General features: G+C 39.4%; 1 protein-coding gene across 3 annotated transcripts; it reads left to right on the top strand.

Moving 5' to 3' along the window:
• The first annotated feature begins 23,414 nt into the window (after positions 1 to 23,414).
• cdc14ab (cell division cycle 14Ab) lies at positions 23,415 to 71,838 on the top strand. 3 transcript variants are annotated; one of them, XR_002596728.2, is made up of 17 exons: positions 23,415 to 23,803; positions 25,747 to 25,837; positions 27,319 to 27,394; positions 38,754 to 38,846; positions 41,039 to 41,118; positions 46,423 to 46,489; positions 48,669 to 48,731; positions 49,282 to 49,369; positions 50,311 to 50,541; positions 51,406 to 51,544; positions 58,087 to 58,249; positions 59,172 to 59,272; positions 59,658 to 59,705; positions 59,812 to 59,940; positions 60,690 to 61,047; positions 62,456 to 62,566; positions 69,522 to 71,838. XR_002596728.2 is itself a non-coding variant. In XM_022215633.2 (16 exons), exons 1-16 carry the CDS (start codon positions 23,707 to 23,709, stop codon positions 69,549 to 69,551), a joined length of 1,854 nt encoding a protein of 617 aa, XP_022071325.1. In that variant the 5' UTR covers positions 23,415 to 23,706; the 3' UTR covers positions 69,552 to 71,838. The 3 variants fall into 3 exon arrangements, 2 of the variants coding, with proteins under 2 accessions (XP_022071325.1, XP_022071326.1); XM_022215633.2 differs by lacking the exon at positions 62,456 to 62,566; XM_022215634.2 differs by lacking the exons at positions 60,690 to 61,047; positions 62,456 to 62,566.
• Positions 71,839 to 72,089: the final 251 nt, after the last annotated feature.

Below are 72,089 nucleotides of genomic sequence, written 5' to 3'. Positions count from 1 at the left end.
CAATTATAATCATCATTTTAATTACTTTTTACTTATTACTTATGATCATCATTTTATTACTCTAACTTATAATCATCATTTTAATTACTTTTGCTTAGTAATCATGTTATTACTTTTATTCATTACTTGCAATCATCATTTAATTACTCTTTTACTATTACTGATAATCATTATTAACCTTCGTTTGATCATATTATGTGTTAATCATATATTAATGTGCTTGCAACTTGTATTAACTCTATACTCAAATGTATTAAAGTACTTATGGGTGCATGTTTGAATTCTAGTTCTGGATGTGCAGGTTGTCACATACGCACAGAAAGGCAGAGAAAGGGTGAAAAGTTCAAACAGCAGCTAGATGCTGATGTGGAAAAATTAATCCACTGCTATAATGGATCTATGTCTGTGTGTGTGTGACAGGGGAGGTGCCGGCAAGCCAAGAGTTTTTTATTAAAATTATTAGGGAGTAAGGATTCGCTTAAACATCGCCTCTTTCCTTAATTGTGCAATACTGGCAGCTGGCAGTGGCAAAGGGAGAGCCACATACACACACATTCAGAGACACCTTTTGCAGGAGGAAGACGGAGGTGATTGGACAAGACCCAAGACATCCGGAGAGGCTGTCTCAGCGTGGGGCCAATCAGAAGACTGCAGTTTCTTAGTTTAAAAACTCATGTATTAGCTTAGAGATTCATTCTTTCTTGTGATCACAGCTGCATGCAGAGAACCATTGTCTAGCTTTAGCAGTTTTCTGCTATCAGCATCTGAACAAGATAGAATCTGCGTGCACGTATATCTGTCCATCCTTTGCATTTTTTACTAAATATTCTTAACTGAATATTTTGACTCTGAGTCTTCCTTGCGTCGTGTTTTTTCCTCAGTAGCAGTAACAAAAGAATCCGTTTTTCTGACAATAAACACACCCACCAGGAAATTACGTCAATTTGTTGATTATCTAATTAATCGAAATCCAAAATATTAAAAAAAAACTTATGCTTTTGTCGGGAGCGAGCGATAACATCCGGATTGTCTCAAAAACGGGGAATATTGAAAACTTTAAAATAAAACTAAAAGAGCATTACGTAGCACAAAATTTTAGTTATTAGTTTACTGGGCTGCTAAGGAATAGAAATTTGTAAAATACAATAATTCATTAAATTAAATCTTAAACTTAAATGTAGTGACTGTAATGTCACTACAGCAATAGTTTTAATTATACCATATATTGTGAATATTACCAATAGCAAGGATGTAAGGTTTAGTGTTTTACTGTTTATGTGATTTATGTTATGGTTGGTTTCTGAGGTAGATTCTTTAATTATTACTGTTAGGTCATGGTATCTTTGAAGAAGACATTTTTATTTCTATAATTCAAGGTGGGAATATTATGTGTTGTATGCTTTTGGTTAGTACAAGTTTTGTATATGTATGTTATTTGTATTGTATACGTGTATTTTGTATGTATTGTTTATGTATTTTGTAATTTGATTTGTATGTATTTTGTGTACATGTTGCTTTTTGGTGTTGTCACAAATGAAATTATGAAGACCCCAGGAAGAATAGCTGCTGCTTTGCAAAAGCTAATAGGGGATCTTAATAAAACAAACAAACAAACAAACTGATCTGAAGTTCCTTATATGTGGGCAATGTGTCTTTATTAGTTAAAAGACAGGACATTGTAATTGTAAGATGTCATTGATTTACACCTGCATTTTGTGCTTCATGGCGCTAGGTGTGCTGTTTGCATGTTGGACATTGTTTTACACAGACACCACCGAAGAAGAAAGGTGCCCAAAGTGCTGCACGTTGTTCTCCCCTGTGTTTTCCCGACCACGGTCAGGAAGCGGACAGCAGGAAAGGTTAACAATAGATATCGTCAGTAACTACACAAATATGTTAAGAGCTCAGATAACAACACAATGTAACGAATAAATACAATAACATATAGGCCTACGCCATTTGGTTTAGCCCGGGGACACTTCCTTAGCAACCACCATAGCAACGGTGGAAAACGTAGCAATTCCATTCCCAGACGTGAAAGATTCATCGTAATAACAAACCAAAGATCATACACAAGAACTGAACGAATATTGTGAAATTAAAATGTATATTTTTTTGGTGTCGCTGTAATGCCTGAGGCTCAGGTAGAAAGACAGGGGGATCTTGTTGTGGTCAGGAATAAAGTTTTTAGATCGCTGTGCGCTGACGAGTGTATGGATGAGCTCAACAAATTATTGCGGTAAAAGCACGTTCATGGACATAAATACGGTTGTTTGCATTAACAACGAGAGACTTGTGGATCATTGAAATACAACTTGTTAACAAGGGAGCGAAGCGCGTTAACTAATGACCGGCCGGGGAAGACATCTCAGTAACTAGCAGTAATCATCAAGAGTTACATAAATGATTTAACAACTCAAAAAATTACACAATGCAACAATACAAAAATAAACACACCACTTGGTTTCGTCTGTGGCAGCGTCCTAATCAACCAGCATAACGGTAGAAAATGTGACACTGTCACAATTTAATGCCGTGAAGTGAAATTCAGCGTAAAAACAAACCAAACCAAAGATCATTTCCAATAACTGAATGGATAATGTGAAAGTGTTATATATATTTCTCACTAAAAATGTCATCAAAATGTTTTTGTCTGTCCAAACTATCTTAAAATAATGCATTTTCCACGGAAAATAAAAGGGATAGCTGCCATGTTTTTATTTTGAGAAGCCTGCAGCAAGCAGTCACATGACCCTTCGTCAGAACAATAGAAAAGAATTGGGGGAAAAAACGTGAGCATCTCACAATTTTCAGGCCCAAATTGTGAGATTGTAACGTTTTGCATTGTGAACCAACATGACTATGTCACAATTTGATGTGAGACTGGGTTGCATGATCAAACACTCGGAATGAAACTAAACATCAAAACACATCACCTAAAAGATTTTCCACAGGGGCCTAAAGTTGTTATCCTCCTCTGAGCGGCAGCACCTGCGAGCCATACTACTTGCTGTGTGGAAACTCATCTTCAGTGTCCCTGTCTTGTCTTTTTTTAAAAAAGAGGTTCTTTTCCTCTGCATTTTTACTTTGACAAAAAAAATCTTGACTGTTTTGTAGTGCTTCTCTCCATTTTAAAATATCTATCTGCCGATGATAACCGTTGTAAATCCTGTTGAAAATTTTTCAGCCAATCACAAGAACATGTGGAATTTCATGTGTAATTTATCATAAGCAGCGCTTGTTGACATCTATTGACTAGTTGTGGAAAATGTCCACAACTAGTCTATGGTGGTCCCTCCCCTGCTTCTTTCTCTGCTTACAGCTGCGTCACTTCTGTGCCACAGGTATGTTTGCTCCTGTGTTTCTCTGGTGGGGCTTCTCTGTTGGTATGCTTATGGCAGGGGTCTGCAACCTTTAACACTCAAAGAGCCATTTCAACCTGTTTCCCACAGAAAAGAAAACACCGGGAGCCGCAAAATCTTTTTGGCATTTAAAATGAAGACAACACTGCATATATCACTTTTTTACCTCTTTGCCCTTGTTAATTTTAACTAATTAATTACAAAAAAATAATGCATTAAAAAAAATGATGTATTTAACCGCACCTTTCTCAGTTCACAAATTTCTGGCACCCCGATAACACTGATGAACACTCCAGCCAGGTAGGTCGCACTAATGAACCTAAAGTCTGTTTTCCAGCAGTGAAGAAGATTCACAGGATGCACTGTCAGCGCACAACAAAGTTTGGTGAACAGTGATTGAAGACGAGAACACTCTGAGTGTGTTGGGCAGAAAGTTTCTTTTAAAAATCTTCCTGATGGCAGCTTGGATAAAAACGTGGTTATTTGGAAATTGTGCAACAAAGAGTTTTCTGATCACCACAGGACTTCAAGCCGGTGTATCCATCCCATAATAGACCACTTTTCAAGATGCTAAAGGTGCTTGAGTTTACAAAAAGCTTTAAAATATTGAATATAATCGCTATAAATGAACTTTGAGTTTGCAGTAATCTGTAAATGTAGGAGACAGATAAATATAAATCAAATATACTTGTTGTTTAAGTTAACGTATTTATCTGTTCACCAAGTCATCAACCAAAAATGATTTAAATTGAAAAACTTTGCTGATTATGTCAGATATTGGTATTTGATGCCATCAGTGATGATTAATTAATTAAGAAGCCTCTAATTACATAGATTCATTTTTTAAATTGTGTCCTACCACTAATATTTATCTTACTGGGTTAATGTCATTTTTGCTCCTGGACCTCATATGTTGCGTAATGTTAGCTGGAAATCAATATTTTGCGAATGTCTATTTAACTTGTAAAATCTATTATGAGTTACCGTAAGCTAATAACATTTCTCTGGTAAGTCGCTGCCCTATTTTCCAAGACGACACTCTGACTCTCTGACCTGCTGCCTCGATGCTGGACGTGACATCGAGCCGTGCTCTCGCGAGTAACGTCATATCAACCTGACATATCAAAGAGTAGATACTGAGCAAGACAATTATCTGTAGCTTACCTTAGTACTCACGAGTTCCCAACACAATGCAGGACTCTGCTGTGAAGGCGGAGACGTGGTGTATTTGCGACAATAAAAAAAAAAAATTTGAAGGAGCGACGGCTAGGATTTAGGAATGGTGGCCCGTCGCTGCTGAATGAATGTAGAGCAAACACTGGGATCTGAAGAACAACAGCACTTCAAATGAATACACGCAGGCCGGCGAGTGTCGGAGATTGACGGCTGGGACGCATATTTTGACAGACAAAAAATTAAGATGTTTTATTTTGATGTTACAAGATCATCATAATCTTCAAACTTAGAATTAAATTTTAAAAACTAACAAAATAAAATAAAATAATTTTTAATTAAATAGGCTGCTGATTATTTATTTTCCAAAGCTACAGGAAGCCACAACAGAGGGATGAAAGAGCCACATGCGGCTCCGGAGCCGCGGGTTGCCGGCCCCTGTGCTAGGGCATTTATTTTGTGCCATAGAGCTGTAGCAATAGGAATTGCTTATGTGTTGTTTGTTCCTACCCGGATGCAATGGAGGGATGCACCTGATGAGAAATGTGCCTGCTGAGTTGTGTAGCTGCAGTTAAATAAAAGTTCCCTGTGAGCAAGGGTAATGCTCAACCGTCCAGTTTGTATAGTCAATGGGAGACAGAACAAGCTGAAGTTTGGAGCTGTAAATGACGCTAGCATAGCTGTGCGCCACCGGCATAGCTAATACTGGAGAAAATACGAGCACTACAAATACAAGAATGGACGGATTAAAACCTCCTCAACAGTGGTGTATGGACTCAGCTAATCTTGCCAAGTCATGGAAGTCTTGGAAGGAAGAATGTATGCTGTATATCGAGTTAGCAATGCCAGATGCAGAGGAAAAGGCGCGAGTAAAACTGTTCTGCTACCTCATCGGAGAACGAGGCGGAGAGCTCTGTGGTATGTTAATAGGCTCCGATGCGAGAGTGACTATTAGCAGTTTAACGGCTAAACTGGATGAACATTGTAATCCCAAAGTAAATGAAACTGTGGAAAGGTACAGATTATTTGCACGCAACCAAGCTCCGGGAGAAGCTATTGACAAATATGTGATGGACTTGAGAACGCTTGCCAGCAGCTGCAATTTTGGAGATATAAAAGAGTCACTGATGAGGGACAGGATTGTTTGTGGCACATACAGTTCGAGTTGGAGGGAGAGACTACTCAGAGAGGACAATCTGGATCTGAATAAATGTCTAAAGATTTGTAGATCGATGGAGATCTCACGTGAATACAGCAGAACAATACAAGGACATGGCGCAGAAGACATACATGCTTTTAAACATTCAACAAGGAAGGCTAAGATCAGTGGAGTATCTTGCAGGTACTGTGGAAAAACCCATGAAAAGCTCAAGCAAAAGTGCCAAGCTTTTGTGAAAAAATGCAAGAAATGCAGCAAAGACAATCATTTTGCAGTGACATGTAGAAGCAAAGCTGGTGGGAAAGAGCACAAGAAAACAGTTCACACAGTAGCAGAGACCGATTCATAATGACATAATGACAGTCACAGCAGTAACATCAATGGCAGCAGAAGTGAACCAAATCAAAGAGAAACAAAACAGCAACACTGAGCAACTATTTGCTGGGATGATGATTAACAGAAACCTTGTGAGCTTCCAGATCGACTGTGGTGCAACCTGTAACGTCATTCCCATCAACCTGCTGAATCCAGATGTGAAATTGGAGCACACGGACAAGGTACTTGTGATGTACAATAAGTCAAAGCTTTGTCCTCCAGGCAAGTGCAAGGTTAAAATGACAAACCCGAGAAATCAGAAAAAGTACAGAGTTGAGTTTCAAGTTGTTGGAGATGACTGTAAAACACCATTACTAGGCCGCAGAGCTAGTGAAGCAATGAAACTCACTGAGGTCCAATACGACAACATTTATGCAGTAGACAGTATTGTGACAAAGGAGCAAAAGTATGATCTGAACATCACATATGTTCCTGGACGTGGCATGCTACTCGCAGATACTTTAAGTAGGGCTTATCTGCAAAACACTGACAAAAGTCAGACTGAGTTGGAGACCGAATGTGTCAACATGGTTGATTATGGGCCAATCTCAGCTGAAAGAATGGACAATATTCGCACAGCGACAGAATCAGACCCCAAACTACAGACTTTGATTAAAACTATCCAACAAGGGTGGCCTAAGGATAAAAAAGATGTACCTGTTGAAATAACAAACTTCTATTCTTTACAGGATGAACTGAGCACCCAAAATGGACTGGTTTTCAGAGGCGAGAGAGTTGTGATCCCAGACTCACTCCAAAAGGACATCACTCAATGGATTCACTCGTCTCACCTGGGGACAGAAGGATGCCTCAGGAGGGCAAGAGACTGCGTTTATTGGCACGGTATGAATGACCATATCAAAAAGCATGTTGCTAAATGTGACACGTGTCGATCTGTGGACATAAAACAACAAAAAGAGACACTACAGCCACATGAGATCATCACCAGGGCTAAAGTCGGAACTGACTTGTTCACGTTTGACAACAAAGACTACTTACTGACTGTGGACTACTACTCCAATTTCTGGGAGGTGGACTACTTGCCAGATACAAAGTCAAACACAGTAATCCAAAAGCTGAAAGCTCACTTTGCGCGTCAAGGGATTCCAGATGTTGTCTTTTCAGACAATGGACCCCAGTACAGTTCTGCAGAATTCTCAAATTTCAGTCGCAAATGGGAATTCAAACACAGAACTTCCTCTCCTGGATATCCGCAAAGTAATGGCAAGGCAGAATCAGCTGTCAAAACTGCCAAACGACTGATGAGGAAAGCAAAAATGGCTGGGCAGGACCCGTATCTCGCCATTTTGGATCATCGCAACACTCCTACCCAAGGTTTGGACACGAGCCCTGCACAAAGACTCTTGAGCAGGAGAACAAGGACACTTCTGCCGATCAGAGACAGCCTACTGGAGCCGAAGGTGATCAACAACAGTTCAGCACTCAGAAGGAATCAACAGAGACAATCAAAGTAGTAAACAACCAAGGACATGGACTCAATAAAACCAGGTGATGTTGTGCGAGTGCAGCCTTTTGAACCGAACACCTTGTGGAGAAAGGCTACGGTGAACACCTCGCTTGGTAACAGATCCTATGCAGTCGAGCTGGACATAGGCAGTGTTCTCAGACGGAATCGCCACCATCTGAGGACAGCTGTGGCAATATAACCAGAAATGTCAGAACAACCCCAAACTAAGACCAGGCTTGACCCAGTGTCCCATAACACCGCTAACCCACAAACCACTACGAGGTCGGGACGTGTGATACATCGTCCAAGACATTTCAGTGACTATGTGTGTACTTAGCTTCAGTGATAAAAAGGGGAGGAGGGGACTGAAGTTTAAGCAGTAAACTTTTGAATAAAATTATTGAATGTTCATGCTGTTAATGTTCAGGCCAATAAGCTAAAGCTAAAATGCAGTATTTTGTTTAAAGCTGAAGTAATAGAAAAAAAAGTTGATGCACTCTGAAACTTTATGGTAAAATATTTGGTTTGCACTATGAGCTAAATAAGAAGAAATTATCCGATTTTTGAGGTTTTGAAAGTAAATTTAAATTTGACAATTTTTGGAAGATATTTACAGAGCATGTTTTCTTTTGAAAAGAAAAGGGATGTAGCAATAGGAATTGCTTATGTGTAAACTTGTTCTTACCCGGATGCAATGGAGTGACGCACCTGATGAGAAATGTGCCTGCTGAGTTGTGTAGCTGCAGTTAAATAAAAGTTCCCTGTGAGCAAGGGTAATGCTCAACCGTCCATTTTGTATAGTCAATGGGAGACAGAACAAGCTGAAACAAGAGCGACTGGTGTCCCCGGTTGGTGCACTGGTCCTGACTGAAACCGGGACCAGGGTCCAATTTCGTATTGCTTCATGTGCAAATATGGAATGATATGGCAATAAAGAACCTTTTGACCTTGACCTTTGACCTTGACCTTTGAGTTTGTGTGTGTGCGTGTCACCCACTCCTGGCTGCATTGTGGTAGGTGTCCTCTCCCGTACCGTGTTATTGTGTATGCTGTCACCTGGCTAACCCTCCTGCAGTTGTAGGAAATGTGACGAGCTTCTTGGACTCTCATCCTCCCTCTGCTCAAGTGTGTGTGCGCTTGCTGCAACTGATCATTTTTCTTTTGTTTCTTTTAGTTTGGCCCTAGTGTGGATGGTGTTTATCTGTTTTAATCTTATTTTCAGAAGATTATAAAACATTGTTTTAAATCTGACAATGTGCCCCATCTGAAGAAACCAGGACACAATAAAATCATTTTTTGTTTGTTTGTTTATTTTTTTTTAAAATACAAGTTTCTTTGTGGTTCTGTTGTTGTTGTTCAGTGCATTGTGTGTTTCCACCCAGGACATAGTGTAATATGACAAAGAAGATCACATACGTGAGACAGAGGTGTGTGTGCATCTGTGACACCCAATCCTATAAAGAACCTATTGTATGTTTGATTTTGATCCGGTCATTTAAAAAAAAAACTACAGGGTGGCAGTGACATCAATTCAACAACAGCAGGTGTGGTAAAGTCCTGAGAATAATACAACACTGTTTGAAACAACATTCTCAGTTTGAAGAATTTCAGTCCCTAACAAGCCGACACATCAGTGACTGTGAGACAAGTCCCTCCCCCAGAAAATATATTTTTAATCCCAAGGGACGTCCTGGTAAATTATAGGTTCAATCAATAAATCAATAACTAAATAAATTGCCACACCTAGTGGTGCAGCAGTAACGTCTGCATAATTAATACCATTCCTTTATGCACAAGTCACAAAGCTTTCTTCATGTCAAAACTATGTCTAACGTACAACATGATCAGTGGTTTTACATCAAGGAAAATCTGATGTATTCCTTTTATGTTGGCTTCACTGATATCAGCCCAATTACTTTATATAATGATATTTAACAAACAAGATGGGAACAGTGAACTCTTGTAATGTTAAAATTTGCATTGAGCAGTGGCACAAAAAAAATAACCACAGATATTTTCACTGATAAGTTTATGGTTTGAGATTAGTGACACAGTGTGACAAACTGAAATGTCTACAGGATACAACTGTCAGGTTCTGGACTTTCAACACATTGTAAAAAAAAATAAATATTATAAATATAAGTTATAGTAGTAGATTAGTTTTTCCCATTGTTATTCTGGATGTTTCTACAGTCCAATAGACCCCAAAGGATCTGGCTGGTATCAGTTTTGTTTTCAGTTCTTCTTTGCACTTTATTTTCTGTTGTTTTTACAATATTTAACACTCCCTCTGATCCACAGAGCAACTATATTCTAATAAAATATGGTAAAGTATTAACCAGTGAGTGTATATTATGAATACATTCAGTTACAAAGAGAGTTAGTAAATGTTGCTATATGAACTACGCTACCAGCTGTCTGTTGTCCTGTGTATAACTTGATGTTGGCTGGTTGTGGCTGTAGTAATGGCTGTACATTAGATTATAACAGTGACACAAAGTTTTTAAGCCTTTACCGTAATTACAGCAGCAACTATAGATAGAATTTATTATTATCGTTATGATTATTATTATTTTGGCAGCAGTCAGTTGCTGCTGCTTTCTTACAATCATGTTGTCCAAGCTTCAGTCTTTAGGAATCAGGAGCAAATGCAGAAGAATGAATGAAAGTGTAGCTTCTGAAGATCCTAAACCGATAGTGTACGGGACTGGATCACACACACGAACTGACTGGACACATTAACTGTTGATATAGTTCTGCAGAGAATTAAAAATTATTGCAAACCAAAGCAACAAGTGCCACAAATATCCAAGTCCATGCATTCCCAACACAAAATTTAAGATGTAATGTAAACACATTTCAAATCCTTACCATGACTACTGAGGGTCTAGATAAAGTCAGAAGTCCAAAAGCCTTGATCAAGCTTTCATATTGTGATGTGAAGACATATTTACGAAATAAACAAGGAGAGAAAATATAGAACTATGAACAGGACAAATGTCTGAACAACTAGTTAAATCTGTCTCAGAGGAGAAGAAGAAAATGAAGCATCAACAACACACAGAGAGAAATCATTGTCAATTTAAATTTAGAAATGAGGAATGTTTTTGTTTTAATCCACAGTCCTGCACAAATAAATGTTGATGAACTGAAAAGAGGGTGTTTTAAGGTGTGTTTACATGATGACGTAATTTGACAAAAGAGGAGAACAGTCACACTGTAAAAGTATGAACACACCCAGTCCTGGAGGTCACCTGTACACTATATAAATGTAGTGGTGCTCACAAGAGCAGTACCACAATCCAGGAGGACTAATCAGCTGTTCTAACCTGATCATCATCATGAAGCTCATCCTTTCTCTGACTCTCATCTGGACTCTCTGCTGTACAGGTAACTCCACTTCTTCCTACTTTTCACTTTCTACAGCGAAAAGAGAGTCACATTTAAAGCTTTAAAGGACTTTTTCATTTTGAAACAATTCTTCTTCAGAGAAATGAACAAAGTGAATAAGACTACATTTAAAACTTTGATTAATGGGACATAACATGATTTCCTTTTAAAGTTCAAAATATAGAGGTTACAGATCCACTGAGAGCAGATTGATTTGTTACAACAGTCAAAAATTTGGAAACATTTTGTCATTCAGTGCTTTTTATCTATTTTATCTCATATCAATGCTTTGTACTATTTTCTACATTTTAGAATAATATTGAAGATTAACATTTTTTTGTTTACAGCCTAATTCCATATGTATTTCTTCATAGTTTTGATGTCTTAAGTATTAATCTACAATGTATATAATAACTAAAAAAAATTATTGAATGAGAAAGTTTTTCCAAACTTTTGGCTGGTAGTGTACATCTGTACAGCAAATGGTCTAGAAAGTGAAGAAACTGATAAAGAAAATGTACATAATAAAAGTGTACGAGTGTATATTACACACCTTAACCCACTGCTATCTTGTCATATTAAAATCCTGAGAAGAATTTTCACTCTTCAAACTTTTTAACCTCATACATTTCATTTTAGATTTAAAGTGTGGCCAACTTTTCACTGACTGTTTTTGTCCACTGTTGCAGCTGGAGCCCTTCAGTGTCAAAACTGCACAGATTCAACGTGTTCAACCACAGTATCGGTAACATGTCCCGCAGGGATGATGTGTGTAACAGCTTCCATTCTAGGTATAGAGTTTTCTTCACATCATCTGCTACTTTTCACTGAAATAAATGTACTGTTTAATGATGTGTGCTTTCCATCAACATTAACACACTTGACTTTGACTCCGTAGCCACTTTAAATGGAAACCAACAAAATCAAATCTTCAAGTCATGTGCGTTACCCTCCCTGTGTCCATCCACCGGCCCTCAGACATTCTCAGCTAACTTGCTTCCTGCAAGTGTACTTGCATCTGCTGAGTGCTGCAACACAGACGACTGCAACGCACCAACTCAGCCTGGTAAATACAAAGATAAGCTGCTTATTGAGGACAAGAAAACAAAAGATTTATAAGAAGCAACAATTTGATATATTTTCTCATTAAGATGCTGAAACATTATGCTGTATGTTTAACAGGCAAATGATGTTCTTTTCTTTTTCAGCCCCAGTTCTTCAGTCAAATAATGGACAGCTGTGTCCCTGTAGCCCCCCATCCTCTCAATGCAGCGTTCCATGCAGGGGAGCTGAGGACACATGCTTCGAAGCTGATGGTGAGACTTCATATTTTGTATTTTAACAAATACCATCAGATAATCTGTTGTGCCACTCTAAATTACTTGAAACTAATTTCTAGACCTTTACTCTTATTCATGTATATTCATCTCAACAAACTGCAAATCTGTGCTAGAGACTGTTTTAATGACAGACAGGAGTTGTTGCTTTATCAATTTACCATGTTTCTGAATACATTGTTTGTTCATAGAAAACTGAAGAGATAAATAATTCCAAGAAGTGAGCAAAAAAGCATCACATTTAAGCCATTTTTTAAGTTGTCAAAAGACTTATATTAGAGAGATTCCAGAGAAAAGAATTTCTATATTAAAACCCAGATTTTTCATCCACAGTGACAAATGGGATCTTGGGATCGCCAGTGTTTGGCTGTGCATCTGCAAACCTCTGTACTGCTGCCACAATTCAGAGAAGTCTGCCATTCTTGGAAACTACTGCTGGTACCATAACAAGTGGACCAACTTGCTCTCCTATACAAACAACAGCTGCTCCAACCACAGCTGCACCAACAACAGCTGCACCAACCGCTACTAGCTCGACGACTTCTGTTCCAACCACAGCTGCACCAACAACAGCTGCCCCAACAACAGCTGCCCCAACAACAGCTGCACCAACAACAGCTGCCCCAACAACAGCTGCTCCAACCACAGATGCACCAACCACAGCTGCCCCAACAACAGCTGCCCCAACAACAGCTGCACCAACAACAGCTGCCCCAACCACAGCTGCACCAACAACAGCTGCGCCAACAACAGCTGCTCCAACCACAGATGCACCAACCACTGCTGCACCAACAACACCTGCGCCAACAGCTGCACCAACAACAGCTGCTCCAACCACAGCTGCACCAACAACAGCTGCGCCAACAACAGCTGCTCCAACCACTGCTGCTCCAACAACACCTGCGCCAACAGCTGCACCAACAACAGCTGCTCCAACCACAGCTGCACCAACAAAAGCTGCGCCAACAACAGCTGCTCCAACCACAGATGCACCAACCACTGCTGCACCAACAACACCTGCGCCAACAGCTGCACCAACAACAGCTGCACCAACAACAGCTGCACCAACAACAGCCGCACCAACTACAGCCGCACCAACAACAGCTGCCCCAACAACAGCTGGCCCAACCACTGCTGCACCAACCACAGCTGCTCCAATAACAGCTGCACCAACAACAGCTGGCCCAACCACTGCTGCACCAACCACTGCTGCTCCAATAACAGCTGCACCAACAACAGCTGCCCCAACCACTGCTGCACCAACAACAGCTGGCCCAACAACAGCTGCACCAACAGCTGCACCAACAACAGCTGCCCCAACAACAGCTGCCCCAACTACAGCTGCACCAACTACAGCTCCACCAACAGTTGCATCAACAACAGCTGCACCAACAACAGCTGCACCAACAACAGCTGCCCCAACAACAGCTGCCCCAACCACTGCTGCACCAACCACAGCTGCTCCAACTGCAGCTGCACCAACCACTGCTGCACCAACAACTGCTGTTCCAACCGCTGCAGCTCCAACCACTGCTGCACCAACAACAGCTGCACCAATCACAGCTGCTCCAACCACAACTGCATCAACTACTGCTGCACCAGTTTCCACAACTACAGCATCTTCCAGTGATGCATGTCGTGTCAAACTGGGTATGATCCATCTGTTTCTTGGACTTCTTATCTTCACAATCTATTAGTAAACAGACAAAGCTGTAATAAAGCACTTATGAAGCAACTAGAAAAATTATGAAAGGACCTTTTGAAACTTTAACTTGAGCTTACTACTCACTGCCATCTTTAGATTTCAGTTTGAGGCTATTAGTGATATGTGCTATGTAAACACTTCATCAGTTTTTGACAGATTACTTTGACATCATTCAATTCAATTTGATTTCATTTATATCGCGTCAATTACAGTCAAATTGTCTCAAGACGCTTTACAGAACCCATATGCCTGACCCCCAGATCAAGCCCAAAGGGGACAGTGGCAAGGAAAAACACCCTTTTCACAGGGAAAAAACCTCGAGCAGAACCCGGCTCTATATATAGGGGGACCCATCTGCCTGCTGGCCGGGCAGGTTGAGAAGGATATCATGTCATTTAATGTATGCCAATGTGACATTATATTTTATCTTTATGTATTTCTATTGATGTGTAAATGTATTTATTCATGTGTGTTTTTCATTGTTGTGTTAACACTTAAATTGTTTCCTGTGTGCCTTGATAAATAGGTTACAGTCATAAAATTGCACATAACGGTGGTCTGATATTGTCTTCTGTGTGAGCATGCAACAGCTGGAACATTATATAGGGCTTTTTACCCCCCCACCCCCCACCCCCCCATAAAAACACAAAAAATGCTTTATTTGTTTTTCACAAATCGAATGAAGCTTTCATAAATCAGAGATTGTTTATTAATACTAAGAAAGCCATGCAGTGATGGACACTTAGCATTGATAGTGAAGAATGAAGTCTTCAAAAGGGCTTCAAATATTGCATTCATTATATATACACCGCTTAATCCTCATTAGGGTCTCAAAGGACAGGAGTCTGTCCCAGCTGACTAAACCATTGAACCACTGTGCAGCCTGGTGTCAAATAAGTTTTGTTATTTATTGTAGTATAATCACTTGTCCCCTGTTGAAAATAAATACATAACTAAAAAAGACATTTTGATGATTTTAAATCTCTACGAGTTACATCCAAAGTCAGGGAAAATGAATATTCACTGTTCTTCTGAAAGACAACCAGCAGCTATCAACAACTTTAAAGTGGAATTTGTTCTTGAGTTGGCATTGTGAACTCATCAACACATCTCAAATGCCAGTACAACAGCTTTGACCTTGTTTTTGCTGAGTTACTGTTCTTACAGAAGTGATGATTGGATTTTCCATTGCTTACAAATTAAATCAGAATTTTAGGATTATGTGAACTGAGATGATTGTTGCTTTTGATTTGGAGAAAAAAGTGTTGAGGTCAGTGCCACCTGAGGATATGAACTACTGTCTAATCACAGACCCTACAAACTGTTCACCCACCGAGCTAATTTTATAAACTAACTACAGTGAAATGACAATGCTGGCAATTAATACAAACTCCATCACTAAAGCAATATTGTTTCTAGAAGATTAGATCCACAATATGAGAGTGTTATTGAAAAAGCACTGTTGGGATTATAAAAATATTTTCCATATGTGTGTCAATAAATTCATAGTGTGAATTAGAAGTCACTCCATTTAGCAATAGCAGCTGGTCTCTGGAATGTCCTGAGCAGCTAGTTGGCATGGAGAACCTATATACTGTGTAGCCAAAATGGATAGAACAATATACAAGAATCACCAGACATGTAGAGCAAAAGTTTGGTGTTCCACCTGCAACCTTTAGATTTCGAAGACTAGTGATGAGAATTCTGGCTGTTTCATTTATCTCACTAATGAGAGTCAATTCTTTCAGCTACCAAGTGGCTCCTCAGGTTTTCTGTTGCTTAACCTAATTTATTAGCAACAATAAAGTAAAACTAAGTGTAAAATGAAATACAAATACAAAATACATAATATTGAATGTTTATTATTTATATGGTTTATTATACTTGACAAGAAAGAGAGAGGTACGAAAAAATTAAATTACCAAAACAAATACCCATCTCAATTTGCTAAAAAGATCCGATTTCCATTTAACAATATGGAGAAGCGGTAACACTTTATAATAACTATACACTATTAAGCATTAGTTAAGCATTGGTTCAGCATAATTTAAGCATTAGTTAATCCTTAAATCCTCATGAACTCATCATGAATTCACCATTAGTAATGCATTACAAAGCATTAGTAAAGACAGTTTTAAATGTTCAACTAACACATTATTAAGCATTAGTTAAACATTAGTAAAGTGCTTAATTCATTGTTAACTCATCATTTGTAACTAATTTGTTATACGTGCTTAATTAATCATGAATTCATGATCTGTATGGCATTTATTTTGGATGGACTGCACAGTTGCTCAGTGGTTAGCACTGAGCTAACCACTAGAAGATCCCTAGTTTGCGTCCCGGTCTGGACCTGGGATTCTTTCTACATGGAGTTTGCATGTACTCCCTGTGAACACGTGGGTTTTCTCTGGGTACTCCGGCTTCCTCCCCCAGTCCAAAAATTGTAAGTTGTATTAATTGATCATTCTAAATTGTCCATAGGTGTGATTGTGAGTGTGATTGTTTGTCTCTATATGTCGCCCTATGACAGACTGGTGACCTGTCCAGGGAGTCCCCTAGAGAACCTGGAGATTACCCACATGTGAACAAGGATAACATGCAAACTCCACTCTCCCAGGCTGAGGCCGGAATGTGAATTGGGGATCTTCTACCTGCGAGGCGTCAGTGCTAGTCACTGATCACTATGCAGAATGAAAAACTAGCAAATGAATTATACACAAACTTTTTGGAACATTCTTAGTTACTAAACTACTAAACAAAATTATGATTTTTCTAGATCAAGATTCTGAGCCATGAAGTCAAGATTAACATCTTAACCGCAATTTATGGTCAAAATTATGACCTATGTCACTGAGCTTTGATTTTGTCTTGGTCAATTCTATGGCATTGTCCCAAATTTCAGACTGTTTTAGAACTTGACTGTAAGATATGAAGTCAAGATCAAGACTTTTTAAAGTAAAATTCAAATTTTATGGCGATGGGAGACAGACTGGAATGACTTAGCCTGTTGCTAAGATGGATGGCTGAATGGATGGCTGAATGGATGGCTAGATGGATGGCTGGATGGATGGATGGATGGATGGATGGATGGATGGATGGATGGATGGATGGATGGACTATAACTATTTGAATCAAAATTCTGACTTCTCATAGCAAATTTAATGACTTAAGCAACATTTTGCACCATTTCAATGAAGATCAAAATTATGAATTTTAATATCAACTTTTGGACTACTGTGAGGATTCAGTTTTAGATAAATCAAGCCTATGTGTTTTCAAATCAAATGATAACTTCTCAGATCATGATTCTCAGGTATGAGATCAGCTCTGAGACTTTTGGAGTCACTATTGCCAGATAATAAGTCAATAATCTGGCATCTGTGGTCAAGATTATGAGATTTATCTCTTGCTGTAATTTCAGTTCTTACATTTTTAGATTTAATACATTTTTCATCAGTTGATTTTGTTTTTTGTGAAACACTGCAGTTCGTTCTTAGTGCAAATATTGAAGATGGATGTGCTGTTGAACTGTGGGTACCGTAGTTTGTTTTTGTTTAAAATTTTAACAGGTTGCAGTGACGGGAGTGGTTGTTTCTGTGTATCTTTGTGTGTCCAGGTGTGTCTGTTACTGCAGGATGAAAACAGGTGACCTGCTCTAGACTTTACCGAGTGAAGTTGGACTTGGACTTCCTGTGGTCCTGTCTTCTTTCCGTGACGTCATCAGTGTGGTGTCGTGTTGATTGTTCCTCCAACCTCTTTAACTCACCTGTTGCTGGTGAGCCGATGTACAGTGTGTACAGCAGGAAGTCCAGCTCAGATCTGAATGTGTGTTGAAACCTTAGAAGGCTGTAAACTCACACCTCTGTCCCCTCTGGAACCAGCAGAAACCTGATCTAAGTCACCTGACACCTCCTCAGCTTAGCTGCATTCTCACAGTCTGCTCACCGCCCTGCAGCATGGCGGACACTGGGGCCTGGAGGACACACCAGGATGGCACCCAGATTCTCCAGCCAGGACCAGGTATAGGACGACCTGGGCCAGGACCAGTACCTGGACTGGGACTTGGACCAGGGCCAGGGCCAGGGCCAGGGCCAGGGCCAGGGCCAGGGCCAGGGCCAGGGCCAGGGCCAGGGCCAGGGCCAGGGCCAAGACCTGGAACAGGACCAGGTCCAAATCGTGTGTGGATCTCTTTGATCGCAGGTGAGTTTGACATCATTAGTCTGCTATAAACAGATATTCAGCAGTAGTAGCTTAAACAAGACAGTGAACCTCAATGTGGGCATGGACTCTTATATTTAGGTGTTAAAACCACCCAGGACAGATTATTTCACCTGCCTTTATCTTTTCTTTTTCTTTTTTTTTTTGTAGAGTTCATGCAGTTCAGCACGGACATAATCTTAACTAAAGAAAAGTCTTATTTTTTCTTGTTATTTTAAGTTTAATGGTTTCTCTGTCCTATTTTACATCACTGGCTCTATAAGGAAAAATCTAGAAGTTACCTGAGAGAGGAACAATTATTCAACAAATAAATTAAATGAAAGAAAAGCTATCTGCAGTCTTGCAACATGCTTTTAAAAGCCTGATATCATTGGTTTATATCAGGCAACATTCTCATTGTCAAGACAAAAAGACATGTACATCTCCTAGTTAGTCAGGTCCATAAATAGTTGGACATTGACATCATTTTTAGCATTTCAGCTTTGTACAGCAAAACAATGGATGTGAAATGAAACAATCAAGATGTGCTTAGAGTGCAGACTTCCAGGTTTAATTTATTTGCTTTTTTAAAAGATATTATGGGAGTTTTAGCCTTTATTATAGTAGATAGTGGAGAGAGAGACATCAAATGTTATAAGAGTGAGGCAAGGACGAGCAGCAAATGGTCATGGATCGGACTAGAACTCATGGACCTCATGAACTGTAGTCCATGTTTATGGATTGCCTGTCCAACCAGTTGAGCTGTGGGGGCTAATGGCCCTCCACCTTTTTAAAGGGCAAAAAGAAATTTGACAAGCTAACATAACCATAAATCAAATTGTCACTTTTAATATTTGGTTGCAGTTCCTTCTCTTCTCCACACTCTTCTCTTCCCATCATTCTGGTAGTTGATCTTTGTCTCATCTGTCCATGGGATGGTGTTCCAGAACTGCAGAGGCTCTTTAACATGTTTTTGTTTGTTTGTTTTTGGCAAACTCTAATCTGGCCTTCCTGTTTTTGAGAGTCACCAATGGTTTCCAGCATGTAGGGAAGTCAATGTATTCACTCTGGTGAAATCTTCTCTTAAATGGGGAATTTTACCTTCTGTAGAGTGTTCTTGATCTGGCCAACTGCTGTGAAGGGGTTTTTCTTGACCAGAGAAAGGATTCTTGTACCATCCACCAGACTTGTTCCCTGTGGTCTTCTGGGTCTTTTGGTATTGCAGTACATTCTTCCTTTTACAGTTGATTTGGCCACACCTAATGTTTTGCCGTGTCTCTGATGGGTTTGTGGGCTGCACAGTGGTATAGTGGTTAGAACTTTTGCCTTGCAGCAAGAAAATACCTGGTTCAAATCCCAGGATCTTTCTGCATGGAGGTTTTTAAAACCTTATTCCTTTTGTTTCCTCAATAGTAAATCAATAGTACTTAAAAACAAAATCTACACAAACATCTTGTCTGTGTGTGTGCAATGTAACATGCAAAGAAGTATTTAGATTAGGGGCGGCTGTGGCTCAGGAGGCAGAGCCGTTTGTCCAATGCAAGACACTTTACCCACCTTACCTCCAGTACTGCCACTTACACTGGTGTATGAATGTGTATCCTGTGTAATGTTGGTGGTGGTCAGAGGGGTTGTAGGAGTGGATTGGCAGCCAGTCAGTCTGCCCCAGGGCAGCTGTGGCTAAAAATGTAGGTCTACCAGCTATCGTGCACTGCAAAACACTGAAATATAGCGATTAGAGGTAAAAATAAATAATAAATAAAACTAAGGCCTACAATAGTGAAAAACCTACACGTCTTTCTGGGGTCATAAGTGACCCCAGACAAGTTTCCATTATCCTTGTCACACCAGTTGGCCGATCTCTACAAAAAACTATGAGCAGCTGTAGGACAAGTAGATTGACAAATTCATGGTAGGAAACATTTTTCAGATAAAAGATATAAAAACGGCAAATATAATTATATGGCTGGGGTCATAAATGACCCCACTCGGTCACTTGAGGGTTAATTGATTACTCTAAATTGCCCGTAGGTGTGAATGTGAGTGTGTTTGTCTGTCTGTCTGTATATGTAGCCCTGTGACAGACTGGCGACCTGTCCAGGGTGTCCCCTGCCTTCGCCCGAGTCAGCTGGGATAGACTGCAGCACCCCCCGCGACCCTAGTGATGATAAAGCAGTGTATAGAGAATGGATGATGGGTTTGTTTGGATTTTCCAGCCTAATGATGACTTGCTTCACTGAAAATGACAGTTCTTTGAATTTCATATAGAGAGGTGACCGCACCAGATTTCAAATGCAAATACACCATGAGAAATGAACTGTAGACTTTTAATCTGCTCCTTGTAAATGAAATAATGAGGGAATAACACACACGTGACCATGAAAGAGCTGAAGAGCCAATTGTCCAATTACTTTTGGTCCACTAAAAAGATGGATGACACATCTAAAATGTCTTGTAATTCTTGCACCGTTGATGTGACTTGGATCTAAAAACCCTCAAATTAAAGCTAAAAGTCTGCACTTAAAGCATATCTTGATTGTTTCATTTCATATCCATCGTTGTGGTGTACAGAGCTGAAATGCTGAAAATTGTGTCAATGTCCAAATATTTATGGACCTGACTGTACGTGACTGAAATGGTGTCAATAACTGACACTGCAAACTATGAAAATGAAGAAACATTTAACATGCTGCAATTGGTGAAGAAGTAACAACAAATAACTAGTAAGAGCATTCAGTCAGATGACCGGAGTCTTTTGTGTGGCTTAAAATTGCAGAGATGATGGACAGACTTTAGAATGATTGACTAAGATTTACAGTATGAGGTGAATTCTGGAGGTTTCACACTCACACATCTATTGAAGCAAAAGATTAATGATGCAAGCTTTTAAGGTCAAGATATAAATGGAATTTTTCAGTAATTATTTCATTATTTACTTATTTATTTATTTATTTTTGCTTTTTGAGTTAAAATTCCAACAAACTAAAGTTTGAGGCTTTGTGGTGGTAATTACAACTGGAGTCAGCTTTCAGACTTTTCAGAACATCCATAGTTACAAAATGAAAATTTCACTTTTTAAGTCAAGTTTCTTTCAAGAAATGAAATAGTAAAATGTTGGTCAAGACAATGCTTTGTCCAATCAGTTAACTTTAAAAATGGATGGTATGAAAAGTTTTTTTAAAAAATGACTTTTTAGGTCAAAGATCTGGGGCCTCATTTATAAAACTTGCGTACGCACAAAACAGGGCTAGAAAGTGGCGTACGCCACTTTCTACGCAAAGGTTGTGATTTATAAAAACAAACTTGGCGTGAGAATGTGCGCACCGGCGCACCAACCTTGATTCTTGATGCTTCTTTACGCACAAAACAGGGCGTAAATCACAAACTTTGCGTAGAAAGTGGCGTACGCTGTGTTCGTTGTGATTTCTAAAAAAAACTTGGCGTGAGAATGTGCGCACCGGTGCGCCAACTTTGATGCTTGCTTAAGCACATTTTGGAGACAGAGGGAACGGCAGTGCCGGAGGATGAAGTGGCGAATTGAAACCAGACTGATCTCAAACCTTTATTGTCATCACATATTAGACTTGTAGAGCCGGATAATCATAAACCCTCATTGTTGTAGATGTTCTTATAGTGCGCCATTTGGCCGACGACTGTATTTGCAGAACTATGTTCATATATCAACAGGAGCGGATTGAACGTTATTTCATTCGGTCGTTTGATCGAAGGGCCGGTATCTGGGGCCGGTGCGGTGATCTTTATTAAATAATTTTGTTTACTGATCACCCGGCGCCTGTATGGCTCATCCATTTGTAGGGGTGGTCTCCGACGCAGTGGCCCGGCTTCGATTCCTGCCCGCGGCACTTTTATGCATGTCTTCCCCCTACTCTTCTCCCCATTTCCTGTCACTCTTCACTGCAACTATCACAGTAAAACGGCAAAAAAAAAAAGTAAAGAATTTTGTTTATTTATCCATATGCGGCCGAATGGGATGAGCGTCCAACCATTAATCAGCCCTGTACAGGCACACAGGCACACATGCTTCACACCACAACCCCCGAGTGAAGATGAATTTCTCTATGTGAACCGAAAAAATGTACATTCAATCAGTGTGCAAATTATTTGTACATCGGACATGATCAGAACAAATTTAGTGGCAGGGTGGCCTGGGTCAACACATGATTCATTCATCCTGACGCACAGCAGTGAAAAGACTGCCGGCCAGCGCTGCGTGAAATGCCGTGGATCAGCAGCTTATTTATATACAGATACATTCATGAGTTACTTTGCATTGACCATTCATGGTAAAATGTGGGTGTGTTGTGGGCGGAATGTGAGGTGGATCCACCTGTGCAATCTTCCAGCTGGTGTGTGATTTATCAAGAAATTGCATGCAGCCGTACTTACGCAAAGTTTTATAAATCAGGGGCGAAGGGCATACGCCCTTTTCGTATTTTCGGCGTACGCAAACTTTAGTATGGATCCTACGCAATGTTTTATAAATGAGGCCCCTAGTCTTTTTTCAAAACCTTGGATTCAAACTCAGAATGAACTCTTTAAGATAGGACAAAAATAAAAAATATAAATCCCGGCTCTTCAAACTGCACAAAACATGTATAAGCTTTGGGTAGAGATTTATCTGATAGAATTGTGTACCTAGCAGAGCACTGTAGCACTCAGAACCTTTATGCTTATAAATTACAACAAACTCCTAATCCAAAAGAATTGTCATGCGCCATTATACACTTTGTGCACAAATGTAAATAAATCAAAAGAGGGAAGTCTTGGGATGTGATAATGATAAATATTCCCAAAGTAAAATACTCTTTACAAGAGCTAGTCCAGCTTGTTTTCTTGATTCTGCTTTAAAGCTGCTGGACACAGCTCTTAAAGTCTCAAAGATTACAAAAATGTTTTCTTCCGTCACTATGAATATGAATTTTTGTAGGTCTTTGTGGTGCTGAATGGTTGTGCTTATTTTTCTATATTTTACCGAAAGCCGTGCATAAAATACACATTTAAATTTTCGTTACAATTTCATTTGTACTGTAACAGTTCTGTAAATATAGCTTATTATCCTTTGTTTCTGTGGGCATTTGAAAGCCTCATTGTTTGTGTGTTTCTCAGTGGACCGTGAAGGCAACACGGGGTGCTCTGTTTGATGATTGGCTGCCGTTGCTATGGGAGCGGCTCCCGTTGCTACAGTAACGTGTCTTAAGGAGGGATTTAGTCAATCAGAGTTTCAGACTCGGAGCGTCGTCAAGCAGCGGTGTTGGTAGCGTGCTAACATGCTAACCTGGGAATATTCACGGTTAAAAACGGAAAACAAAACAACGGGAACGGTCAAAAAGACTACACTGTGAGTGAGGACAAACAGCAGAGGCTAATGGAAAATTGAGGTGAAAGTTTTTAACTTTTTAAAACAGTCTCTGGCCTCTGCTTGCTGGCCTGCTAACGGCTGACCGAGCCGCTAGCAGTTTAAAAAGTTTCTGGAGCCAGCGGGTGGAGGTGAGACTCCCCAGGAATTAGACGAATCCATGACAGTGGAGGGCGTGAAGCACTCCCCGATCCTGTCTGCTCTGTTCAGGATGACAGAAGACTGTGAGCAGCTGGGAGCGGCAGAGTTTATTAAAGGTAACTTTGAAAGTAGTTAAATAAAGACAAAAAGTCTCATAAATAGTGCAGAGGTGACCAAAGATAATTAAGACAAGTAAAAGATTAATCAAATAGTGCATAATGGCAGAGATCTTTAAAGATCAGAAACTAATAAAGAAAAGAGTCAAACTCCAAATTCAAAAATCTAATCAAGAATGTTTATTATCCACCTTCGTAGAACAAAACTTAAATAAAATATAGCTTCAGCATACATTACAATCAACATCCTATATCTCTATATGTGTAAAAGTACTATGTTTGATGCAGCTTCACAAGAATGCAGATTGAACAGAAATATCTTTTTTATTTAATATGAAGAGTCTGATACAGTAGTGGGATATCCAGTAAATACTGATTTGGATCATGTATGGTATATTTTTATAGTTTTCAAGTTTTCTTTGCACAGTGATCTCTACCCCATCTTGAAGTCTTAAAGTGGTGATTTTGGAGTGAATAATTTCTACAGTTGCTTTGTCCTCATGATTTCGTATTTATACTTATTTATTTTTTAATATTTAACGATGTGCTACTGTGACTCTGAGACAGCAGCCTCTCACCATCTGTGGTTACCCTCAGCACTGTCAGATTAGTTAAGCAGCACAAATAATGGTCCATTAACACTAAAGTATAAATTTTGAAAAGTTATTGTCTTAATTGATCGTGTTTATTTTTTGAAGGTATTGAATTAAGCTTTGTGTTTTTCTAAATTTTGATACTATTTTCATTTTACTGCAAGTGTAACTTTCACATATTGTTATCCATTCCATTTTGTGTTTTTTGTTTTATCGCTTTGATCACCAATATTAGGATAGTAATAAGTTGATCAGTTTAGAGATTTAAGTAAAGATTTTTTTAAAAGTATATTTTAATCTGTAATGTATCAAACATATTGTCATTGACATAAGGAGTATTTTCCTTTTCCTCATTAAAGATAAACAAAAGTTGTATACGGTCAGTTGATAAAGGTAAGAAGTGGTAAAAAAATGGCTTATTGGGAGCTAAAGAAGACTATTTAATGTAAAGAGTTTAAAAAAATTTTTTTTACTGTATTTAAGAGAGTGCAACCATTAAAGGGGATGTTACAGCAGAGTTTAATATATCAACTGATCAACAGGTCCACTGGTTAACAATCATTCAGTCTGGGGCATTGATAAGTATAATGACTGCCAGTCAGGAAAAGGAACAGGTAGCTAGAAACAAGCAATTTGTAAAATTTTAATCTTTACTCAAGCTTTAATTACATTTCTTTGACTTATTGACTTTCCAGTCTCATCAGAGCTTTGCTGTAAAAAAAAAAAAAAAAAAAAAATTGTGGAAAATATATGGTCATTTTCTAAAAACCTGTTTCTAAATTCATATATTTGCTTGTAATGAATTAAAACGAGTAATTAGGCAGTTGATCCACATTAGTACATCACTAAAATACCAACATGATGTGTGATTCATGGTGGTGTCCTTTTTTTGTGTTGTTCCTGCTGAGTGAAGAAGAAGTTTATAACCAGTGTTATAGACTAGATGTTTAATCAGACAGATTGTGAAATTATTAACAAGATGAGGGGAAAAACAGCCTGAAATCTTATTTAAATAATGTTGTCTCAATAAAAATTCCCCACTTTAGAGTTTTGTTAAATTTTCAGCAAAGCTGAAAATATTCATTTCAAATTTTTAAAGGATCACGTGCTCAAAATGGATGAAAGGATATGACTAAAGTCATATCCTTTCCTAAAATTGTAAAATGTAGTAAAACTCTTAAGAAAAATTCTGATTATCATATATTTTGTGACATGCATTTGATGCTACATTGAATTCAGATTTACAAAATAGAGTCCAGTTCTATAGAATTTGACGTTGATATTGCAGATTTCGAGGAGTTGAACTGATCTTAGTTTTAACAATTCCATGTCCATCTCTTTCTCTACCAGAACGCCTATACTTTGCCACGTTACGCAGTAAACCCAAAAGCACCGCCAATACTCACTACTTCTGCACAGATGATGAGTTTGTCTACGAAAAGTAAGTTTCTCACACTTGCTACACTGCATTCTCAGTACTGATCTGCTGCAGGAAAACAGTGTGAAGATGCTACAGACTGAGTTTTTTTGTTTTGTTTTGTTTTTTAGATGAGCTGGTAAGAATTTAGTGATGCTGCTGTTCTCACTTGTACAATCCATATTTTTTCATTCATACAGATCATTCAGTAGTCAGACAGTATTTGATTGTGTGTAGAATTGTCTACTTGCAGCACCTTTTAGACTCATTTCAGAGGAACTGAAGTTTTCACCACAAGGACAGAGGAGACAGACTGTGAACTAGGGATACCCGAAATATTTTCCTACAAATTCTTTAAAATACTTTTCCAATTTATGGTATTTATTTTACGTTCAGTGTTTCAATATCTGATCTTTTTTTTCTAATCTCAGTGGGCCTGTTGCTGCAGCTACACATTGTTGTCTTTATTGTCAAGGACTTAAAGTATCTACACTGCCTTAACTACTTACAATAGCACAGAAAACAGAGATCATCATTTTCAAAAGTATGCTGCCTTGGTACCTCTCACAATAGTGAGTTTCTAGTGCCAAGTATATCAACAACACAACACAAAGTCTTCTGAAATGCTTGTACATGCTGCAGTAAGACAAGTCTGTTGGTACGGCTAGTTCTTCATCAGGCCTGTAGATTCTTGCACTTCCTCAAGAGTTGGTGTTAGATTGGATCAGCCAGATGGAAGCTCCACTGGGTTATCCACTAATCCTAGAGTTAACTGTTTGATACTTAACCCCTGCCCCGCCCAGGAAGCAAATCTATCTTCTCCCATTTTAATTTAGTTTGATATCAAGTCAGCACAGACATACCAAGAAATGGTTAGGGTTGGGGGATAGGCTTCAGGTCAGTAACACAGTAATTGACTAGTTTTGGCTTAAAGTAGGTTGTTGCCTGTTGAATGTTCTTGAGCCACAATCAGAGTGTAATCCTGTGGCTACACTTACACATAACCTACTCACAGTGTTTGTGGAGCAGATGCAGCAACACTATACTTCTTTTACAATCAACAATTGCATGCAAAGACACAGGTAAGGAGGTTGACCTGACAGGTGTGGAACCAGATTTGTGGAGTATTTTGTTACAAGGAGTGTATACTGTTGTGCATATATTTATTATTATTTATTACACACCTAGAATGTTTAAAACTAGTTAAGTACAGTGACTGTCAGTGTAGTCAAGAAGCTCAAAACCTTTTACCGAATTTCTGTTTCCTGTTTCCTAACTGACAGTGAGGTAGACGGTTCATACTGGTCCAGACTTGAGTGACGGAAGTGTGAGAAATTTTTGATAAGGAGGAAATGCTTGAGGAAATCACGTGAGACTTTCACTCTCCACTGCTCAACATCATTTACCATATCAGCCAGTATATGGTAAATGATGACTGATAGCTTTATGTGAAAACACTGATGAGATGGAATGATTTAAACTGGCGGATCTGTGTGTGTCTCCAGTTTCTATGCAGACTTTGGTCCTCTGAACCTGGCTATGCTGTACCGATACTGCTGCAAGCTCAACAAGAAGCTGAAGGTGAGTTTCTTCTGCTACTGACTCTCCCTCTGCAGGCATGTCAAGAATGCAACAGGACAGACGAAGCATGACGCCACCGTGCATTCACACTGTGACACTGAGACTTTTGCAGGTGTATATGGTGTACTGGTGGCATGTCACACGGGGATGGGAGCACATTTTAATTTAATTTAATCCCAACTGGAAATATGGGGAAAAAGTTCACAATACCAAAAGCTCTGCTGACAACAAGAGCGACTCAGATGACTCTGAAACTAAGGATGAATTTTCTTCAATTTTGAAAAATAAATCCTTTTGTCTTTTAAAAGTGGTCCTATGTTTTTGCTTTTTCTGGAGTAATATAAAGTCGTAGGCTAATCAGAAGGAGTGTTTACCAATAGTTAGCATATTGTCAACTTCAGTTTCCATGAGATTTTAAAATCTTATGTACAAAAAAACAAACATTGGAATCAGTGCTGGTACTAGTCTTTTACTTATTTCATTATGTCATAATCCTAAAAAAAATCCTCTGAGCAGCTATTATGTGAAAAATATTTCATTTTTAAAAATGTTTTTGAAATTTAAAAAAAAAACCCTGCAGTTTACAAGGTTGGCATCCTCCAAATGATTACATTTTGGTAGTTATGATCAGAATTAATGTTGCTCTAAAAGTCTAACTGATTGAAAGTGGAAATAATTATTGTTATATAATATCTTTATCTCTGCTTTTTTGAAGAGGACATTTTTGTCCTTAGTGACCACTGTAACTTTTTTTTAATTTGATGTTTGAGGGATATTATAAGAAGTTTTTTTTTTTTTAATTTCTGACCCCTCACCACCTACCCACCCCCACCCCCCTCCTCCATTGCTACGGTTTGCCAATGCCTGGTGCTGAAACACATTTCAAAGAGATGGTCTGCCAGCCATGCACCCGTAAAGTTACAGGCCATGATTCTTACAGATACTTTTTCAATCAGGGAATATTGATGCTTTGACCACAAAAGCTGTGTTTCTAGCCATGCTTTGGTTATACTCTATAATAAATGCATTATATTTGCTTTTTTACCATGTCTTATTGTTTCCCACAGGTTAATATTTACCTGTGAAATCCTCTGAACGCCTCACATGTATAGGTAGATTGTACAATTTACCAATGTTCTCTAAGCACCTCACAGACATTGATAGATGCTACTAGACAGCTGTGCCCAGAGTAGTCCTCACTCAGTTACTGCAGCATAGCCAGGTATGTGGCCAAATATAAGGGTGAAATAAGGTATCTTGATGTCAGACTTGAAATGGATAAGAATGATTTTTTTTTCTACTAAATGGTAGATAAAATCACTCTATTGAAACAGAGGGATTTTATCAACTTCAATGGGCCCAACAAAGGCACACAGATAAACCTGCAAGAGTCAGGTGCACTAGTCTAACCAAGAAAAGATTCAGTCATACTTTACAGATTTTTGGTTATATGCCGGAGACTAGACTTTGTCACAGTGAGGATTCACTCTGTCACACAGAACATTCACTTTGTCTTCATTTTTTGGATGTTTCAGCTCCTCCTTCAGATCATCTCTGTTTAATCTGTTCCCATGGTGATCACATTCCTATGGTCGACTGTTGTCATTTGTCATGACAACCAGCCGACTGGACAGTTTAGATGCGCAACCTCTGTTTAATTTCCTTCACACTGACTATGAGGCTAATGTTTAACAGTTTGTACACAATGTGTCTAAACCAACAGACTCTGTCTGTTTGGTTAGGAATTGAAGCTGCTGTTTACAAGTGGAACACTGGTATTTTGATGACTCTGTTATGGCATGAAGGCAGCATTAACCAGGAGCTCATTGCCATCCGTGATCAGGAAGTCCAGAGCTGGACTAGTTTGTCCTGGTTTCACACACTGACTCAGAATCTGTCCTTCACTCCTCCTTGTATAGTAGACAGCTATGGTAAACACTCGCGTTGACTCCCCAAAGAAATCGTCTCAGCCATATTTTTTGGATATACTTCTTTTTAATCAGTCAAGTTGTCTACACCACTGATATAAGGATGGATGTAGCACGTGATGATGTTACCTAGGCTAGAGAATGATGTTATGGTTGAAACCATGTTTCCTGGTTGGAGTGAGGAGAATTTAGACTTGGAAAGATTTAGACTTTCCATTATTTAAATAAATATCCTTTCCATTATATAAATAAATTTAAATAATGGAAAGGATAATGGAGTAGGGGAAGTGACGCTGATTGGGGAAACCTGATTAGAGGACATAGCTGAGGAGTACAACATCATTGATATCATTGTTAGTTAATGGGCAAGGTGCTACTTAACACTGTAACTGCAAAGTTCAAAAGAAGTGGAAACCAAATGGAACATAAACATTTACTCACCACAGAAAGAGTTGATCAGAATCCCCTGAGGCACTGTTAGTCCAAATACCTAAATAAGGGGCCATATTTTAAAAAATTATTAAAACAAGCTAACAAAGCACAAATGTGTCTGGGGAAAATGTTTTGCCCATTGCACCAACACATGACGACAAAATCACTCAATCAGAGCAACTTAAAGGGGAACTTCGTTTTTTTTTTCAACCTGGGGTCTGTTTTCATATGTCATTTCATACATGTGAGTAATGGAGAAATGAATTTTCGACATAGCTCCAGTATTTAGCATTTTTTTCCTTCCTAATGTTTTCTGACTGTTTTTCACTAGTTTTGCATTTGGCTAGGGTAAGTGTCACTTCTGGTAGCATGAGGCGATACCTGGACCCTACAGAGGTTCCACAGACAGTCCAACTCCTCCACGATGGCACATCAATACGTGCCATTGCCAGAAGGTTTGCTGTGTCTCCCTGCACATTCTCAAGCGCATGGAGGAGATTCCAGGAGACAGGCAGTTAGTCTGGGAGAGCTTGACAGGGCTGTCGAAGGTCCTCAACCGATCAGCAGGACAGGTATCTGCTCCTTTGTGCAAGGAGGAACAGGATGAGCACTCCAATAGCTCTACAAAATGACCTCCAGCAGACCACTGGTGTGAATGTCTCTGATCAAACAATCAGAAAGAGATGTAATGAGAGTGGTCTGAGGGCCCAGCGTCCTCTAGTGCCTGCTGTGCTCGCTGACCGGCACCGTGGAGCTTGGCTGGCAACACAGGAATTTGCAAGTCCACCACTGGTGCCCTGTGCTTTTCACAGATGAGAGCAGGTTTACCCTGAGTGCATGTGACAGGCATGAAAGGGTCTGGAGAAGCCGTGGAGAACGTTATGCTGCCTGTAAACAGGCATATTGAAAACAATAATGTAAATTACCATAGCTATGCAGATGACACGCAGATCTACATTACAATGTCCCCAGGAGACCATGGCCCTATACAGGTGCTGGGAAAGTGTATTGAACAGATAAATGAGTGGCTGTGTCAAAACTTTCTTCAGTTAAATAAAGACAAAACTGAGGTAATGGTTTTTGGAGCCAAGGAAGAGCGATTAAAGGTGAGCCTAGAGCTTCAGTCTTTACAGTTAAAAACTGCAAACCAGGCCAGAAATCTGGGTGTGGTGATAGACTCAGAACTCAGCTTTGGAAAACACATTAAAGCAGTTACAAAGTCAGCTTACTATCACTTAAAAAATATCTCAAGAATTAAAGGGCTGATGTCTCAGCAGGACCTGGAAAAGCTAGTCCATGCATTTATTTTCAGTCGGCTTGATTACTGTAACAGTATCTTTACAGGTCTACCTAAAAAAACACTCAAACAACTGCAGCAGATTCAAAATTCTGCTGCCCGAGTCCTCACTAAAACCAAGAAAAGAGATCATATCACTCCAGTTTTAAAGTCCTTACACTGGCTTCCTGTCACTCAGAGGGTAGATTTTAAAGTCCTGCTGCTGGTCTACAAAGCTTTAAATGGTCTCGGACCAAAATACATCAGAGACCTCCTGACTCAGTATGAACCACCCAGACCACTCAGGTCATCTGGATCAGATCTTCTAGCAGTTCCTAGAGTAAAAACCAAACACGGAGAAGCTGCATTCAGCTTCTATGCCCCATATATATGGAACAAACTCCCAGAAAACTGTAGATCAGCTGAAACTCTCAGCACATTTAAATCCATTCTTAAGACATACCTGTTCTCAGCTGCTTTTGATTAAAGTATTTTAAATTATTTTAAACCTTATTTGATGACAGTTACGATTAACAGTTATTTTAACTCTTATTTTATGACAGTTATTTTAAACAGCCCTTGTTTTCTGACTCTTGTTTTTGATCTTTTTACTGTTCTGTTTTTCTTTTAATAATTGCCCTTGTTTTTTTCTGACTTCTGTTTTTGATCTTTTTACTGTTCTGACTTTTTTTTTTTAATGATTTCATAAATGTTTTCTTTTGTTTTTCTTCTAACCCTCCTGTCGTGTTCGGGTCAAATCAGACCGATTTACAACTTAAAACCTTCATAAAAATTGTGTTTTACATCTGATTGCCTCAAGGCCTCATGATATCCTCCATACTATGCAATTAAACATATAAAAAAGATTTTCACCACTTTCATTGAATTTTGAGTGTTTTAATCAACCTTGTTACACCTGTTGTGTTCCCGGTCAAAAGTGACCGCCATAAGAAATGAATGGGTAACCAGAATACATTCATCCATCAGACAGAAAATATTTCCATAAACAACTCACTCATTCACTCACTCACTCACTCACTCACTCACTCACTCTTCAGACCAAACAATGTCTTTTGTGGGTACACATCTCTTTCCCGTGCTTATGTGCCGTTCCTCCCACGTGAACCGAAGCAATGTATCGAATCTTCACACAGACTAGACAGGTGTCTGTTATGTGAACCCATCTCTTTCCTGCGCCTTTGTGCCTAACCCCCATGTGAACCACACCTTCTAGACGAATCAATGTATCAATCAGTGTATCAAAACATTGGCATCAATGTATCATCTTCACACAGACCCCATATATATACACACGTGGACAAAATTGTTGGTACCCCTCAGTTAAAGAAGGAAAAACCCACAATTCTCACTGAAATCACTTGAAACTCACAAAAGTAACAATAAATAAAAATTTATTGAAAATTAAATAATCAAAAACAGCCATTACTTTTGAATTGTTGATTAACATAATTATTTAAAAAAACAAACTAATGAAACAGGCCTGGACAAAAATGATGGTACCTCTATAAAAGATTGAAAACTATTTGACCAGAGTGACATGATTAACTCAGGTGTGTCATTTAATTGACATCACAGGTGTTTCCAAACTCATAATCAGTCAGTCTGCCTATTTAAAGGGAGACAAGTAGTCACCCTGCTGTTTGGTGAAAAGGTGTGTACCACACTGAACATGGACAACAGAAAGCGAAGGAGAGAATTGTCCCAGGACATCCGAAAAAAAATTATAGACAAACATCTTAAAGGTAAAGGCTATAAGACCATCTCTAAACAGCTTGAAGTTCCTGTGACAACAGTGGCTCATATTATTCAGAAGTTCAAGACCCACGGGACAGTAGCCAACCTCCCTGGACGTGGCCGCAAGAGGAAAATTGATGACAAATTGAAGAGACGGATCATTGGAATTGTATCCAAAGAGCCCAGAGCAACCTCCAAAGAAATTAAAGGTGAACTCCAAGGCCAAGGTACATCAGTGTCAGATCGCACCATTCGTCGTCGTTTGAGCCAAAGTGGACTTCATGGGAGACGACCAAGGAGGACACCACTGCTGAAAAAAACTCATAAAAAAGCCAGACTGGAATTTGCAAAAATGCATGTTGACAAGCCACAAAGCTTCTGGGAGAATGTCCTTTGGACAGATGAGACCAAACTGGAGCTTTTTGGTAAGGCACATCAACTCTATGTTCATAGACTCAAAAACCAAGCATACGAAGAAAAGAACACTGTCCCTACGGTGAAACATGGAGGAGGCTCAGTAATGTTTTGGGGCTGCTTTGCTGCATCTGGCACAGGGTGTCTTGAAAGTGTGCAAGGTACGATGAAATCTGAAGACTATCAAGGCATTCTGGAGAGAAATGTGCTGCCTAGTGTCAGAAAGCTTGGTCTCAGTCGCAGGTCATGGGTCTTCCAACAGGACAACGATCCAAAACACACAGCCAAAAACACCCAAGAATGGCTGAGAGAAAAGCGTTGGACTATTCTAAAGTGGCCTTCTATGAGCCCAGATCTGAATCCCATTGAACATATGTGGAAGGAGCTGAAACATGCCATTTGGAGAAGACACCCATCAAACCTGAGACAACTGGAGCTGTTTGCTCATGAGGAGTGGGCCAAAATACCTGTTGACAGCTGCAGAACGCTCATTGACAAATACAGAAATCGTTTAATTGCAGTGATTGCCTCAAAAGGTTGTGCAACAAAATATTAAGTTATGGGTACCATCATTTTTGTCCAGCCCTATTTCATTAGTTTGTTTTTTTAAATAATTATGTTAATCAACAATTGAAAAGTGATGGCTGATTTTGATTATTTAATTTTCAATAAATTTTTATTTATTGTTACTTTTGTGAGTTTCAAGTGATTTCAGTGAGAATTGTGGGTTTTTCCTTCTTTAACTGAGGGGTACCAACAATTTTGTCCACGTGTGTATAGCTTGATGTCTGCCTTGCACTCCTTTTACTCTGAGCACAATGAATAGGCGGCTGACCAAGAGGTTCTCTGTCGAAGAGGTTCTGGTCCAGATTTTTGGACAGGATGAAGATGGCACTGAAATTGAGCCAGAGATCGAGGAGGATGTCTCAGAAGAGGAAGACAACATGGATTTTGATCCAGACTTTGAGGAGACAGACCAGTCAGCCGATGGAGAGGGAGAGGCATCTGAAGATCAGACACCTGAGGAGACTTTCCAGTCCAAGAATGGACACTTGCTCTGGTCTTCAGTCCACCAGGACAGAGGAAGTAGAGCAAGAGTGGAAAATATCATAAAGATGACGCCAGGGCCAACTCGCTATGCAACATCTCGTGTGGATGACATCAAGTCCAGTTTCTAACTCTTTTTACCAGAGTCCACTGAGGGAATTATAAACAAGCCTGAGATGCTGCAAATGTGATGCCTACATTTGCAAGGCCCACTCTAACCCGAGTGTCACATGCCACTCATGTGCATGAATTCATGTACACACACACACCCACACCCACATACACACACACACAACTTCATGTTGAGTTTCATCTTTGGTTTTCCATTTATTTTTTTACAGTACACGTTCATAATTGTAATTTTTAATGCAGTTGTTTTATGTCTATTTCCATAAATTCATGTTAAATGTCACTTATTCACAGTTAAAGAATGTTGAATAAAAGTTTGCTGGTGAAAAATGATTTTTGTGCTAGTTTAAAAGCTATTAAAACAGACCGGTCAATTTTGACCGGGAACACTAAAGTAAGGGGCAGGAGGTGAACACGACAGGAGGGTTAATAATCATCATCCTCTGTTCTTAATGTCTTTGTAAAGCACTTTGAATCGCCTCGTTGTTGAAATGTGCTATATAAATAAATTTGCCTTGCCTTGCCTTGCCTTGCCTGTAACATTGTTCAGCATGACTGGTTTGGTGGTGGGTCAGTGATGGTGTGGGGAGGCATATCCATGGAGGGATGCACAGACCTCTACAGGCTGGACAATGGCATTCTGACTGCCATTAGGTATCAGGATGAAATCCTTTGACCCATTGTCAGACCCTACATTGGTGCAGTGGTCCTGGATTCCTTCTGGTGCACGACAATGCCCAGTCTTATGTGGTAAGAGAACTCATGCAGTTCCTGGAGGATGAAGGAACTGATACCATTAGCTGGCCCCCATGCTCACCTGACCTGAATCCAATAGAACACCTTTGGAACATTATGTTTTGTTCCATCCAACACCATCGGGTTGCTCCTCAGACTGTCCAGGAGCTCAGCGATGCCCTGGTTCAGTTCTGGGACGAGATACCCCAATACACCATCTGTCGTCTCATTCAGAGCTTGTCCCGGCATCGTCAGTCATGCATACAAGCACATAATAGTAACGCCTATCACCCGATACGGGTATTACACAAAAAAAAATTTTTCAGATGAGTAAAAAAGATTCTTGTAATGACAAAAAAAGTTCAGTCCCAGGGGGATTCCAAAATTACTATCTGCACCTTCTTTCCCTATCGTGACGCTTGGTCCTCCTGTCTATATTCCTGTTCTATCTCTCAATTTCTATTTTGTCACAGATGTCAGATGTGAGTCTCCGCCAGGCTAGCCGATCAGTTATGATTTCTCTCCATGTTCCGAGAGCAGCTCCACGCTTTAGGATGTCCTTCAAGGTGTCCTTATATCTAAGAAGAGGGCACCCAACTCTCCTTGAACCCTCTTCTAATACTCCAAAGAGAAGTGCCTTCACGGGCCGCACATCTGGCATACGTGCAACATGACCCATCCAACGCAATCTGTTTCTAACAAGAATGATCTCAATGTCCGTGGACTTTGCATGATCCAGTACCTCGTCGTTCGTAATAAAGTGATCCCACCTGATCTTAAGAATTGATCTCAGATGCCACTGCTGGATGGTCCTTAAAAGCTTGATGTGATGCCGATATAAAGTCCAGGTTTCACTTCCGTACAACATTAGCGGAATGATGCACTGATTGTATACTTTAAGTTTCGTCTCAACTATCAGATCTCTGCAATCAAACACCCTATCCTTGAGCCTCCCCATTGCACACGATGCAGCCTGAATCCGTGCTTTTATCTCATCATCTAGCTTGCAGAGCTTTGTGACATAGCTACCGAGATATTTGAAGCAGTCTACTCTCTTCAATTTGTGATCATCAATATAGAAATCCAGCTGTTCACCGACACTCATGGTTTCTGGTTTCTTGATGTTGATCGTGAGACCCATTTTCAGTGACAGGTTGCTGTATGCGGATAACAGACATTGAAGTATGGTGCCATCGTTGGTAAATATGGCAATATCGTCTGCATACTGGGCTTCTCGTATGTATTTGGTGAAAATCTTGGTCTTTGATTTCAAGCGCCTGAGATCAAATAAATTGCCGTCGTATCTGAAACGTACCTTGATACTGTGACAGGGATTTGCGTCCTTGAAGGCAAGGTAAAGCATGATGGCGGCATACATCCCAAACAGAGTAGGAGCTAACTTACACCCTTGCTTGACACCGCTGTTGTAGTCAATTGGATTAGAAAGTTCTCCATCAATGCACAGTCTAGCATGCACATCAGAGTAAAGCATCCTGATAACTTTGACAAAATTTGGAGGGCATCCAAGCTTTCCCAGGATCTTGAATAGAAGCTCTCGATTTACGCAATCAAAGGCTTTGGTGAAGTCAATGAAGATGATGTGCAGGTTTTGCTGCTGCTCTCTGCATTTTTCCATCACTTGACGCAAAATGAAGATGCCATCAGTTGTACCTCTGCCGTCCCTGTAGCCTGACTGAGATTCGGGGTACACCAGTTCCGCTAGACGTTTAAGGCGTTGCAGTACTATCAGCAAATATCTTGCCTACCACACTGAGGAGTGTGGTAGGCAAGATATTTGCTGATAGTACTGCAACGCTGATAGTGTGCCGCAGTCGCTGCGGTCACCTTTTTTAAAAAGGATGCAGATGATGGCATCGATGAGGTCTGATGGCAGCTTATCTGATCTCCAAAACAAATTAAAGCTGGTGAGCAAAAAAGATATCAGAGTGCATCCACCATAAACGAGTACCTCGGGTAGTATACCATCCGGACCGGGACTCTTCTTAAGCTTGGTGTTTTTTATAGCAGTCATGACCTCTTCCAATTTGATTGACTCGTCAAGCTCTTCAATAATTGGGCGCTGCTCAAGTTTGTCAAGTATACTCCAATCAACAACCGTGGGTTGGTTTAAAAGTTCTTCAAAATGCTCAACCCATCTCTTCTTAATATCCTCGGGAGATGAGAGAAGACCGCCGTTTTTAGCTCTCACGGAATGGAAGTTTCTTTGTTTTGGGCCGTAGACAGCATTGATTGTTGCATAAAACTCCCTGAGATTATTCTCCATTATATTTTGTTCCATCCAACACCATCGGGTTGCTCCTCAGACTGTCCAGGAGCTCAGCGATGCCCTGGTCCAATTCTGGGACAAGATACCCCAATACACCATCTGTCGTCTCATTCAGAGCTTGTCCCGGCATCGTCAGTCATGCATACAAGCACATGGAGGCCATACAAACTACTGAATACCATTCTGAGTTGCTGCCAAGGAATTTCAGCAAGATGGACGAGCCTGCCACATCAGTTTTTCACTTTGATTTTGGGGTGTCTTGAATTTAGCTCTCCTGGGGGGTTGATAATTTTCATTCCCATCAAGCAATGTGGCACTTTTCATTCCTAACACATTATCCAGTCCATATCAATGCTAATTTCCATCCCCCCCCCCCCCCATTGAAATATGATGTATTTTCAAAGTGTTCCTTTAATTTTTTTTGAGCAGTGTGTATATATATATATATATATATATATATATATATATATATATTCCTAAAAAAGAACCATCAAAATTGCAGCATTTATCAGACCCAGAAACTATGAAAACATAACAAATCTATCAATTTTCACCTTTTTGAAGCTCCTTTAACTACCTATGCTGATGTTATATTCCATACAGTGGGAAAACCAAACTACATCAAGACTTTAAATAATCAAAATCACTCTTTTCTATATATCCCATTTTATAAATTTTAAACTATAAACACATATATCTCTTCATTGATTCATCCATCTACCAAAATTTATATGAATTGAAAAACTTTACTTATTACGTCAAGTACTGCTATTTCACAAAAATGCCATTATTACGACTGATTAATTAATTACGAAGCCTCTAATTAATTAGATTAATTTTTTTAAAAATAGCGTCCCACCACTAGTTTATACATACGTAGCTTCAAGGGTGGGTTGGATCATGTACACAAGTACTCAGAATGAGGCAACTACATGTGGACATCTGTTGCTATTTTGAATGTTCCACACATTAAATGATGAATGAGTCAGGTGTTATCATACAGTCTCTAATGAGAAAACAAAAACTATGGTTCAACAGCCCACTGCAAAAATTTGCTGCTGACTGTTCTCTGACACCGCTGCTGTTGCTTCTACAGTAGTTACAGCTTTGGCTGAACCTGAACGTTATTTTCAACATGGTTTTCACAAGTTGGTTCAGTTTAGTTTGGTGATTAGGCTGATCTAAAAACACTGAAAATGTCCTTCACTGTTTCAGGTTAATATCTGAGAAATATTGTTTTGTCCAACCAACAGTCCGAAGCCCAATGAGATTCATTTTGCTGTATTGGAAAAACTGATGATCAGCATAATGAATAGTGTTCTGACACTGCTGTGTATGTGTGTTTCTTTTGTGCAGTCGTTCACTCTGACCAGAAAACGAATTGTTCACTACACCAGCTTCGATCAGAGGAAGAGATCCAACGCTGCTGTTCTGATTGGAGCTTATGCTGTGAGTATATTCCTTTCTCCTAATCAGTGTGCATAAATCAGAGTTTTTCCAACTGAGACCGCCCTACCAGAGCCTAAGGGTAGATTTACTGTCTGTACAGCTGACACCTGATGTCATTCCAGAATCAATTCAGACCATGAACAACTCTTCCAAAACCCTTGAAATCCAATAAAAAATCACAGAAAAAAGATGATGTCGGACTTGTCAGACAATCGTTTTAAATTTTCTTCTGCACTACAATAATCCAAGGAAAATTTTCTGTCTGTGGAATTATTACAAACAGGAAGTGCCAATTGTCAGTTCAGATACTTTTTTTGTGGACAGTTTGACTAAATGTGGGCAAATGTAGGCCTAAAAATAAGCCCCCCACTGACTCACTACATCCACAGAACAGGATTATATTTCTTACACTTCTCACCAGAACTTTAATTCCAAAACATAAAACATGCTTCTTTTCTTACTTGGATTTGGGGAATAAATAATCATAATAGGATACTAATTAAATCAGTTGCTTTGTTTTTCATGTTGCACCATCCGTATTTTTTTCCTGAAACTCAGGGTGTGTCATAATAGTGCTTCTCAAGACAACAGCTAAACAGACGTACTGACAGTATGAAGTAGTATCAGTTTGTGTGTCGAGCACAGCAGTCAACTACTTCCACTTTAAGTCTGTTCTGTTTGAGCCCTTTTTCCGGACTAAAAGAGTGTTTTTCTTCCCTAAAAGAAGCTTTTCCAAAACTGTCCTGAGTGTGAGGGTTAAACAGCAGCTCAGTGTTATACAACGAAAGATACAAACAGTTATACAATAAAAATGCTATAAAACAAGATGAGTAATCCCCTAAAAGCTGAGATATGGTTTAATATAATCCTTGTCAGGATCCAGTTTGTGTTCTGTGGGTAATGGAAGAAGAACCGAGGAAATGGTCTGTCCTATTGTGGATGTGATCATTTATTTTATTGAAGTTTAGTCATTTTGTGATGTACTGTTAATTTCTCAGATACAGCAACAATTCTAAAACAATGATTTGATTCATAGCAACAGTTTAAGAATGGCTGCTGGTAAACATGTTTATTTGTGTATGTATGTTACTTAGGATGAAAGCATCAGCTCAATTTACAGAAATTGCAGAATTGTAGAATTATGTCATGGAGGACAAAATCACAGTTTTGTTCATATTCGGTCATCAGAAAACAGAAGAACATGTACATGTGAACAGCTCTATGTTGAAAACAGTTAACCATTTTAATTATCATTTTTATTAGTATTCAGGTAAAACTAATACAACTTCCCTGCAATAAATCTTCATTTTATTGTTCAGTTTACAGTGTTTTTCATTAGTGTTGATTCAACTTTCTAGTCATTTTGGAGGATGGAGTTTGTGCTGCTGTTGAACTGTACTGCATTGTGCAGTGGTTATATTATTGATATGAATTCAAATGACAAAGTAATGGAGGTACCGAAATAATCAGTTTGTCTAAACAGTTATTCCAAGTAGCCAATGTCTGTTTTCTTACAATCAGACTGAAAATAAATATTTAAAAGGATTCATGTAAAAATGTGTTACTTGTTTTTTGTTTGCTTTTTTGAAAGCTGAGGGGAGATCGTACTTTTTGCTCCGCTGTTGTTTGCAACCCTTTTTTTTTTTTTTTAATTCTGTCTCTACAACAGTGGTGCAGAGTGCCACATTAGCATGGTCCATAGAGACACAACAGACACATTAATGGAAATACTGAAGGTGGAAATAAAACTGGAATCACCCCTAAATGTGGACATTCCCTACATAAGATTTGTACAGGCCCTGCAGACTAGCTTAACCTGATGTTACTGACACAAACACACTCCTGCTGTGTTTTGTGCATTGAACATTTGATGTTGTTGAAGCAGCTGAGACAAAAGTTGATTGTGAGGACAGAGGAGCATCAGACTCTGATATAATCAGACTTCTGGACACACTGAACAATCACAACACTAGCTCGGCTGAACAAATACTGGTTTTCATGCCAAAACAACAATTTTCAGATAACAAGAGATTAACCAGGCTTCAAAATGGAGCAAAGTAAGCTTTGATGTTGCTATTGTTTTTACAAATTAAAGGGAATATCAAGGAGAGATAGGAGTGTGAAAATAACAGGCAAACCATTTTTATTTCTCTCTCTCTCTTTCTCTTTCTCTTTCTCATTCTCTTTCTAAGGTTATCTACCTGAAGAAAACTCCAGAAGAGGCATACAGAGCTCTGATCTCAGGTTCAAACGCCTCCTATCTGCCCTTCAGGTCAGTCTCTTTACTGCAACAAGTGTACTATGACTGAAACAGAGTTACCGCAGTAGGGAAGCCACACCACCAGAAATGTCATATCTTGTACTATTACCACTGAAATCCAACAACTCTCACCGCACTCATGATGGTAACTGTTAATGTTATAATCAGCCCCCAGCTCTCATTATGAACAATTGCTAAACATAAAGAAGGTAAAATTAGCCTTTGGGAACCTTGTGTGTGGAGCATTACTACAAGAGATGTAGCTAACATTTCAGAATTTGACAACATGCTTTTGTAAGTAACAATTGAGATCCTCTCGCCTTCAATTCTGTGCACAGCTCGAACTACCTCTCACTGAGCTGCTTAGATCATTTTGTTCCTCATTTTGTTCCAAGTACTCTTTATATTCTAGCTTTTGGTTGTCTGTAACTTGTCTCTGATCATCAAACACAAAATGTTTCCTTAGCTGACCTGTACCTGCACAGTTCTCTGATACCTTCACTCTCTTAGTACAATCATCCATCCATCCATTATCTATACACCGCTTAATCCTCATTAGGGTCGCGGGGGAGCTGGACTCTGTCCCAGGACACTCTGGACAGGTCGCCAGTCTATCACAGGGCTGCACATAGAGGCACACAAGTACACTCACATTTACACCTGCAGACAATTTAGAATTTCCAGTTAACCTCAGCATGTTTTTGTTTTTGAAGCTGCAAGGCAACGGCGCTTACCTCTGAGCTACTGTGCAGCCCTTGTACAATCATCATGTTCTGAATTTTGGTACTGGCTTGGAATCGAGGTGTGGGTTGTTGTGATATGCTTTTAGTGCAGTAATACTGCTGGAAAAGTATGTTAGCTGAGTGTTTGAAAACAGGCTATCTGATAAGCTTGTCATCTTTTTGGTTCTTTTCTCATCTGTGTCCCCATAAAACATAAGTCAATAAATGTTTTCCATCTCTGAAAGATAATGTGCACAGCAGATGGTGCTGAGAGGATGTGGATTTGTTTTAGCTGTTGACAGCATAAATGTTGACTGTTATGGCTGGACAACATATTCAAGTTATTAAATCCTAAACATGGTAATAGAAAATTCTGCATCTGGATAGGAGTCACAATAGTAACTTCAGCCTTTGTCTATCAAACACAGTAGCAACTAGCACAGAAAAATGGTAGCAGCAGCTGACAACAGCCAAATCACTCAAGACAGGACATCAGATTACTGCGGTATTATGAAAATGGTTACATGTGAACCAGAAGCCTGTGTTGTGTTAAGTTTGTAAAAACTGTCTTTGAGCTGAAAATGGCAGCAGGACAAACCTGTTCCAGCAGCTGAGACTGTAGCAGCATCTGTCACTTCAGAAATTCTCTAGTTTTAGAAAAGAACCTCTGGATGACATCAATTGATCAGAAGACTTGCCTCTTTACAGCAGCTGCACATAGAAGGAAGAACATGAACCCGAAACTTTAGTTTGTAGTTTTATCGTGTGTGTGTGTGTGTGTGTGTGTGTGTGCGCGTGTGTGTGCGTGTGTGCGCGTGTGTGTGCATGTGTAATAAGGGGCTTTTTGTTGTCACCAACACACTGATTGGTTATGTAACAGCGGAGTGTGGCGTTGAATGGATGGCTGCTGATGGCTTAGACATAATGGAGAGGCCCCTCCCACTGAGGGAGTGTCTGCAGAGAGGCATTTACGGTCTGTCTGCCTGCAGTACAGCCAGATTATTGTCTCACTGCAGTCTCAGTCTAGCTGAGCTGCTGTTCCAAATTGCAAATGTTACTCCCATTCACAAGAATCTGGGATTATGACAAGTTTGAACTCACCAAGTACAGTTGTCTAGACTTTGCGTACCCTATCCAGACGCTACAGGGGTCAGTCTATTACCTGCCACTAGCATATCATTCATGAAAATCCCAGACAGCTGCTGGAGATCCATTTTGGATAGCAAATGCTGTTATGAACGGGACGAAAAAATTCTTATACAAATAAATGTCTGCTTCTGTTGAAGTGATTTTCGATAATTATTTTTGTAAAAAAAAATTATAAAATTAGTTCTAAATAGTTTAGGATGCTTGAAAAGAACTTCTTGAATATCCACAGTCTTGTTATACAGAAAGAAAACATCCCCAGAGAAAATGTATACATTTTGGTTAGACTCACAGACAAGCATCTGTTTTGTTTTGTATGCCAGTCTGTGAAGATGTGGTCTGATTTGTAACTGCTGGTATTGGGAGGTATCTTGATGAAGAAGGTCAGTTCAGCTGTATGTTTACTGTCCTCAGGTTTACTGTCCTCAGGTTGTTCACCAATATAAATGTATGTATGTATGAGCTTAGGGAGAGTCTCTGTGCTATGATTATGCAACTGAGCATTTAGACATTTACATCCACAGGTGGGAAACCCTACAGCCCCCAATAAATTTTCTCCAAATCAAGACCCGGACAGTTTCCCTTTTTAAAAGGACACATTTTTAGCTGATAAAAATGGTTAGCTACTGCGTATGCACCTACAGCTAGGGTTTTATTTTTTTTCCAGTAGTTTATGAAGAAGCTGTTTGATGCTTTATATTCCCCACAGTTTATTCCTTCATTAACTTTATGTAGAGCAGCTCAACTAGTGACGGAGCTGCAGAGTAACATCGTCTGACACCTGATGGCAAGTGATGTGTCAAGACTGAATGCAACCAACAATACTGCTGCTGATCCTGAACCTGCTGCAGCTGACAATCAGAGCTCTAACTGTCACCTGCAGCAGGTCCAGAATCAGCAGCAGGTCCATGACTAGTTCTCCTTTAGAAGAGCTCTACAACACACACATACGCACGCAGAAAAAATTGTTACGTTTAAATGTGGTGCTTGAAAATTTGTGGATTCTTTGTAATTTTTCAATTTTCTCCATAGATGTGAAATAAAACATCATCAGATATCCTTTAAGCAGCTGAAGGCCACTCCTCACTTTGTCTAGTGTTTAAATGTCCATGAGTCATGCATTAGGAGAGTCCTGAACCGTGATGGCATGTATGGCAGGGCTGCAGGAAGAAAGCCATTTCTCTGCAAGAAGAGCATTGCTATCCATAAAGATCATGTGAGCAACCCAGAAGCCTAGTAGCAAAGCTTTTGTGGGCAGATGAGGCCAAACTAGAACTTTTTGGTTGAAATGAGATGCATTGTTTGGAAAAAGAGAAACACTCCTTTTCAACATGGGAACCTAATCCCATCTGTGAAACATGGTGGAGGGGCGTTTGTGATTTGGGCATTTTTTTTGCTGCATCTGGGCCGAACGGCTCATCATCATTGATCGAAAGGATTGTATTCTATGTATTCTATCTGTGCGGACAGATACATTGTCCTGGAGCAACAGCAGCCAGCTCAAAGCTTTCGTCTTCTTTTTTACATGATTGCTTCTAACGTTTGAGTTTTTGTGGTCAGTGTTAGGCTTTATAGTATATAGTCATGCCCCATAAAGGGAATTATGCCTTTCCAGGTGAGGCTAAAAAACTTGTAGACATGCTCTCGTACACGAATATAGTGTTATTGGTTCAATACAATGACTTTGTTGGTTCTGTTTACAGTCTTTTTGTGGAACAAGAGGCTATTTGTGTTGAAATTTTTAGTGCATTTTATTTGCATACATGCTTCTAAATACACGGAGTCCCAAAAAAATTGACGTCATTTGAGATGTCCATGTCAGAGTGACTACATGGTCAGGAGAAATGATAATTAATAGGATTTATTTGGGGAATAAAATGTTTTAATCTACAAATTTCAAATGAAAAATTCTGAGGGATGGTTTTTATGTAATGTTTCAAAGTTGTTACAAATGTTCGATGTGTGTGCTACGTGTGATGTGGCACACGTCAAGCCGATAGTCGAGTTCCTCCCACACTCGCTGCAGCAGGTTGTGTGTAACATTCTCCAGAGCGTCAGTGTTTCTGTTCTTGAGTTCCTCTTCATACAGCGCCCTCCATAATTATTGGCACCCCTGGTTAACATGTGTTCTTTAGCTTCTAATAAATTCAGTTTTTTTCTAAATAATGGGGAAAAAAGAGGAAAGTCCAACCTTTAATTCAAGTGCAATTTATTCATGGGGGGAAAAAATCACACATTAAGAATTAATTCTTTTACATCAAATCATGTGTGCTACAGTTATTAGCCCGACTGATTTTAATGCTTTGTACAACCCCCTTTTGCCAACAAAACAGCACCTAATCTTCTCCTATAATACATTTTTCAGCAATTTTCAGTGTGAAAGTATGCTTCTGCAATAAAAATTGAATTTATTTTAAGACTTTCAACACATCTTAACCAGGGTTGCCAATAATTATGGAGGGTGCTGTATGTAGGAAGTGGATGGATATAGACCAGTCCTTTCATGTAACCCCACAGAAAGAAATCGCACGATGTTAGGTCAGGTGAGCGTGGGAGCCATTACAATAGCGCGTTGTCTCAATCATTAACACGTCCAATCCATGTCATTTTTTTGAGGAAAAAGAACAAACAAGTTTTTAAAAAATTATTAGGTGATGAAATGATGTCAGATTTTTTGGGACACCCTGTCTATTTCACAGTTTGCACATGTTTATTTTTAGCTGCAAATGTGAGTGAAGAGCTCTGACTGTCAAGCAATGGATGGAACAGTGAACTGTGAATCGTGAATCACACCAGCAAATTCTTAAGCAAGGGTGTCATTTGTCTGTAAACTGAATCTTAAGAGTAAGTGTATTATGCTGGAAGACAATGACCTCTGGAGCATAAGTTCAGGCATATGAGTTCTGTAAAGCATCGTTAGACTATTTGCATTGTAATTGGTACTATATAAATAAAGTTGAATTGAATTGAAAAGTTGTTCTACCAAACAATGATTGAAGTCCAATAAAGTGAATGGTTTTAGAATGGTCAGTCAAGTTCCTGACCCTCATCCAGTAGAACTGTTCCTGAAGCCCTTACAGTGAGCATTTCTTAGAGTAAAACTGATGTTTTAGGTCATATTTATACAGAAATGAAGAAAATGTTAGGGTGTTCATAAACTTTCAAGCACCATTGTAGAGTTGTGGCAGTTACTGTTTAGATCACATGACTTCTCACGTACCACTAACTCGTCTCCGTCCCAGAGGATCATTGTGAATCATGCTGGCAGAAGACTTTTAAACAGAAGAAAAAAAGTATAGCACAAAAAACCCTGATATTTCTGGTTCTGCTGAATCAGAATTTTTGTTGCACACAAATGTGTTTATATTTTAATGAATTATTAAGCTCCATCATCCTGAACTGTAAGTGTTGGCTGACCTACTTTGTTTTTTCTGTCTTTTTTTTTCAGGGATGCTTCCTTTGGAAATTGCACATATAACCTCACAGTGCTGGACTGTCTGCAAGGCATCAGGAAGGTATAATATTTGACAGTTTAAGCTTCTCTGGTGTGAAGGCTTGGTATATGTCTTGATCATGTGTGCACATAACCTGAATCTGTTTATGCTGCACAGACAAAAAAGATCTTTTTAATTTAGCCAATGCTCATGCCAGAATTAATGAAGATGGAGCTTATTTCCCTTCAATTTTTCAATCATTCCATGCTGGGGCCTGTTTTAATACCAGGTTTTGGTACTTAAACAGATACGACAGTACTTCAAAAGGTCTTAATTTCACTCGGAAACAAGGCACGTAACTTTTATTATGGAGCATAACTCTATACTATAAAGCCTTATATAACTATCCACAAAAACTCAAATGTTTGAAGTGGTCAAATAAAAAAGGAGCGGAAAGCTTGGCGCTGGCTGCTGTAGCTCCAGGACAATGTATCTATTCACACAACACAGGTGACAGAAGCAGTCAAATGTGGCTCTAAACTGTTGCTCCATGCACCTTACTCACCCAACCTGGCCCAATCTGACCTGTAGGGCTAGCTGTAAAAAGTATGAAGTCATAAATATTTGTGACTCCAGATGAAGCAAGCTGCTGACTGTATCAGGGAGTCTCCAGTTATTTTAGCAGATTCCTGTTACATAACAGCTCAGTGTGTTGAACAGGACAAGGAGCTGTTGTACTGTAGGAGAGTGACAGCAGCGTGTGAGTGCATGTGCGTGTGCACGTTTCTGTTTATTATTCCGCATGCCTTTTTTTTTTTGTCCCCACCGTGGAGAGAGAGCTTTTTTCAGGATAAACTCTTGATTTTGGGGTAAAAGTTTGAATTATGTTTAGGATGAGATTAATGTAAGCCTTAGGTTAAGCATTCAATGGTAATACTTACTGTTAGGTTAAGGAACTTAGAATCCATTATGTCAGTAAGCAACACCTACACAGATAGCAAAAGAAGGGTGTGTGCGCGCACGTGCGTGTGAGAATTTGCAATCAAAATTTAGCAACTGTGAAAAGTCACCAAGGGTGTTCACACAGACCTGAGTATTTTCTTTAATACATTGATCTTCATCATCAAAGTCTGCGTATGTCCAAACTAATACATATATCACATACATCAGAAATTCCATGCTAGTATCTATCACAGTTACGATAAATACCCAGACACCAGAGGGCTGAACTACATAGCTGTGCTTACTTTGTGTAAGTCAGCTTGACTAAAACTAAAGCCTTAGTCATAGATAACAGATATCACGGCAGTGGTTATTAACTTTCTTTGTCCACTCAGGCTTTCAGATTCAGACTCTGTTCACATAAAAGTGGGTGTTTAATGTTCTTCTCTGCACAAAATGAACCGATCATGTTCAGCTGCTTCAGTCATCAGGTTGTTTTGATGGAAAACGATGAGGAATAGAAAAGGTATGACGGTATAAACCGCTGCTACTGGAAATGACACAAGACAGGAATGCTGGTTGAAAGCTGTTAAACATGCAAAAGGTGTTTATTTTAGCGATCAATGCAGCTGCTTATTTCTAACAGCTGCACAGTAGAGTTGTTAAACTTACAACTTCATGTATTTAAACATGATATTGTATTGAAGTGCATTTAGGTCTAACACTGTCCCATAATCCAGGATATCGCTTTCATTTTTGGTCAAATCAAAGTGAAATTAATGTTACTGATTTAATATTCTGTGTAGGTCTGTGTGCACCTGTGTACACCCACCAAGTGGGCGAGATGCAGTGTGTTTCCATGTGAGGAAAAAATGCTCCTGTGGACACACCATGTGCATTGTTCTTGTTGCTTGTATTGCTAGTTCCTAGTGCTGTATTGCTCATTCCTATATGGATTCTTAGGTTCTGATAAATCTAAATATGATTTTGTCTGTTTATTATATGGAAATACAATACTGAATAAAATCCATGTAAACAAGGTGACTCAATGGCTTGGTGGTTAGATATGTCATCTGGCATGTATGTCCAAAGTGGTGGATCCAAAAAAAAATAAAGTGAATGAAAAAAAAAAAAAGTGGTGGATCCCTGGTATGAATCCTGACCAGGGGCCTTTGTTGTGTCACGCTCCTGCTCTCTCTTGCGTTTCTCGTCCTTCTCTCCTCTGAAAAGAAAAAAATCCTCAATATTTTAATAAGTGAAAACAATTTCTTTGTTGTTTAAATAATCTGTTTACTGTCTGTGTAATTGTGTGTTTCAGGCTCTACAGCATGGGTTCTTTGACTTTGAGACCTTTGATGTAGATGAGTATGAACACTATGAGGTAAAAACCAGCACCACTAAGACCACTTAAACCAGTCACTGTAACACGTTCACAGATACAAAACCCCACAGTTTCTTCTTCATTAAGTGACAGTCATAAATGATTTTTTTTTGGTAAAAGGCGGAAAACCTGTGAAGAGATCCTCTCAGCTTACTGTAAGGAACTCTGACAACACAACAATCAGAAAAAACTGATGAAAACAGATTTTGAACAGTTTATTCATTCAGCAACAGTAAAGGATCGCAGTAAAGTTTAATGTATTCTCCCATGTTGTGACAGTATTTAGAAATTATGACTGTGGCTCCCCCTTCAGGATGGCCGAAGTTGTATCAGTTTAACAGAGCTACTGATTTAATTCAAACAGATTCTACGTATCGACCACTTTACATACAGATGCAGTGCAACACAAAATGCTTCACAGATAATAGAAATAAAAATGCAGTAAAACAATACAAACCACTTTCCAGCCCCTCCTGTCAATATCTTTTAAAACTTTGCTGTGATGTTTGCTTTTTTCTTTTTCTTCTTTTCCCTGGGTTTCTGGTGATAGCGGGTGGAGAATGGAGACTTGAACTGGATCGTCCCAGGGAAATTTCTTGCCTTCAGTGGACCTCATCCTAAAACTAAAATAGAGAATGGTAAGTAAGCAAGTCAGCTGTCTGTCAGCTGCACTGACAAAGCTCTTATTCTAGCATGCCTTAGTTTTATAGTTAATGTGTTATCTCACTGACAGGCTGGCAACTGTAGCGTTACTCTTAAACTGTTTACAATTTGCATTTACTCCCTTAATACTGCATTTATTTATCTCCTTGAAAATCTAAAACATTAAAAACACAATTGAATTTTAAAATGTTTAATTTGAAGTTGTATTATCTATTTAGTAGTGAACCTGCAAGAATACTGATAAAAAAATCACTAAATAATCATCTCCACTAGATTGTACTTATAGTTCTATCACATACAAGTTATTTGGTAATCCCTTAAAAATTGCTTCCCACAAACCTTGCAGAATATGACTTGGAGCTGAAAGCCCCACTTTTGACTGAAAATGTTGAAGCTTTGTGAAAGTAGAAAATAATGACTTCAACTGAGATGATTAGGTGAGCTGGAATAGAATGATGCAAAATGGAATAAGGCGATGCTCTGTAGAAACGTTTGCTCAGCGGTTTTCTTTCACTGTAGTCAAAATGTAGATTTGATGAAAAGTTGAGAAAAGCTGGTACTGTTGGATGCTGAGAAAAAAAAAGTTTTACCAAACTTGGACCACCCGGCGACAAAGATGACCCCTGTGACCTTGAAAATGAGGTCAAGGTTACCAAATGCGAACTTGACCTGTGTCTTATTATGGTACACCTGTGTACCAAATATGGTGAGGCTACATCAATATTTTATCGAGTTATCGCGCGGACACCAAATTGTTACAGACAAACACGCAAACACGCAAGCAAGACCATGCAGCTGAAAACAATACCTTCCAGAAAACGGAGTTTTTCTGGGCGGTAACAATCTCAACTCTGCATTAGGCAAACAAAAGGGGTACATTTTGTATTTAACACCCCTGTTTGTTCCACCCTTGCAGGTTACCCTCTGCATGCCCCTGAGGCTTATTTCCCGTACTTCAGGAAGCAGAACGTGACCACCATCATCCGTCTGAACAAGAAGATCTACGATGCCAAACGCTTCACTGACGCTGGCTTCGACCATTATGACCTCTTCTTTATTGATGGCAGCACGCCCAATGACATCATCACACGTCGCTTCCTACACATCTGTGAGAGCACTGAGGGTGCTGTAGCCGTTCACTGCAAAGGTAAGGACTACCTTTCCTCAGGTTAACTCTCTCTGGTTGTGCCTGTCACATCTCATGTCTTTTTGCTCTCTTGTGTGTTCTATATAATGTCCCTCTTCCCCTCTGTCTATCTGGCAGGAGGTAATCAACTCCAACATAGAGCTTGTATTTGCTGATTAAGATGATTGCAGAGTGAGGACAGACATGCAGACCTCTTATGGAACTGCACAAACACTTAAGATGTTTGGATTTAGATACATCTGCATTCTGAGCCAGAAAGAACTATTTTCAGCTTGGGAAAAACAGAAAAAAAGCTACTGCTTTTGAATGTTTCCTGACTTCATTTTCATTGCCGAAAACTTTAGCTTGAACTATGGTGATGGGTCAGTAGCTTAAATGTAGTTAAAAATGGTTAAAATTAAAGTTGGCCTTTGTCTATTGAAAGCTACAGCTGAAACTGCAGCTTGTCTGATAGACCTTAATCATAACATTGAAGTCTAGAACATTAATTTGATCAGACTTGATATCAGACATAGCCAGTATTAAAGGACGCAAATTGGGATCAGGTCCTAAAAATTTGACCATAATGTCCCTGGTTAAGACTGGTTTATAGAGTTGTAGCTGTAGGAAAGCTGTGGTAGATGCTAATTCAGGATTTGATCAGATGTGGGACTCGTCTAGAAGACTCAGCTGTGGCGTGTCAATAGCAGAGATTAAACTGTGTTCATATTTTAAGAAGCGAGTCTCAGTGCTTATCTGCAGCTCTGCTCAATGCTCCTGATCCAAATAAACATGAGGAAACCCTCAGTAGACTCTAGACTATCAAGTTTACTGTAGGATGCTGCTTTGCTGACTCACTGTGTCACCTCTGTCTCTGTCTGTCAGCTGGTCTGGGCAGAACAGGCTCTCTGATTGGCTGTTACCTGATGAAACATTACCGCTTCACGGCAGCCGAGGCCATTGCCTGGATCAGGATTTGCAGACCGGGTTCTGTGATTGGACCACAACAGCACTTCCTGGAAGAGTGAGTGTTATTGCCGCTCGGTGTCGCCGGCACCGCAGGACTTTCTCAGTTTTACTCTTGTGGTGCCTTCAGCTTTTAGAAAGAAATACATGCTCATATTACACACTTTGGGAACTTCTGTGAAAATGGACACAGATGGTATTTAGATGAGATAAAAATGAGAAAACAAAATTTCAGTTAAATTGATTATTTGAAGTTCTGTTTTTAACCCACCTGTGCAGCGCCCCCTGGTGTGTGGACACCAGCGTACAGTTTATGTAAAACTATAATATGTACACTTAAAAGCAACAAATAAGAAATTCGAAGTTTATTAAAGTTGTGATAGTTGTTTTGTAATTATCAAAATTATGAATTATTCTATTACTTGCCCTGAAACTTCAATACACTTGTGAACAAGAAATGTTTTTTCATAAAAATTGTGCATTCAGTGTAGCATACAATCTTTTTGTACAGACATGTGATTGAAATAGTTTATATTCCTCAAGGAAAAGAGAAATTAATGAAGTATAAGATGATCCTGATTATAAGGCCTCTCTTTTCCAACATCCGTTTTTGATGGAAAATTTTATTTTCAATGTCATTCATCCAAGGAGAAGAGAATTTTCATTATTACAGCATTTAGATGTCAGGAAACATTATGAACTAATTTTACCCATCAAGTACTGATTTAATACACATTACAAGAACCATCAGAAATTCCCGCAGGTTAAACCGAACTATTCAGATACTACTTTGAGGACTGATTAACTCTGAAAGACTCACTGTAAACACACTGAAAACCTAGCCAAATGAAAGCAACAGAACAACCTATAGTGATACACTGCAGAACACTATGCTCCTCTGGTGCTCTTCATTCCAAAACTATCTGATGTAGTCAACATGTAATTATCTTGTCTGTAAATATAGGAGGACTTACACTTTATCAAACATTATTTCTAGAAAAAATACTCCCTTACATATGAGCAATATGCTAAATATGTTTTAAGAGCTAGAAAACCACCCGAGGCAGCAATAACACAACAAAAAATGCTCTTGACCGATCAGCGTTGCACAATATTAGTCAGATGGTTTTATTGTTATGCTTGAGTTTGTTTTATGTACTGCAGTGTGTGTTCTCCTTCTTCTACATGTTTTATTTGGCCACATGACAAAATACTGCTTGAGAACAATGAAGTGAAAGTTTAAGATAAAATCAAGCTGCAGGAAGAACAAGCTTTCCTGTGAACACTTTCATTTTCTAAATGAGCAGCATTAGGTGTTTTCCCTGAGAGCTCAAAGAGCTCTGAATGAAACTGAGTAAATATAAAACAACCATGGATTCGATTTTCTAACTTAAATGTGACACTATGCAACTTTTGAGGAAGGCAACAGCTCATTCATGAATGTATGGACGTTATTTTACCTACACATGCTCTACAGGCACTGCTGACCCACGACAAACACCATGAGTAAATTAGCATTTAACAACTTGTGATTGCCATTTGTGGCCACGTTGGCAGCAGTTAGGCAAAAGTTACATAGGATTTGTCTAAAATCACTCCTTATTTACTATATGTTGCACAACATTATGGTCAACAATCCTATAATGCTGAAGATAAGTGTCAGAAATTAGCATTATGTCTATGGTTTAAATTTTAGTGAGTTCTATTTTTAAAGACTGTAATTGTGTAATTCTTTTTCATTTGCAAATGCCAAATTCAGTTTTATAATGACTAATTTTTTGGTGAAACATTATCGTTGGAATTCCCCTCCGATGGCATAGTGCTACAACTGGATGTGTTCCAGCTGGAGACAGCTTGTAGTTCATCCTCATTAAGGGCAGTGTTGGTAATGAATTTAATGACTCAACAGTTAGCTTTTTAAGATTAAAGTGATGTATTTTGTGAACCTGTGGGAGGGGAGAAATGAGCTCTGACAATCACTATAGCACTTTGCAAAATTGCAGTCACTCAGCAGAGCAGTTCACTTCCAAACAAAGGGGTGATTTGTGACACACATGGTCTTGCTTTTAGAACAAGGGGAAGTTGAACTTAAAACTTGAGCAGAGTTTACTCGCTTCACATGTTCAGAAAGCACTTTTGGTGCAGCCAGGAGCTCAGCTGCAGGACCATGGTGTTGTCGTTCATGTTGCAGACTTGCTCAGTTATCTCTGTTTCCATGTCGTAGCACTTTGTGTCTCCTGGAGACTACCTTTGTTTTTCTTGGCTCTCCAGACTTGAACCAGGGCTCTCAAGCTTTTTCTCCAGGCTACATGGAAACGGATGTAACGCACAGGGTCATTTAGTGGTTTGTTTTTCTTTTATACTTTACAAGTGAATAACAGCTGTAATCAGTTGCGCATATATCAAGTGTTAAATTTATGATCCACTCTTATCTGCTGTAACGTAGAATCTAACTAGTACACAGAACAGAAGTAGAAGTCTAGAGAAGTTGGGTTTAGCTGAAGGGTCATCTGATAGGAGTCCAGTCTGACTACTGTATCTAATGTCTATGTCTAATAAATTTTCCGACTCATTGAAAAATTCCTTTAAATTCTTGGATTGTTTATCGTGTCCCACCTGTACTAGAGCAAGCAACGAGCCTACATCATCTCAATGTTTCATAACCAGAGATACAGTTAAAATCAAGTCAGGCTGCAGAGTTATCTGATCATTGAACTTCAGCAGATTAAAAGATTTTTAAGTTACCAAGTTACTACAGAGCAGGTAAGCAGTTCCTCTCATTAGCATGGTTTCTAGGGGCAGCTGACTGTACTGACTGTGATCATGACTGAATATTTTGTCTTTAGCTGCAGGTTTTAAAAAATGCAGTGGAAAGGAGCTGGGTTTTTGTGTAGTTGATACTGATCTGTCCCATTGGATCAATCTGCCCTCTGCAGCTTTAAACCAAAACCCGAAGCCCCGAGTAGATTAATCATGATTACCTGATTATCTGAATTCAGAAAATATCCATTTTTCTCCAGTGTGTCAGATTCTTATTTTTCTGTGTTCATATGACAAAAGACTGAATCTCTTTGGATGATGGAGTTCTTGGATTCCTTTCACGGTCTATAATATTTTAAAGAGCAAATAGTGAATCAAAACAAATTGATGGGTCAAAAACTGCCATAGTTACAACCAGAAACACAGAGACATAAGGGACTTACTGTTGATAATGTGTTGTTTAATAAAGGCAAAACAACAAACAATGGTGGACAATGGCTCATTCATTCTGTGGAATAGAATCAATCATCCATTGTCCCCCCAACATATAGCAACTATAAAAAGTATTTTATTTCTTTTCAGCATCGAATGGCGGTCAATTTATTCATTTTTTTTTTTAGGATTTATGAAAAAGACTCCTTCATGTCAATGTGAAAACTTACTTCTCCAAAGTTATGCCAGTTGTAAGAATTTAGCAAAGGCCTAAGACAAACTCAAATAAGCTCTCGCTCTCTCCAGCACTGACCAACACCCATTACTAGAGGAAGATTGGGACATATGTATTTCTGTGTGGTTTCATCCACAGGAAGATGGAGTCCCTGCTGAACATTTAAAAACCTGGAATAACTTTTTGTTTTTGAAAGACAATGACTTTCACTTTTATGCTATGGATGTTTTGTTTAATGAACTTTCATGCTAAAATCTCTTCCCAGCTCTAAGAGACTCTCGCAGGAAACATCTCCACATTCCACCAGATCAGATAACAGTCGTAAAACTTTATGACTTTGCTGGAGAAGAACATATGGGAGCCGAGAACAAAGAGACACTTTCCTTGAGAAACAGAGAACCTTTTCAAAACTCATATTTCTGATATGTATTTTGAATTTTCAGGTTTACCAAAGTGACAGAAAACCCTTCACCTATCACATATCCAAAATTGACCATCCTATGTCTTATAGAACCAGAATTATTGATTTTTGAGGTTTAATGTGATTTCTCCCTTTTCTCTCTTCCTATTCAGGTTGAAAGGATGACAGTTGTTTTATTCATCAACAAATGTCTGACTTATTATATTTTCACTGTGACATATATAGTTTAATGTCCTAAACATAAACATATAGTTATGAATGGAATAATTCACATAATTCTACACGTTTCTCTTTCACACAACTGAAGTATGGTGAAGGAATAGACATCGTGTTTTGCGCGCTTAACCCATTGCGCTTCAGTGTCCTGCCCGCAGTACACTTTGAGATCTGCATAAGCAATTTGCTAAATGTCTGAAACTGCAAACACGATTATACACTCTACGCTGATGGAAAGCTTAGAGTCTCATGAATCCTCCGGTATAAACCACTTTCAGATGTGATTACCACAGCGGGTAATATAAACACATTTGTCCGACAAACAACGAATATCCATCCATCCGTTCTCTATACACGGCTTTAACGTACACAGCGCGACTCACATTTCTGGGTTCATTATTACACACGGATGAAAATATTCCACAAAAAACGGCCATAATCCAACCTTGGACATCCAGACAAAACAATCCAGTAAAATATTTTGTCCAAAACATGTCTTGAAGTCGGTATAAAATCCACGAATAGGTCATTTTCGAGGAAATGCACCTTGCGATGCACATCCAATATTCCCTGTATTTCTTGTCATATTTTTATTTACAAAGAGAATATTAGCGATTTTTTTTTTGTACTGAAAATGGCTGGAATTGACTGCAGCTTAAAGGGTTAAGACTATATTTTTAACAGATTCCTGATATTTTAGTCGCTCCTCTGTGAAACGGGGGGGAATCCTTGTTGCTAGGCAGAACTCGCGCCAAAAGTTCCTTTCTCCGCCCCCAGGGGCTTCTGACCCTTAAATTCGGCTGTAGCCCCCACCTCTTTCTCTCTTTTCCTGTCTCCCTCCTGAGATGCTGAGAGCTGAGAGGCATCTTCCTATTCTTATCTAAAAGACGCATCTTTCTTTTGTTTTTTCTATCTTCTGAAGTTCTTTGTCCCAAAGTTTAACTATTTTATCTTCTTTTACTTTTTGTAACTTAAAGCTAGACATTTGCTCACGATCCAAAGCCGAATTTTATTCGTTTAGTCCTAAGAACTGATTAAGAACCACTTTACCTTTTTCTAATTTTTCCGGCTTTCATCAAACATCCGTTTTTCTTGGCCAAAGCCTGAGAGCCATCATTTTAAATCAAGTGACTCTTCATCAACCGGGCTCCATTCAGCTGTCAACACTGGAGATCTGCTGGATCAGATCTCTTTCAACCGATCCACCAACGGCAGGACGTCCAAACGTCGCCATAACGACGACACATCGCTCCGAACCAGCAAGTCCAGGTGCGTTGTGAAGCGTCACAGGCCGCAACGTCCCAGCCCGGAGGAGACTCCGACAGACGGTTCTGACCGTAAGACCAGCTGAGATTGCTCTGCCTGATCTGGTTGATGTGACTAACCACTTGATTAATTAATTCATTTAATCCGTTTATTCCGTTACAAATCATTGACTTTAATCCAAATTACCGTTTACCTTGTCAGGTTAGTTATTTGGCTCTTCCTCACCATATTTCCACACACCAACACACATTCCACCGACACACACACACACACACACAGTCATGCATGCACATGCACACACTTTATATAGGCACTGTACATAGGATTTCACTGGTCATCATTTTAATAGAATAGTCAATAAATGTTTCATTTTAGACCAAATTAAAGCCTTGTGTGTTTCTTTGTGCAAGAATGTGGTCAATTTAATCGAGAATTCAAGCCTTTAAGATATAAGACTGATCAAAATTTAAATTAATAAATTTTTAATTAATGTTAATTAATTAATTCCTCTAAAGAGCTGGTGCCCCTTTTATATGAACGAGTGCAAGCTTCGTAGGTCTCCTACACAGTTAATTTAAAAACAATAAAATGTGAAATAAGTGATTGCATAAGTAACGACCTTTAAAGCGATTCACCTAATTCAACAGCAATATACACCTGTATCTGGAAGGTTTAGTCACAGGTGTATGTGTACTTCTGGCTGCAACTCTGCAGAAGTGCTATATGTTAAGCAAGAAATTTTCAAAATATCCCTTGAAGTACAATTAAATCCATTATTGTATTAAGAAACAGAAGGAATATGACACATGCGTAAATCTGCTTCGAGCAGGCTGTTAAAGACAACAGGGTGAATGCTGTGGAGTGGGTGAATCAGTTCAATTAAGAATTTATTGCTGGGGTTGAAAAGAGTGGCCTACTCATGATCCTGTGCTGCCTGACAGAGCTTGAGCAGTAACAAAAAACTGGGTGAAATTGCCGTATCCAGATGTGCAAGTCTGATTAAGACCTATCAGCTGTAAGCTGTAATTGCAGCCGAAAGATGCATCGAGTAAATCCTGACTTAAAGACGACATGTATTTATGCTGTCACTCATCTTAAGTTTCATATTATTAGTTCACTGTCATTGCTATGTAGATTCTTGTCATATCTGTAATGTCTGTCTGTGTGGAACACAAACTGTTATTGCTGCACTTTGTTTACTTTCATCCTGTAAACCTTAAACAAAGAGTTGAATACAATATTAATATATATGTGTTTTTTGCATTACCAGCAAACAGGCTGCACTGTGGATGCTAGGCGACAGTCAGCGTTCCCAGAAGGCTAAGCTGGAGGAGAAGGTGGTGCCTCACCTCATCACCAGTATGGATGAACTCACACTAAAGCCCAACCACAACAGCAATGTAAAATCTCCAAGCTCTGATTATCTCCAGGAGGTAAATACATACAGCATACAGAACATACCACGTGACCCAGTGTTTGGACAGTTGGACAGCTCTGCGTTACGTTACACCTCGTATTAGAAATTATATTCCATGAAATGACTCAACAAGAACTCTCAAAATATTGTATTTTACAGATGAGAATGATAATTGTAATAGTATTGTGTTAAAGTTTGTTGGTTTCATCTCCAAAGCCAAGAAAGAATGAAAAATATTTTATTTAATACATTTTTTTAGGTTTTCATCTTTCCAGTATTACAGAATCAAGACGTGTCTTGCCAGTGAATGGCTTTACTGTAGGTTCAGACAGTGAATATCAAGAGATGCTTTGTTAACCGCCATTGGTCAGTTAGGAGCAGCTGGTTATTGATTGAACTATTTGAACCGACGGAGCGGTTTCAGTTAAATTATCTAAAAACATTTATTCAGTTATGAAGGTTAATTTTTACTTTTTTTAGTACTGGACCTGAATATCCGAATATTTGGTCGTCACGGTGGTATCTGAGTATTTATTTTGAGATCCAAATATTTGGATTTCCCCCACTCCCCCTGTTGGACGATGTCGTGCGATCGGTAACTCGTCAATTTGCCCGACATGTCTCCCCCATCAGACGTTACGATATGAACCGATTATTCGGATATTCGTCATTAATCGGGGCCGAATATCCGGAACCGAGAACCTGGTATTCGGGCCAGCCCTAACTTTTTTCTGCTGAGAGTTTTCTTTTGTATCCCTTTGTTTTTTTTTCTTTCACTATTAACATATATCATCAACATCTATCATCTTCAATTGTAAAAGCTGTTGTGTTGTCAGATTTGGTGTACATATAGTTGTTTTTTTTGTTTTTTTTTAAGTTTAGTCTGTGCAAACTATAACTCGGCAGTCTTCTCACTGTATGCTTGATTGATCTTCCAGAGTGAACTAACAGACAGCGGGCCAGTTCTGACTCAAGGAGACAAACTGAGAGCCTTGAAGAGCCGACGTCCCCCCCGCCCTGCCACCACTGGAGCTCTGAGGTACTAGAATCAGAAATAGAGCTGAAGTGACCGAATGAGAACTGAACCAGAAATAGAACAGTTTGCTGTGCAGTTAACACACCCAGGACTGTAGAGAGATGCAGAGATCATCTATGAGACTGTAAGCAGCAACCAAGAGGCAGAGTCTAGTACCAAAATGTTGTAAATTTAAGATTGCAAGCTCGGCATTGTGCAGGAGACAGTTTTTGTACTTGTTGGATGGCCTCTTCCCTCTCCTACGCTCCTGCTTCATGAAATAGATGTGTAAAGAGTTCCCTTGAGTTCTTTACATTACTGAATTGGTGCCTATAGTACTCTTTGAGATGTTAGCTCTGCCTGCCAAGTGGAGGTGAGGATGTAGGCTGACGTACATGTTTTCTTTCAGAGGGGAGGAGATGAAGATGCACAGCAGATCAATGTCACAGCCACTCAGGTAGGATTTTACGCAGCAATGCTTGACCACAGACACTTTCCTCATCAGGCGGATAAAAGCAGTAATCAATACATGTGTTGACCATGATTTGTGTGTCTACATCCAGACTGTCGATGGGGGTCGGTCAGGGCCACGCCTCACCTCTGAAGTCATCCAAGTTCCCAGCATCCTCTGCCTCTGCAGCAGCCAAAAGAATCGGGAGGAGTCCATCATCATCGGCCTCTAACATCAGGAGGTCAGTGATACCACCAGCGTCCTTCACTACCTCCATCTCATCTTCATCCACTTGTTCACCCCCTAGTTACATCCACTTTGTTTTCGTCATCATCTTCCCTTCATCACCTTCCTCACCTGTTGATCACTTCCATCTCTTCATAATCAGCTCCTCTTCATCATTTCATGCTCTTCATCTCTTTCTCATGTTCAACTTCATCACTGCATCCTCTTGTTCAGTGTGATCCAAACGAGTCCTTCTTCTCTGTCATGTCACATTAATCTCTTAACTGTTTCACTACTGTTGCACAGCCTGTTGTGCCTGTTAGTACTAACAGACGAGCCAGGAGCACCTTTTTGTTGTATTGCACAACATGTCGTACCATCAAACCGCTTGTAGTACATGTAGGTAGAAGTATAAATAGAGCTGTTGCTTTATTTGTTTTATATTGAAAACACATACTAAGATGACAGAGCATCAACTGTTTTTTTCAAATACAGGAGACAGGAAAAGTGGGTAAATTAGCCATAGCAGACAGTCACAGTTTTTATTTTGACATGGCATCATAATGTTCATTTGGTCAAGTAAACTGTCAGAAAGTTAGACTGTGGTCTTAAATCAATCTGTAGTTGCTGCATTTGATTCTGTGGGGCAGAATACAGATAGGTGTGTTCTGGTCCAGGATCAGCTGTTCTGATTCTGGAGATGGTTGACGGTTCATGTTGCTCACGTATGTTGTATGTGCCCCCCTACCCCCCTGCTGACCTCAGCTCAGCTCTCGGCTCTCGATTGGCCAGCTCTCTCAGTGATCTGTACGCTGGCGATATCGAAGAGGACAGGAATACTCCGTACTCCCCTCTTCCTCCCTCCTCCCCTTCCTCCTCTGTGTCTCTAAGCTCCTCCCCCTCCTCTCTGGCCCAACCATCCTTGTCCCGCTATGGTAATGGCCCTCGCACTGTGCAGCACGAGGTCAACAACAACAGCGGTCCATTTGGTGGCTCTGGGATGCCCCCCACAGGGAAAAACTTCATTCGGACGGGGCCTCAGGACTTCAGCCCCTACAGGGGGCCTGGGCCCTACAGCGCAATGAAAGGCCCCTCAGGACGCTACCTGAGCCGCTCCATACCTGTAAGTCCTCTGACACAGCAGCAGCTCAGCACCACCCCTTTCTGCTGATTGGCTCTCTGTTTTAACATCACTAACACACTGCAATGCACATGAGTGCTTGACAGTGGAGGTAAAACTGCCTCACATCATCACAGCTTAAATCATTTTAAAATCCAGATTTGTGTCCTCCGGTGTGGTAAATTAATCTTTCAGCACATTTTTGTCAGCTTTACAGTTGTTTGGTACAGTGCATTGTGACTCATTCAACCAATGTGTCTGATGTTTCCAGTGTGTTTCTGACCTCTCACATCCTGCAGTTTTACTTCCTCTGTCTTTAATGTTTCTTCCATGGTCTGACATGACAAGGTGTCATTAAACAACGTGCATACAATATAAACCATCAAACAGTCCAGGGAAGCTGTTATTGTGTTCTATATAAAGACACCAAAGGTACAATAATTCAACAATTTTAAGATTTGTCAGTTGACAGAAAAGTAATAAGCAACCATTTTTATGTACTTTTACGTTATAACGATGAGGCAGACTACTTTCTGATTTTGGGGAAAGTGACAGTGAACCTGAAGACAACACAAAACCACCCACATTGCACACTAGAGATGCTGCGATTAGTTTGTTATTAGATTAGTTGACCAAAACCTGTAGTCGATACAGCACAATGACATTATTTTTCCACAAATCCCAGGTTGTTAGGAGCCTCGGGCAGAGTGAATGGTCAGCCAAGATATGATGCCTCTCAAGCAGATAGTGTTGACAGCCTTGCTCAAGGATCCAAGAGAGATAGCTTGGTCTTATCCCCTTGACCTTCTAATCAGTAACAAGAGCCCTAAATGTTTAGCCAGCACAGCCCACCAGAAAAGTAATCTTAAACCATATTAGTAACTGAACCTTGAAGAAAAATTAAAGAATTTTAAAAGTAATGATTCGTTTCTTATCCCTGGCCTTACATTGCTTTAAACTAAATATTTTGTGGCCATGGACATTTTATTGAACATTTTACTGACAAAGTGATAATTACCAAAAACAATCAATGGGTGCAGTCCTAGCAACATCATCATTACAACTTATTAATGTGTTACAAAATATCTTTTGGCTTAGTGTCTGTTTTAATCAAAGAATCTTGCTTTATTTGAGACACACTGAAAAAGAAAAATGCTCACACTGCTCTGATATTTTTATTGTGATATAGTTAATTTGACGATATCACTCTCGTGACTTTTTCAATATCTTTGTAAACCTGCTGAATTTTTACAGTGGTGTTCTTGCATCTCTATTATTGGATGATATAAATCAGTGGATCTCTGGGGCGTATCTCTTCCGTCTCTCATGTTAACATCATTAACTCACACTAACGTGAAGCTGTTGCTGAGCTGAGGAACTTGCTGAAATATAAATATCACTTCATCTGCAGGACAACAACAGGACGGAGTCGATTTTCACGCAAAGTTTTTAGTGTTAAAGATTCGTCTGGCACATGCACGTGTCTGCTGCAATTATAGAGCCCCTTCACACATTTATGAAGGTAATGCTTTACATGACATGTTTTGTTTAGGTTTTTTAGTAAGAAAAAAGATCTGAATTCTTTAATATACTAAACATTTTCATTTGCAGTGTTGGATACAAGATGTCTACTATATGTCTCAGTGTTTCCCCTGGGTTGAAATGGCTGTGAGGTGGTGGGGTGTAGGAAAGGGCCGAAGAAAATTTTGAAAATCAAGATGCAAAATGGGGCATTCTGGCACAATTTGGAGCACATTTTGTTGTATTTGTAGCCATTTCCAAAAACTAAATTAAATAAAATTTTCATGTTTCTTTTCTAAAAATTAGTGATAGGAAGAAAATATGACAAATATAAACCCACTTGTCCTTGCGATCAAAACATGTCAACTAGTCCAGTCTATTATGTTCTGGTCAGATTTCCACAAGTCATTCCAAAATGCCACATCAGTTCCTATTACAAATTTGAAAAAGATGACAAAGGACTTGAATCTGGAATCAAGTGGTGACTTTTACTTTTTTTCTAAAAACAATTACATGTTAGGTACCAAATTCCCACTTCATTTTTATTTATAATAAAAAGGTTATGTCATGACCTTCATTTTACTTAAAAATGTGAAAGAAAACTTCAACTCTGGGTTAACAAGGAGGTTCTGAAGGAGTTAGTTCTGTTTTCAAAACTGTTACCTTTTTGAACAAAGAAATAACTTCTTTAGAATACCAGTTGTTAACCTTGTGTTAGAATACATCATTTTGCACTGTGATATCTGTCAGGCAGCTGAATTAAAGACTTTAAGTAAACATTCTTAAACACAAACACCAAATTTGAACACAAGCTCTCTTTATTACATGAGGCAAATCAAATATAAGTGGGGATTAATGTTGATCAATCTAAGCTTTCCATGGGTGTATAGTGTTTCTATAATCACGTTGGCAGTGTCATTCTATTTTGATAAATGCTTATGCAGATATCAAAACGACCCGCCCGCGGGCCTCTGAACTGTTGAAATTACAGAATTTGTTTTGCCATTGAATGATATAATTTCAGGCACTCTATAAATCATTTTATCAAAAGAAACTAGGAACTTTATATTCCGTTGAAATCATTTGTCTCATTCGTGAGAACGGGTTTTGTCGTGCCTAAATGTTTTAACGGGAGCCATTTTTGCAGTCACTGTCAACTCGTATCGCCGCGGACAACAAAACAGTAAGCAAACTCAGTAAAGGAGGCGAGATCGATGCCTACACTGCGTTGCTCACTTTATTTTGATGACATGCGATAGTTTTGATACTTAATTTGACATATGTCTGTGATACACACCTACTTTTAGCCCCGAAAAACGAAACGATGGAGCGCTGCCGCTTCTTGTCCGCAATGGGGATGTGCCTTGCTGTCTTCACCCACGGCGAGAAAAGGCTGCCATTCTGCCTTGTTGATTTCAGTGGCGAATATACCGGACTTATGTGTCAATGCTTTCTAATATTTAGCATTACTTTTTTTTTTTTTTTTTTTTTTTTTTGGGCGCGGACCATTGAGGCGGCAATGTCGGCAAAGTTGTAATGAGGCGGTGGCCTATACCAGCGAGGCGGCCCGCCTCGTCGGCATATAGGAGGGGAAACACTGTGTCTGGAAGACCATCCTCTGCGTTTTTGCAATACAGATGTCAAGTTTCAACATCATACAGCTGTAATGCTGCTTTGGTGAAACTCAGAACTTGGGAATTTCTGACCTCTTACTTGGTGAAGTGTAATGGAAAGGCTGTCAAAGTCAGAGCTCTGAAAGATTTACTGGTAGTTCTCATCATGTCATTTATTCAAAATCTACAGCATTGGACAAGTAAAACAAATATTTCATTATAGGTGAATTGAAATATAAAAGAAGAGCCAACATAAAAAGTTCCATCTTTAAATGACGCACATTAACAAATAAATGAATGTCATGTAGATTTATAGTAACCACTTAAGAGTTTACAGTCAAGCATCTGTTCCAAAAAGTACTTAGTAGCAACGGAGATGACTATGTTAGGTCCAAAGTGAATGAAAACTACGCCCGCCCGTTTTTAAAAAGAATTTTTCTTCATATAGTTTTACTTGATGAACCACTTTTAACTCCAAATGTCTGTTCTATTAGTAATATCTCAAATAGCTACTGAGATATTGTAGTTCAAATGTGGCTTCAAATTTTACTGTGAGAAAATAACCTACTGAAAATGGGTCTATTAGCATTTTTTTAAAAATAAAATACAAATAACTGTTCTTGGAAGGAACATGACAGGGCTCCAGACTAACTTTTTTCCAAGGAACACAATGGCCCCTAGCTTAAAATTTTAGGAGCGCAAGCAGAAAATTTAGGGGCGCACACCAAAATCGACTTGCAAATATTCACATTTCCTCTCAGTTTCACTGTATTACTGATAAATACTTGCACAATAAATGCAGAAACTATGTTTTCAGTTCACATTTTATTGTGCAGCACCTGACACAACATAACAAGAAAAGACTGCTCAGTTGACATATAATTTCCGACGGATTAAATCTTTAATAAAAATGACCTTGTGCTGAGTACAGGCATGTGTTATGCATGTGAACGTTATGTATTTATACTGAATCACGTGGAAATTACTCTTATAAAGGTCTGTTGATCAGTTCATCAATTTTGGCAAGCCTTTGTTTTGATAGTGTTAAAATGGCCATTTCCTCCAGGCTTTTATTTTGAAGGCATATTTTTATTGCTACAGGCTTTTATTTTGTGACCATTTCAGCAACACAGGAAGTTATTCTCTAAGAAGAGGTTTCTTGATATGACGAAGATGCTGCTGAAAAGTCCGAAAATTCACATAAACATGAAAGAAAATGGTTCCACGCTGTGACTGTCGAGCAAACAATGTGTCTAAACTTAGAAGCAGCTGGAATGGGGACAAGAAGGGAGTGAAGAACAGAAAGATGAACTTGTGTTCAAAACAAGGCTGAACATGAATAAAGGCTTTGTGAAACATCAGGAGCTTCACCGTAAATCGTCCCTCGCTCTCACACACGTTGGCCCGCCTTCTTCTTTGGTGTTCGTCTCCTTTCTTCTTCTTTTAGAGTTGCTGTCGGTTAAACCAGCTCATTTTCATTACTGTGTACTGGGCTGAAGTGTGGAGCAGAAGTTTGTAAGCAACAAAAAGTACTCAATAATGAAAAATAAATCAGCAACTTTACTGGTCACAAATGCGACATTTAGTCGCAGTCTGGAGCCCTGCATGATGTATCAGCCTAAGAGTTCACAGGTACCATTTTGAACCATAGTGTATGATGAAAAAGAAAGTTTTAGGCAAATCAGAATTGGTCAAGCAGAAGATACTTGATTGTTTGAGATGTAATAATCATGTGTAAAATCCTCTTAGAGTATTCTGTATTCTCCTCAGTTTTGTATGCAGTTAAGAACTGATTCTAGTTTATTTTTACATTTCTTATTTCCCGTTAATGTGTCTATTGTGGCGCTATGGGTCTCCTGTTGACATTTGGGGAAGCAAGAAGTTTCCCCTATTGGGGCAACATGTTCAAACTCCCTCGTTTGATACTTCTCTATATGCAAACAGAAAGCCATCCACGGCCTCACACATGTAAGCTAACAGGCTTGCAAATATCTATGCTCCATGGTAGTATCAATATGTCTAAACCAGGGAACTCATTTCTGTCTCTTCTGTCAGTCAGACTGAAAAAGTAACATTTAAACTAATATGTTAATGTTTGCTGGTTTTTTTCTGTGTGACTCTGTTTTCCTGAATCTTGCAACAGTGGTGGAAAGTGCTAAGGAAGGATGATACATATAACCATAGTAAACATATTATTGGAGATACCATCCATCCCTCCATTGGCCTGTGGAGGGTTGTGGGGGACTGTAGCCTATTCCAGCTGACGCAGGGGACACCCTGGATGAGTCGTCATCTCACCACCAGGCTAACATGGACACAAACATTCGTGAACACTGAGATCTATGACCAATTTAAAATCACTCATTAACCTACCACACATGTCTATGGACACTGGGAGGAAGCTGGAGCAGCAGAAAACCCAAGCAGGGACAGGGAGAAACTACAGACTCCAACAGAAAAGTGCCCAGCCAGCCATGCAGCCATGAGGCTCAAACCCAGCCGTTTTTTCTGAGGCAACAGTGCGAACAACTATTTCTCTGTAGAGAAGAGCATGCAGTTCCACAAGAAATAGCAGTACGACTACAGAAAGCTTTTTTTTTTCAACTGCAACAGCTTGGACCCTTTGGCACATGAACAAGAAGAGGCTGGGATTGAACCTCCAACCGTGTATTTAGTCGACCCCCACTCTACCACCTGAGCCACCATTGTCTCAATAAGAAACACACCACGTTTAATGGTTTCGACTCTGGAAAATATTCTTATGCTGCCTGCCAAGATGAGTTTCTCACAGTCATTAAGAGTATAGTAGAGTCATTTTGGGGGGGTTCCGTGACCAACCTCTCCGTACCTTTTTTTCTCAGTGGATTTGGCATACTAGACCAATTTGAAGGAAATTTAGCTCCTATGTACCTCCCAAAAACGACGGCTAACTTTTTTTATAGCCCAAAATCCAAAATGGCTGCCAAAATGACTGCCACCCCCTATATCTCAGGAACTAATTCAGCCAGGAGGATAATTTTGGTGTCTAGACATAGGTTTTGGGGGTCAAGGATTCCAATTCTGCCATCAGTTCACTTGTAAAACAATTCCATAGCAGAGAAATTCAATATGGCCGCCAATATGGCCGCCGCTATACAATTTTCTTTTTCTCAACTACTATGGCACCTAGAAAGCTGATGTTGGTTTGTCTTCTTAATTTTCAGACACATCCTGAATAATGGATTCTGCAAGCGACAGTGATGAGTTACCATCAACGTCTTCAGCCAAACACGAATGCATTCTACATTGCGGTAAACCCTGTACCCAAGCCGACTCTCTGGATAATATCACAGAGCAAAAATGGCAGTCGATTCGGGACAAGTCTTTAAGATGGAAGGGACTGGATCGTTTTCAGAATGCATGTGAAAATGTGGATTGGGGGAAAGGACCAAAAGGTCATTTCATGCACAACGCTTGCTATACCACGTTTTCTAGCAAGCGCAGTCTTTCTCAAGCAGAAAACCAAAAGCGAAAATTACAGGAAGATCTTGAAAAAGACAGTCAACCAGGTCAGGAGGATCCGTCTCAAGCTGCCACTCTCTTTTCACCGAAGAAACTCCGGTCTAGTGTGGGTGTCGTGCACGACAAGAACTTGTGTGTGTGGTGTAATAAGGGACCACGCAAAAGCAGTCACCGAGACTGGGGGCAACTGCTCCTCCTATCAATGAAAGATGCCTGGACAAAGTTCAAGTTGCACACGGTACATTTGGATGATCCGGTCCTGAGGTCAAGGCTCAATACACTGATTGCATCGGTTCCAGACTGCGAGACAGCTTTTGGATGGGAAATCCGCTACCACCGCGGTGAATCTCTCCGTCTTGCTGCATGGACTAACCAAGAGTAGAGAGATCGTCGACCTGCTGCACAAAGAGGGCCTAGGCATCAGCTACAATGACATTCTCATGTTACGAGATTTCTGGGTGTTCAGTGATATCAAGTGCTCCCCTAATTGTCCCTCTGAACTTGCCATTGGGAAGCCTGCAATCGCTGTTGTGGACAATGATGACTTCAAGAGTGATACATTGACTGGTGCTGGCCACACTAGACCGGAGTTTCTTCGGTGAAAAGAGAGTGGCAGCTTGAGACGGATCCTCCTGACCTGGTTGACTGTCTTTTTCAAGATCTTCCTGTAATTTTCGCTTTTGGTTTTCTGCTTGAGAAAGACTGCGCTTGCTAGAAAACGTGGTATAGCAAGCGTTGTGCATGAAATGACCTTTTGGTCCTTTCCCCCAATCCACATTTTCACATGCATTCTGAAAACGATCCAGTCCCTTCCATCTTAAAGACTTGTCCCGAATCGACTGCCATTTTTGCTCTGTGATATTATCCAGAGAGTCGGCTTGGGTACAGGGTTTACCGCAATGTAGAATGCATTCGTATTTGGCTGAAGACGTTGATGGTAACTCATCACTGTCGCTTGCAGAATCCATTATTCAGGATGTGTCTGAAAATTAAGAAGAGAAACCAACATCAGCTTTCTAGGTGCCATAGTAGTTGAGAAACAAAGAAAATTGTATAGCGGCGGCCATATTGGAGGCCATATTGGATTTCTCTGCTATGTAATTGTTTTACAAGTGAACTGATGGCAGAATTGGAATCCTTGACCCCCAAAACCTATGTCTAGACACCAAAATTATCCTCCTGGCTGAATGAGTTACTGAGATATAGGGGGTGGCAGTCATTTTGGCGGCCATTTTGGATTTTGGGCTATAAAAAAGTTAGCCGTCATTTTTGGGAGGTACATAGGAGCTAAACTTCCTTCAAATTGGTCTAGTATGCCAAATCCACTGAGGAAAAAAGGTACGGAGAGGTTGGTCACGGAACCCCCCAAAATGACTCTACTAGTATGTTATGTAGGGAGTTCACCCTTTGGAACTCATGGAACGATGAAGCCAAACATTAAAGGATGAGCCCTTTGAGTGTTTTTTTTTATTTAACAAAATATAGAATGTCTGTAGTCCATCAAGACAAAAAGGGAGCTAAAGCTGTGAAAGGATGTCATGCTTTTTTCCCCACAGATGACGGACATGCTGTGAATAATGTAAATATTGAACACCTCCAGTAATTACCTGTAATGGACAATATCAGCATTAGACTTGCAGTGTTGAGTACGAATACCCAGGGGTTACACAGTTTTACATAGCCTGCAGTTGGTGTCATAGATTTGCTGTATTCCTATTGCAGATAGAGGAGTAAACTGGAATTCTCTTTCCCAAATTTTCTCTGTTCCTTTAAAAACATACAGAATACTCAGCAGTCACATCTAACCTAAAGTTAAATACAGTTTTCTGTTTTGTCTTTCAGTCTCTTCAGTCTGAGTACATCCAGTACTAAAACTACAGGTCTGGCCTGAGGACACGTTACTCTTCTCATTATCCAGAACTGTTCCTGTCGGATGCTCAAAGTGAGACTAATGTATCAGCTGGAGTTTCTCTGTCAGGAGAAAAGAGACTCTGAGATGGTAACAGCTGCTTTCTGTTCATACTGTATGTAAATGAGCTGCTTGTAAATATGATGTAAGCTGCACGCGTGTTCGGCTGAAGATATATTGACATGAAATAGACATATTTTATATTTCTTATTTGTGACAGAGACATATTTTTGTTTTAACAATATTAATATCTTAATATTTTTGTTTGTTTTTTTTTGATAAAGGGGGAATCATCTGACAACAAATTTCTGCCCCATTTTAGATGATTTCTTCAGCTGATTTTTTGGTGATGTGACTGATCTGTGTTGTTTTTCTAGTTAAAAGCAATAATAATAGAAGAAGAAGGGACCCAAAAACAGAATGTCAGCAACTAATCTCAGGGGGTTAAAGTGCATATGTGCGTGAATATGAGTGAGTGTGTGTCCACTTGGCCTTAAAGAAGCATTTAAACATTACTTGTTATAAAGTCATGATAGCAAAGATGAAAAAAACTGCCTTGTCTCTCTGGATTGATACCATAGACTGCATGTAAAGGTGGAAGACCTGTCACCACTTCCTCCCACTGTCCATAAGTGAAAGCCACCATATTGCAGTAAAATATGGGTGCTGCTATCTTACACTGAGAACACCATGTACACCTAGAGTCTGTGCGGTAGAAACTGTAGGGTGGAGACGAGGAGGTCCTGCCTCCTTCCAGCACAAACCCCTTGAGCTTGATGCTGCCCAGATGCCACCAGCTTATCTTGGACTGTTGGGGACACTGGCTATGCACTTACTAGTTTCTTGATGAAGATGATCAGTAAAGGCTTGCTGTCTCGCTAAGTATTAACTGTTTTTCCCCATAGATTGCTCCTACTTTAGCCTGGAATTAATGATTGCTCAGGCAGCGGCCCCTTCAGTACTCTGTCTTCAGCCCTGGATTCCTACCCAACAGGCTAGTAGCAAATGATGTCATTCGCATAAGATGTCAGTGCTGATATCTACCATATTTCATCATTTGTGAAGCTGTGATGTCCATTTGTGTGTGCAGTCTCTCAGTACACGTGGAGGTGAAGCCATTTGTTGTCTCACAAATTAGTCAACAGAAAATTAACTATTTATAATAGGACGTAATTTTGTATGTACTGATTCCCTAAATTCACTGGTTCACACTCCTTTAATGTGAATAGTTGGACTTTGGGACACCTAACTGTACTTCTTTTCCCCCCAGTTAAAGCAAAAATCATTAGATTAATCAGTGATAAAAATTCTAATTAGTTGCAGCCGAGTCTTGCTGAGCTTTGCTGCACAGATCACACTGTGCTGCATAAACCTACACAGAGGGGAGAGTTTCTGAATCTGTTACTGAGATACAGATCCTGAAACAGTTGGTGGAAGAGCACCTTAAACAATACAAACTGTACAGGTTAAGTAGCACCCCCCTTGAAAATGGTGGTATTGCAGTGTTTGTTGTTGGTTTACCTTGTCACCCTGCTGCACTGATGGACGGGTGTACTCCAGGACAGTGACATCACTGCTGGGTGTGGTTACAGGTGATGCAGCTGGAAAGCGCAGATGCTTTGCTTTTCAGCCTGTTGTTGAGTTACTCTTTCAACCTTAACGATAGATGCCCTTTGAGGGATGTATAATATCAGTTAAGTATAAAGCTTCTACCTCGTCTGATGACATCTTCACAATGTTTCCTTTATTTTACAGTCATATTGTCTGGAAAAAATGAGTTTACATGTTACAAACATGTCAGACACTCCAGAGCCTTTAAGACATTCACAAGGAAACAGCAGAAAACACTTATTTTCCCTTAAGGGAAATATTTTGAACAGATCTTTGAGTGTTGATTCTCATCACATGCGTTATTTTAGTATACAGGCTCCAAAGTGCCCTAGACATTTTACAGCTGCTCATGTTTGAATGTTTGAATGATTTGATCAAATCTCTGATGTGTCACACATCAGGAAGTTTATTTTCAGCTCATAGCCCCAAAAGCTTTTATTTTGGTATTAACTTGTCCATATTATGAAGATGTTTAAATGAAGTTGTTGTTTCACTCATGAATGTCCTGAACCTGTATTTAATGTAATGTCAAAGTCTTTTATTGAGAGAAAGTTGAAAAATAATGTAGATATTTTTTCTTTTAACTGACAGCAGATTTTCTGTCTGAGCAATAACAGGAAATAAAGTATGTATTCTTCATATTCTGCTTTTGGATCCATGTTAAATGCTTTACAGCGTGGTTTGATTTAAGGCAAGGTGGCTGCAGGTCAGTCAAAACCCTCGACACTAAGGCACATTCTCAACTGAGTCAAAATCCTAAAAGTCAAAAACTACAAGATCAACTCATACTAACGCCAACATATTCTTGAGCCGAAGTCTTAGCAACCACAAATCTAAGTCAAACCTCCACAATAGTTCAACTTATCCAGAAGTCAGTACACTATGACAGA

The sequence above is a fragment of the Acanthochromis polyacanthus genome, chromosome 15 (assembly GCF_021347895.1).
Source record: "Acanthochromis polyacanthus isolate Apoly-LR-REF ecotype Palm Island chromosome 15, KAUST_Apoly_ChrSc, whole genome shotgun sequence".
Classification (NCBI taxonomy): Eukaryota; Metazoa; Chordata; class Actinopteri; family Pomacentridae; genus Acanthochromis; species Acanthochromis polyacanthus.
Note: the sequence above shows the minus strand (reverse complement) of the source record. Positions and strands in the feature narration are given on the sequence as shown.

Excerpts from the sequence above, each read along its gene's own strand:
- cdc14ab (XM_022215633.2), top strand. The coding sequence starts at position 23,707 with ATGACAGTGGAGGGCGTGAAGCACTCCCCGATCCTGTCTGCTCTGTTC. Across the intron at positions 27,395-38,753 it reads AGCTCAACAAGAAGCTGAAG|TCGTTCACTCTGACCAGAAA; the intron begins GTGAGTTTCTTC and ends TCTTTTGTGCAG. Across the intron at positions 49,370-50,310 it reads TAAAACTAAAATAGAGAATG|GTTACCCTCTGCATGCCCCT; the intron begins GTAAGTAAGCAA and ends CCACCCTTGCAG.